Source organism: Epinephelus moara, chromosome 5 (genome assembly GCF_006386435.1).
Source record: "Epinephelus moara isolate mb chromosome 5, YSFRI_EMoa_1.0, whole genome shotgun sequence".
Taxonomy (NCBI): domain Eukaryota; kingdom Metazoa; phylum Chordata; class Actinopteri; order Perciformes; family Serranidae; genus Epinephelus; species Epinephelus moara.
The window spans coordinates 21,833,728-21,905,816 of NC_065510.1; the positions used below are offsets into that span (position 1 = coordinate 21,833,728).

General features: G+C 42.1%; 1 protein-coding gene and 1 non-coding gene across 2 annotated transcripts; both read right to left on the minus strand.

The window, feature by feature from the left end:
• Positions 1-20,388: 20,388 nt before the first annotated feature.
• hhip (hedgehog interacting protein) lies at positions 20,389-55,576 on the minus strand. Its single transcript, XM_050044217.1, has 13 exons — positions 54,778-55,576; positions 50,635-50,827; positions 45,788-45,932; positions 43,982-44,183; positions 37,507-37,658; positions 36,038-36,211; positions 35,770-35,913; positions 35,362-35,480; positions 33,936-34,059; positions 32,880-33,025; positions 31,525-31,606; positions 23,091-23,239; positions 20,389-22,982 (listed from the first exon to the last, which is right to left on the minus strand). Exons 1-13 carry the CDS (start codon positions 55,045-55,047, stop codon positions 22,786-22,788), a joined length of 2,097 nt encoding a protein of 698 aa, XP_049900174.1. The 5' UTR covers positions 55,048-55,576; the 3' UTR covers positions 20,389-22,785.
• On the minus strand, positions 23,818-23,890 carry trnaf-gaa (transfer RNA phenylalanine (anticodon GAA)). Its single transcript has one exon. It is a non-coding gene; the product is annotated as a tRNA-Phe (tRNA).
• Positions 55,577-72,089: the final 16,513 nt, after the last annotated feature.

Sequence of the window (72,089 nt, forward strand, 5' to 3'; positions counted from 1 at the left end):
CCTTCTGTAGCTCCCTCTAAATCCGCAGCCTCTCATTTTTTATACTTAGAGTTTAAGTATTAAACAAAGTAAGTAAAATGTGTTCAGCTGATGAGAGGTGCTGGTGGGCCCATTTTTTAAACACTGTACAGAGCCAGGCTAGCTCCCCCTGCCTTAAGTGTCTATGCTAAGCTAGGCTAATCCCCTCTCACCCCCAGCTTCCCATTTGCTGAACTGTCCCTTGAAGCCAATACAGGCAATAGACCGTCACCCACTGATTTGTGGACGCCTGTTTTGAAGCCTCAAGTTTGACATTTTGTCATTCACCATCTTGGACTCTGAGGGGCAGGAAGTTACCATATTTGGATGAGAGGGTGGAGTTGGGGAGAAGCATAAGTAGATCTCACTTATAGACTGTGGTGACGCTTCATAGACAGCCTGTCACTCACAGCAGCCCGCCCTTAATTCTGCACAACTTTAAGCCTTAATAAAATGAAATCAGCCGAGTCATATAAAACTTCAGCCCCCCGTACCAACACATTCTCACTCTGACCTCGACACATATCAGTGTTTGGTCATGGACTTTCTGCGTCGACATATAACGTGCAAGGTATTCTGGGTACGTTTGTTGTTGACGTTCTGGGACGTTGTGTCAAATTCTGCCTGTTTTAAGGACTGTGTGTTTTCAAATTACACTTCAGTTTTCACAGGAAATGTACAGTTTGCATACGGACTCTTTCAAGATAAACACATGTTGCTGCAACACTGCGAAGTGACTTCTTTTGCATGTGGTTGGGGTTAGGCAACAAAAGCATGTGATTGGATTTAGAAAAAAAAGAACAGGGTTTGGCTTTTTGGTAGGAAGCAAGCACTGGCCTCCCGGGTGAAAGTCTATGATTGTTGGACCCATCCAGCACCCCTTCCACCCATCCTACTCAGACTTTTGACCCCTTAACTTAATGTTGTCCCACTGCGTTTCCCCCTGATGCTGCCAGCACTGTTAAACAATAACGGTGTGGTGGCCTAGGCCACAAAAAGTAACAACACAAGTGGTAATATTATCCACACGCTCACCTCACTACTTTGTTAAGTACACTAGTTAATTTTATTTGCAGGCAGCCACACCCTCTCTTTATTTCCTTTTAGCCATACACTGTTTAAATGGAGTGCACACATTTTCACATTATAGGGCTAGAATGAGTTATTTTTTGTTAAATTAATAATTTTCTCTGTTCTCTGTTTGAGTTACCGTGCTGGTGGGAGGTCACTTCCTGGAGAGGCAAAAGGCATGGCCAAGGGCAGATGGCTTCTAAATACTGTGGCCACCTCATCAGACCATACCATCACCTGCCATGTCAGAGGGGGGATTTGTGTAGTTAGTTCTTCCTTTGTATTAGTTAGACGTCCATTTTGTTTTCCCCTTTTGTGTTAGATGGTTTGGCCAAATAAAAATTTTTTGGTAAATAAAATCCTGTTTTCTCTTTGCCTCACTGCTTGGTCCCTGACAAACAGCAACTGCCCAAGTATCATGCCAACATGAATTAACTATAGAGAACAAAACCATTTTTTGTACTAGGCTGTAAACATGTTTATTTCTGCTGTAAAGTTGTTAACTTGGGGGTCTATGGGGATTTACGTGTTTCTGGAGCCAGCCTCAAGTGGCCATTAGAGGAACTGCAGTTTTTTGGCACTTTCACATTGACATTGTTGTTGTTTGGGACAAGAAGTCCTAAAAATTCTAGCAAAATAGAAAATCAGGAAATCTGTAGGTCTGTGAAAACAAAACTTGTTTGATTTTGAATATATAGTAATATTATTTTTTTTGTTATCATCAGTACTAATTTTTGTTTGTTTGTAAAAGCTATATTTTAACATTATACCCTGAATATGCGTGTCTTTTGTTCACCAAATCATGTCCTTTCTCTCCTTTGTTTTGTCAACTTGTGCTAAAACAGTAAAAAGTTGAAAAATATAATAAAATGATAAATGATTATTCATGAAAACTGAAAGACAGACATAAATGAGGACTAAGTGTTTTCCAAAGGCTGGAACTAAGATCTCAGGGGTCGGAAATAACTGCTGGCAGCCTCAGAGGTAGAGCCTTTGAAGCCTTAACTATTACCAGCACTGATCAGAGTGCAATCAGTTGTATTAAGCTCAAAGGCGGAGTCCATGTCTGGGCGCCTGGTGGTCCGCTCGCTATGCAAAGTCTCACACACACACACACACACACACACACACACACACACACACACACGCACGCACACACACACACACACACACACACACACATTTGTCCGATGAATGAACATCAGCTGTTAAACAAGTTTTGATGTCGTGTTATCCTCCCTACAGCTTCACAGAGGGCCCAGATCAAACTGATTATACCTGTCCCCACCAAGGCTGACATTATTCTTTTAGTTTAGTCACTTTACAGCAAACCAGACTTTTCTGTTCCCAGTCGACACCTCAATTTATCTGACCCCAAAACAACAAATGGCACAGATTTTGGCAGGTTCCTCCAATCCCATTCAGCTAATTATGAGATTACTGTGGGTAGGTGGCCTCAGGGTGCCACCACTGTGGAGGAGACCGAAGTGTAGAAGTGCTCAAACCACAAACAAATTTCAGATTCAGCCAACTTGTAGAAGTTCGTGATTGTATGAGGTGCTGGATGGCAGGAAAGAAGGTGTGGTTAAGGGTGACTGAAAACTGAAAATTGGTGTGTGTAAAAGTTTTGTCTCAGCTCATTTTCAATCTCTCCCGACACAGCCTTACCCCCAACCCAAACCTCCGTCTTCGATGGTTTTTGTCAAATGTGTCACCACCACACATCAGCAAGTGAGGTGGAAAGAAACCATAAAAATGGCTGTGCACGGTCTGCCTTGAATTAGTGCCAAACCTCACTCCGTATCTGTCATAAACGATACAATTAAACTTAATCCTGCCTGCCAAGGAGGAAAGGAGTGAGGGAAATGGAGGAAGAAAAAAAGAAAGTGGCCGTCAACAGTAAAACAGAATGATAAATGTTGTCGGTGCGAGCGCAGTGTGTGGCAAGTGCAGGAGTTGATCATAGAGTTGTGCTGCACTCGCCTCCATCTGCCAGCATGGACTTGGTGGGAGCGGATCAAGATTTCAAGAGTGGGTCTGCGCCAAATCTGCAGATCCTCCTCCTCCTCCTCGTCTGACCACATTAGAGGTGTAACACATTGGTGGTCTTTGATTCCTCAACTTGAAAAGGGATGCCCCACAAAGAGATCAGATGTCATTTATGTAAAGCCTCTCCCCCACCCCCACCTGCTCAAAAGATATAACATATCCGTCATAAATGATGAGGTTGGAGTGAGTCCCCCGAAGTGAAAATAAGATTCAGGGAACAATGTTGGTGGTCAATCACACAGTCCATACAGACAGCCCTTCTGCTCTTATTAAATTGTACTTTTTCATATGTAATAGTGACATGCGGGTGTATTTCCTGACAATTCAGATGCATTTTCAATATTTGCTTTTCAGATCTTTCCCACAGAGATGAAACGACCACCAGTGCACTGGAAAGTCAAATTAAACTTAATTTAGTAATTGCTGGTCATCATTTTGGAGTTAAACACAGCCACTAATTGCTTCATTTGGACTTAATTGTCAAAGGGCCGCTTGAAGTTTCACAACTTGGAGGATTTACTTGCCAAGAAAAGATAAAGATACGTGGAAATTAATTACATAATAAGCTCTGGAAAAAAAGAGTAAAATCTGAAAATGTATACCCCCCATATAAAAAAGTTACTGTGACACCTACTGTGAAAGAGACAAAGTTAGACTTTGTTTTTCCTTTAAAATTGGAAGAAATGGGAATATTCTGTACGCATGCCTACATCTTACTAAACATGATTCTGGAAATATTCGGCATGACATTTATACATGGACAGCATGTTTCAAATAAGAGGCGACCAACTGTAATTTGAGCTTCTCTGTTCTTTGTTGTGGCAGCTGGTCTAGTTGCACATGCATGTTAGTGCATGCATGGCTAGCTAATCACTGCTGCTCTGCACAGCGCTCATACAGTGGTTACATCCATGGATACTTTTTCTTTAGTGATCTGATTGGTCAGAGGTCGGGGTGTTGACACCCTGTGATCCGGTACTCTGAAGTTAACCTGCTCCGCAGCAGCTTAACTGTTCAGCATAGGTTACCTCGGTGATTTATCCCAATAAACACAGAACCAGCTTCGTAGTCAAGTTTGTAAAAAACACACTGTATTTTGAATTACAGTGCATTTTCAGCACTGCGCTTTTATTTTGAAGTGCTGTTTCCAGAAGTAGAGTGAGTAACTAACAGACAGCTACATGTCCAAAGGAAGTATGATGCTGAATACATTAAACTGCATGGACCTTGAACTAATGCCTAAGGAGAAACATGGACCAGTTGGGAGCCACTAGTAACCACAGGCTCCTTCAACAAGTTTTAAAAAATCTTGACTTTGACGACTCCTACTGGCATCAAACGATAGACCACCAGTTTCTAGAAACAAAAACTTAATATGGTGAAAATAATTTTAAACACAATCACATACTACTTAGCAGAGGTGTGGACTTGAGTAACGTGACTTGGACTTGAGTCAAACTCAGGTCACAAATCTGATGACTTTAGATTCAAATTGACAAAATCAAAGACTTGCAACTTAACTTGGACTTTACCACCAAGGACTTCACTTGGACCTGAGCCTTTTGACTTGAAATAGATATTTGTTACTTTCCCTCCAAGCCCAAAGATAATTTCATTTGTGTACAAAAACTACATGGCGGTCAACAAAAAATGAATTGCAGTATGCAAAATGTGCAGGTCAGAGACTTCAGCTGGAGATGCAACAGTTTCCAACAAACTTGTTTTAACAAATAAATTCAGCGTTTAAGAAGCATTACTCATTCATTCATTTTACATAACAACTTATCCTGTTGGGGGTCGCACACAGCTGACACACAGAGACAGACAACCATTCACCAATTAACCTGCATGTCTTTGGACTGTGGGAGGAAGCCGGATTTCCGGGAGAAAACCCACACTGACACAGGGAGAACATGCAAACTCCGCACAAAGGGGCTCCCCTACCCCAGGAACCCTCTTGCTGTAAGGTGACAATGCTAACCAATGCTCCACCATGCCACTTGTATTATTATTACTCTGCTGTTAAAATAGCATTACATTTGGTAAAGAGCACATTATGAATTATTTAGGTCTTGAAACTCAACGTTTAGGACTTGAGACTTACTTGTGACTTGCAAAACAACAATTTGGTCCCACCTCTGCTACTTATCAAGTGAACACCATACATTCCAAAGTTTGCTTTATTTAAGGCTTGGAAATTACTAAAATACTACACTGGGGATTGAAATAAAGAGTGTGTTATATTTATTATATTCACACTGAATCACATCATTCATATGGCTGCTTCTGTGCACTACTAGTACCACTAGAATCAACGTCCCTCTCTGCAGCACAGCACAACTTTCTGTAACTTTCAGTAATCTGGACTGACAAAACCAAAACACAGCCACATCATATAAAACTGTGGGCAGCCGCTTCCTGCACAGGAGCTGCCTGGCTGGTGCAGAAGAGTGCAGAAGTAAACAAGTGACTGGTAGAGAAAGTTTTCTGTTATTTGACTCAAAGTAAGAAATATACAGTATCAGTCATGGTATGCATGATAAACACACTACTCTGGATTCATGTATTCATATGCATAGCTTCAAGTGCTCATGAAAAAGTGTAAAAGTACATCTGGTTCTGATACACATTCAAGGTTACAGTATGAATGTATGTATGAGTGTATATGTAAAGCAGATATCGGCCAGTGCATGTGTACCCATGTTATGTTTTTCTCTATTTCCTGATGAAATGCAGGAAGCTGTTGTTATTTAAACCTTTTTAACATGCTCTTTGAGACACCAAATGCAAAATGGTAACTGAGATTCAAACAATGAAGTTTATGGTCTTTAGTAAATTGTACACATGACTAACAACTTGTATAAATATTTAGATCATCTATTACAAAACAGCAAAGTGTGACAGAATGAAACGTCGTCATTATTTTAAGGGTGTTTTCCTGATTTATAAGTGGCTGTGCGCAGAGCTTCATCACCACCGAGCTACCATAGATTTTTGGTTGATGCTTTTACCAGGTGACCCTCGGGATGATGTTCAGAGAGGGTATGCAAAGGAGTTGCCCAGGTGTGAGGGGTTAAAGAGTAAAGGTCAGGGATGAGGTCAGCAGACGGGACACCTGCAGCCTGATGAGGACAGCAGGGGCAGACGTGGCAGGAGGACAATGTAACAAGTTTGGGGGAGAGAAATGTTTAGGAAGTCGCACTTCATCCATCACTGTGATGCTGATTACCTGCTTGCATTTTGTAATCCTCTCCCACATTGTGATTGTGATCTTTTCTACTTTCATGTGCTGTAAATACACATATCTACTCTGGCTTACTGATGACAGGCATCTCAAGAATTTTAGTATTTCCTGTTTGAGTCAGTTCCTTTTCAATTTTTGAATAGAGCTTACGCCAGTGTTGTGAAATGATCTATCCATCATTAGGCAGACAGGGATGTTGTGCTACATGAGGAGTGATCTGTCTCACTTATAACAAGAACAGAAATAAAAACCACTGTTGAGTCAACTGATATCAATGCTGGCATTGTACGTTTCTACAAACTATGGTATGGTTAGGTATAGGCACAAAAGAACTTGGTTATAGTTAGAAAAGGTTGTGTTTCGGCTTGAAATACCCGTTTTTGTGCTCACAGTCCCCACTGAAAAAGCAGCGACATCTCATTAAAAACAAACCAGCTGCTTTTCGCAGCACTATTCTCGCGTGATAAACTGACGGGTTGCTGATGAAAACCTTTGTTCGGGGGCTAAAAAAACGCCAGAAACAAAGCAACGACTCGCTAAATCACTAGCTAGTTTTATTGTTTGTTGGTCTTGAACAATGATCTGCAGTAAGTTGCAACTTTGCAGGTGTATCGCCATCCATCAGGCACAAAAATTCACTTGGTAATGGTAAGAAAATTCCTACTGGAAACGCAGTAATAACTCTAAAAAGACTAAACCCCCACTGGAATATCAGTTGGGGGCTAAAAAACACTGGAAACACAGCAATGACTCATGAAATTACAACTGGTTTTCTCGTTTGTTGGTCTTCAACAGTGGTCTATCGCTGGCAGTCGTCGCGCCTAGGTGACACGTCATCCACCATCTCTTTCACCTCTTGATGACAGTCAGCTTATACACTATGTCACTTCCCGCAACTGGGCTGGATTTTCCTCTTAAGCACAATGCTTACATAATTTTATCTTTATATTATTATGAAGACAACCAGTTTATCCTACTAACAGGTGCAAGATTTGCTGACTTCAGAAATCCACAAATGTAAGGATTTTCTCTGTTTTACATAATTGAAAATTGAACATATTTGTGTTTGGCAACAGGCATTTCTCACTATTATCTGAGAATCTTAAGGCTTAATGATTGACAGATGACTGAAGTCTAAATAGACAGAATAAAAGCAGAATGAAAATACACAAATAGTCCCACCACCACAGTTCAAAACACAAGACTGGAGCCTGCTATTATTACTAAATTGATTGACAGGTCTTGTATGATGCAGACATATGACAAAATCTTGGTTAAAAAATGTTTTCTGATGCCGTGACGTTTGTTTACACACAGTGATTTTTGTGAACAAGAATGAAAGAGACATGAGGCCTGTACTATGAAGCCAGTTCAGCTTACCCAGGATATATTTTAGTTATCTGGCTTGACTAACCTTAACATTGGCGGTCTGGATAGCTGGTACTACAAAGCTGGTTATCAGCTAGTCCAGTCAACTCTGGGTTTCCTATCCAGCCACGAGCATGGTTATGTGAAAGAGGCAGTGGGGTTAATTACGAGCAATATCATCGGAACCATGAATAAAGGAGGCTGCTTCATATCATATGAGATGAAGTGGTACCAAAAGTGTCTAGGACTGGTCACATAATAATGTTTGGTCATCATCTTTCCACGTCCACATACGACATGCAAGGTACCCTGGGTGCATTGGTTGTTGATGTTCTGGGACACCGTGTCAAGTTCTGCCTGTTACATACATTGTCTTCTTTCAAAATAAACACATTACGTCGGTACAACACTGCAAATTGACTTTTTTTTTCCTTCAACAACTAACGCACGTGGTTGGGTTTAGGAAAACAGAACAGGGTTTGGCTTTAGAATCTTACGGGACGTGAACACTGCTCTCTTCGGTAAAAGTTGGTGGTTGTTGGACCCATCCACCACCACTCCCGCACACCCCATTCGGACTTCCGCTGCCTTAACTTTTGTCCTTGTCCTGCTGTGCTCCCCCGCCGACACTACTGTGCACCGCTAAACTATAATGGCAATTGGCCCTATATCATCCCGACATTAAAGGACACCTTTTTTCGTTGGTTTCTGACTTCATAAGTCATTGCCCAAGCGCTGGACTAAAGTGAACTTTGCATAAGTATAAATAAATAGTATAAACTTCAAATCCTGCTTCGTAGCACAGGCCTATAGTCTTCTTATATTTATGATTACATTGACTTTTAATTCAAAAAACATTCTCACAGTCACATCTCCAACAATTTGTACAATTACAAAATTGCAGACAGGGCCTTTAATGTCTTCCTTCCCTGCTTCCTTCCCTCCTTACTTCCTCCTTCCTTCCTTCCTGGTATGTTTATGTAACAACGCCTTCCTGCTTCCTGTCACCACTTTGCCATGCCTGTTAGGCTATAGCTACACTGGAAGTACACAGTGTACAGAGAGGCAGTGCAGCCATTAGACACAGAGCTTTGGAGAGATTAGGATGCACACAGTACACCACCACCAACTCAGGCAGTCTCTGTACCAAAACGAGGATTAGGGCTCTTTTGGCACTACAGAAGAACACCACAGCTTCGCCAAGGAAAATGATACACCATATGTGTTTTTACCTTATGTGGCACTGATGAGAATGAATGGGCAATATTTCCTGAGAAGGAATGAGCAATATTTCTTATGCAGTTCAATATTTCTCAGAGGAGAAGGGCATGTTTACTCTGTAATCCTCCATTTCTGGAATAACACTAACTAGATTTATTTATGATTCATTTTGTTGAGTGCGCTCTGACGCAGGAGTTGGAGTTATGGGGGTGCATTTGTGTAATTGTGTGTGGGTTTGACTGAGAGGCCATGCACAGTTGCAGTTTGTTGTGATAGCAGAGCCATAAACAATGGGGTGTTTTTGTTTACCAAGCCTTGCTTTGCCTTTTTTGTTGTCCAGTAAAATGTTGATTCATTAGACATGTTGAGAGAAGGTTTTTCTTCTTATTGTGAGAGTTGACACATTAAAAGCTTTTCTTAATTATGCCTAAAGGAATAGTTCAACATTTTGGGCAATGCTTTGCTTTCTTGCAGAGTTTGTTCTTTGGCAGTTTCTTATGTTTGTACATTAAGTATTGAGCTAAAGCTGGGGAACCTAATCACCAGAAAAAATGTTGGTATTGTATGTTTATGCAAACCACAGATATGTCATATTTGCATGTTATTATGCAGCACTTACACTGAAATTTTAAGTTTCAGACAAAGCTGTGGTTAAGGTAGGATTAGGTTAAGGCACAAACAACACTTGGTTATAGTTAGGAAAATCTTGCTTAGGCTTAAAATGGGCCTACATAAGTTTGGGGGGCACAATCCCGGCAGGAAAAGCAGTGATGTCTCAGTGTCTAAGAGGCTACATGAAGAACAGCATTAGGTCGCCACAAAACACCACCAAACACACATGTTTGGTGCCTGAAAAGCCACTGGAACCAGCAAAGACTTGCTAAATCACAACTGGTTTTTATTGTTTGTTGGTCTCAATCAGTGGTCCATCCACCATCCTCTTTACCTCCTGATGACAAAGTCAGCTCATATCCATGTAATATGAACTGCGTCACTTTACAAACAGCACAAAAGACACACAAATCCCAACATCCAATGGAATGGGTGCTGGACCAAAGAAATATCTGGTAAAGTAAAAAACAAATAAGTCCGCACACCAAGTAGCTCCTGATTAGAGGGATTTCAATGCAGAGTGACGTTTCGATGGCTCTTCCTCAGACATCCAGGCTCTTCCTGGTATGCGGACTTATTTATTTTTTACCTAGTCTCTTTAGAAACGTGCAAATGTAACATATTTGTGGTTTGCAGAAATGTACAATGTCAATATTTTCTTCTAGCGACTGGGCTGGTAGTAATTTGCTTCCAGCTAGCCTGGCTCTGTTCATACTAACCTATGAAAAGTAATGCATTACAATTAGTATATCACCCACGTGATCATGAGCCAGCAGGCTGGGATCACATGACTGAGGCTATCATCCCTCAGACGACAAGCGCAAAGACGGAAGTCAGGTCACAAAGTACAAAGAGTGACAAAGTCTACGTAGGTCAGTATGGTGGGTAAGTAAAACAAGCACAGGACTTTGACCCACGAGACCGGGATTTATGTCCTATGTAAAATCAAAAGTCAACATTCAGTTATAATAAATGTCATGTCACATTATGTTGTCCCATTATGTTGACTGTGAAACGTGACGAGGCCGAACCATGATTCTTTTCCTTAACCTAACCTTACTGGTAGGAGTGCTGATTCATTAAGATAACATACTAATTGCTGAATGAGGAAAAAAGCCATGCTAGCAGCTGTGTGAAGCTGTACCTCGGCACAGCTAAAAACTAAAGTCAGCCTGTTAACATGCTCACAGTTACAACAATCAACATGCAGCTAAACTGCTGATATTTAGCAGATATAAAGTTTACCATGTTCACCATCTTACTTTAGCATGTTAGCATGCTAATACTCGCTTATAGGCACTAAACACAAAGTACAGTTGAGGCTGATGGGAATACCATTTGTTTTGCAGACATTTGGCCACAAGTAATGGACAAATATAAATTTTAAGAAATCAAACTACAACAACAAAGTTGGTACAATTCATCCTGAGAACGGCACGAATGTCTGAACCAAATTTCATGGGTGAGAATGACCAAGAATAATTTCTTTTTACAATCCCTCAGATACCTGCTGCAGTGGGATAATGGTCCTGGAAAATCTGCATGCAGGGGAGTACATTTGTCTTTGTGTGTGTGTATGTGTGTGTGTGTGTGTGTGTGTGTGTGTGTGTGTGCTATCAGTTGTGTAAGACCCCAACCTCTTTGCTAGTGGTGTGTGATAAACTGTTTGGCCCACACAGCTCAGCAGAACGGGCCATGCCTGTACAGATAACAAGGCGGCAGGCATCTGGCAGAGTTCACTGGCCCTGGACACACAGACACACGGACAGAAGGCTGATGCAAGCTATGGCCCCACTTCAGTCAGAGGAAACCACATCTTTGCAAGCACAGAAAAACCAACTGTGCTTTACTTTCTTTTCATTTCGCTGTTCCCTTTTCCCTCTTTCTCGTAAGGCGGGAAAGTTCTGGAGGGAAGTCAGTGTTTGAAGAGCAAATATGTGCAAGGACACAGTCATCAGAAAATGCATATTGGTTAGAAAATTTGTTTTGGTGCATTTATCTTGTAAATGAGAGATACAGACGAGGCAGTGGTGCAGTGGTCAGGTGCCTGTGGACGTCAGTGGACACTCTGTGGACCTTTTTAGGCTTTGCTTGGTCTCTTTGGTTGACGCACACTCTGAGAGAACTACACACACAACACACACACACTATTTGACCCCGGTGTCAGCTCTAGTGTTAGCAGTAAGGCTGCGGCGGATGTCCCTCTGTTGACTCGGAGTGATGTAAGCTCGAGATGAGCCCCGCAGATTAAGAGTGAAGGCAAACAAAAGGCCCTGCCAAGATGAGCCACAGTGTATACAGATTAATATAACAATACAGCCACACGAGCGCTGCCGTAAACCATTTGCATAACTCTTTTTAATGTGTTTCGGAAAATTTCCTTGCTTTGCTTTGAGGGGATACCCCCACATGGAAACTTATACCTAGGTGGTCCATTCCAGCCGACATCGGTTGTTTACCTAGCCCGGCTGAGGATCACAGAGAGGGGAAGCAGACAAAGAGCGATGTGTTGTCTTTGACAGCCACACACACACATTTGTATAGATCAGACACACACACACACACACACACACACACACACACACACACACACACACAGAGTAATATGTGATATATGCAAAGTCACTCATGCACTGTAAGGACCTTCATGCTACTGTACATTAACTCACAGGAGCACATTTCATTCATACTTGTGATTTTTGTAGCAGCATTTTTGCTGCATTTGTTTTTCCTAATCAGGAAAATATGGAAGCCCATGTTCACATGTGATGAATAAAAAGGTTCTGTAAGGCATTACGTTGAGAAACTTTGTTGAAATAATGAGTTAGTGTCTCAAAAATAATGACTTTGTATTGTTTCTCATTATTTTGAGATATTAAGTCAATATTTTGTCAACGTTTCCCTCAGGGGCCACTGTAAGTGGAAAAAATCAGATTCAGGTTGTCACAATAAACCACGGCTGTGATCACATATTTAACATTTGTATGTTCATTAGCAATGACAATAAATTGATTCACACTGGGGTTTTATTTCAATTTTTTATACTTTAAATGTAAATAAAGTGCAAGAGTGCATGAAAACCCTGCTCCATAAAAATACAGCTTAATTTTAGGGGTTAATTTTATTTATGTTTATCTATTAACTGGCCCTTGGGCTCCTGTCATTTCGCAAAAGTGGCCCCTGGGCAAAGCAAGAGTGTCCCTGCGGAACAAGATGAACAAAATTTGACAATGAAGAAAAGAATGACAAAAGCAGGTGATACTCATCGAGCAAACTCATCAGTCAAGTCCAAAATATGAAGAAGCCTTGTTTAATTATAACGTCATTGATGAAGACTGCTCTCATAGCTAAATGGGCTGCACTTGTATGGCGCTCTTCTAGTCTTCCAACTACTCAAAGCGCTTTTACACTACATATCACACACTGGTGGCTGAAGCTACCATACAACGTACCACCTGCTACTAGTAACCACTCACTCACACACCGACGGAACAGCCATCCAGAACAATTTGGGGTTGAGTACTTGCCCAAGGACACTTTAGCATGCGGGCTGGAGGAGCTGGGGATTGAGCTGCTGATCTTCCGATTAGTGGACGACCCGCTCTACCTGTGAACCACAGCCAAAAAGATGTACATAAATATACAAATACAGGTAATATCTAGGAACAGACTACTGGGATGATGTGTGGGCATCCAGAAACACACACACAAACACACACACTGATGGTTTCTCTCCAGTCAGTGTTTGTGGTATCATTAATCGTGGTTACATTGTGCATCTCCTGCAGTACAAGACACCACACTTCATTTTACAACCCACCGCCCCTCACCCCCGTCAGTCTTACCTGTCTCCCAGCACTCAGTGCTGCTCTCAGCCCTCTGTGGGGGTTTAGCATGTGTTAACATGACAGATTGAGCCCCAGTGGGAACCTTAATTGCATCATTTCATGGATGCGAGTCAGTGCTGTGGTCCGGGAGAGTAAACAAGCTCTGAATCCAGGAGCAGAGAGCGAGAGGGGGAGGAAGGAAAGGGGAGAGGGGGAGTGATGGAATGAAGAGTGGATGGAGAGATGAACGGAGAGGCGCGTGAGAATGAGAGCTTGTATAAAGAAGAAAAGAGGAAGTAATCAGGATGGGAAATTGGTGTAAATAAGTGAGGTATTGAGATGAATTGAAGAAGTGTGAAATATGAGATAGTGGAGGTGTGAAGACGGCGAAAAAAAGTCTCTCAGCTAATAAAAAACGACAAAAAACAACAGCCGTGCATGAAACCACCCAAACCTCCTCCAAGGTGGTCGCTGACTGGGGTTTGTTTTGTTATGTGATAAGCCGAGAGTTAAGTGAGGCAGAAGAAAAAGGCAGCGGCAGCAGCAGCAGCAGCAGGCTGGTCGGAAAGTGTGTCTTCATTAGTAAGTGATCGGGGCCAGGGAATATGAGATTTCAGCTGCCTCAGTCGTGCGTTGCAGCAGTAGTACTCACCGAGTCAGCCAAGAGTAAACACATGAGGTCACAGAATACACTGTGCAATTAGGGGTGTGACAAAACCAGATATACAACCGGGGGGATTGACATGCACACACATGTACACATGCAGGTACAGACTCTCTGAAACATGTTTACACAGTCCAGATACAATATTCTCACATGAATCAATACGCTGGAAACTGGAGGGGCCACGATTTATATTCAAAATCACAGGAGACTAGTGCCAATGTGGACAAACACAGATGTTAATGCACTGCATTAATCAGCGCTGCTCCCCAGCACAGATCCGTCCCTGACAAGACATCATGACTTCATATGTTAACACGTGACATCAAACTCGAGCCAAATGTACAACATGCTGTACATTTAACAGTGCTTTGTGGTACGGTGGAGAGGTGGTAACGTAGAGTTAGATCACAGTGGAAACAGTTATTCATGGCGCAGGGAGAGTCAAATGAGACATGAAGGGATGTCACAATAATGGTGAGTTCTGGGTGACGTTTCCATTAAAGTGTCATGGGTGGACATGGGTGGTATCAGAAAAATCAAGTTGCTTGAGTCAGCAGTTAGAATAATGGATTGTAATGTGGGCGTGATAAAGGAGCGGTGCCAGACATCAGGGAAAATTTGGGATAAAAATATTTCTTTGTTTAGGTAGTTAAAATACCTTAAAACATGGTGGTCTGCGTTTAAAATGATTTAGTTGTACAAAAGGGGCTAGCCTTTACTGTGCAAAAATGATTTCTATCATATTATATTTATAAAACTTTGAAAAGGCTTTTGAGCAATTAGGTCATTAAAACACATATTTCACATCAACTCTACACTTTTCAAGTTTCCATATACGGCTGGAGGGAATTATATATGGTTTTTCCACTGTGTAAGTCACCGTACTGCCACTGAAGTTTGTACTTATAAACCTCATAGTCACAAGGGCACCTAAATAATCACTTAATGCTTATTTTTAGAGAACGGTGTTAGCTTACAGGTCTCTCCTGCGCAAATAGTGCTACACCTGAAAGAGACTGACATGAAAAAAAAGGTGCTAACACTGACACTGTGCAAACATGAACTCAGCACTTAGCGAGGTACAGTGAAAATGAAAAACTCTCAGATTGGCGACACATTGACCTCACTGAGACCATTCATGTTGAATAAAACTGTATCATAACAGATTAAAATGCAGTTGCCACAACAACGAAAAAAAGAGCCAAAGTGTAATAAATCACAACTATCCTTTAAATGTAGAAAAGTCCACTTTCACAGGAGACGAGTCAAGTCAGGGCACCCTCTGTCTTTTTCATCCCTTGCTTTGGATAAAGAAGTATGAAAGTATGAAAACCTTTAATAAGGGAAGAAAAGGCAGAAACCTCAGGAAGTGCTGCTGAGGAGGGATCGCCCTCCCAGGATGGAAAGATGTGCAGTAGATATCAAATGAACAGAACAGACACACATAATAAAATCATAATACAGACAAGCATTTGACAAAATGAGACATAGAATGTAAACATTTTTTTAGCAAAAGGTGGATCCAGGAGTCGCACCAGGAGTCAACACGCCCTGCACACTATGCACCTGGCCCCGATGCCAGTCTCTGCAGGTGGTGGGCCCACAGGGTGGTGGCTCCATGTTATTCATTCAGGATAAGCCTGAATAGCCCAAGGCCCGGCCACCAGACACTCGCCAGCGAGCCTGGTTCCAGAGAGGGTCCCTGGTGCCCCCATGCTCTGTCCCCAAATGTGCAGTTTCATCATGGTCTTCTTGAACCACTCTTAGTCAGGCCCCTCCCCTGGGACCACTAGCTTGGGAAACCAACCATGGGCTGTTAGTCCTGGACAACACAGCTCCCAGGATCATGGGGACATGCAAACCCCTCCACCATGTTAAGGTGGCAATTCTTGGAGTGGTTATGGAGCTGAGCCGAAAGGCAAAGCTTTCAATTTACTAGTCCATATATGTTCCAACACTCACCTATGGTCATGAGCTTTGGGTAGTGACCAAAAGAATGAGATCGCGGATACAAGTAGCAGAAATGAGTTTCCTCAGAAGGGTGGCTCAGCTCAGTCTTGAACATAGGGTAAGGTGCTCAGACATCCAGAGGGAGCTCGGAGTAGAGCCACTGCTCCTTTGAGTCCAAAGGGGTCAGGTGAGGTGGTTAGGGCATCTGATCAGGATGCTTTCTGGGCGCTTCCTGTTAGAGGTGTTCCAGGCAAGTCCCACTGGTAGGAGGCCCCAGGGCAGACCCAGAACATGCTGGAAGGGTTATATATCTCGTTTAGCCTGGGAACGCCTTGGGGTCCCCCAGGAAGAGCTGGAAAGAGTTGCTGGGGAGAGAGACGTCTGGAATACTTTGCTCAGCTTTGGCTTCAGATAAGCAGTTGAAAGTGGGTGGATAGAAGGTTGGATGGATGGATGGATGGATGGATGGAATGAATACAGGAGCGAGTACTATCACTCTCTAGTTTGCATGGGGTCAACTGGCCTCCTATAAAGGTTTCAGCCGCAATTAATTTAGGTCATTCTAGGTCACTTTATGATGGCATATTAGGGTCATGGCAAAAAGAAAAAGAGAGCCAGGGGAGAGGGGTAATTTCCGAGAAAAACTTAAGTATTTTCTGAACCTGGCAGCATTGGAGTTTATGTACACAGTGTGCATTCAGCAGCTTTATACATCCTAAAATCTGAAAATTGTAAGTCAGCTAAAAATAATAAGCCAATGTTGGCTCACACAAGACACAAACGCTGCTCTCCTGGGTGAAAGTCCTGTGCTTTATCATTCATCCATCACGACTTCCTCTCTACATGGACTTTGTCTTTCTTTATACTGAGCCACCTAACTTCCTGGAAGAAAGCCCTGGAGGCAGACTTTTTGCTTTTGCTGAAACCAGTTGCAAAGTATAATTTGATTAGGTCATCCACTGCAGGTGTAATACACAGAAAGTGGCGGTGTCTCTGTTCAAAGTGAAGCAGTTCCTTGTCAGAATTCTTTTTCTTGCAATTTTGCGACCTTTATTCCGTAAATTTTCTCGTAAAATTACCGCTCTAAACTCAGAGAATAATCACTTTTTTCTTGTTTCTTTAAACTTAGTTAACATCCATGTTTTTTTTCTCATTAATTTACCACTTAAATCTTGGAAATTTTGCAGACAAAGTTTCTCTGAATATATTTGCCCTGTCTCTCTTGAATTTTTTTTTTAATTATCTTTTTTTTTTTTTTTACCTACAATGGCCCTTATACACTGTCATATCATTCTTTGTGTGAGTCTATTAATTATTTCTGTGCTTCATTTCTGAAGCACAAGGCAGATTTAGTCCCTAAACAAAGCAGCTATTCCATATCTATTGTATCTCCCACAGGACATAATAAGCTAAGTAAATACAGCATAATGAATTGTTCATTTTCGTCTGGATGAGCAGAAAAGGAATGACGTGTCTCTTTTTAATCATGAGGGTATTGTTTTTTCCTGTTTTTTTTTTCCTCCCTGTTTCTTCCTGTCTCCTCCTGTTACCCTATAAGTATTGCTTGTGCCGACTCTTTCACTCATGTATACAATATTATAGCATGCACTTCCAGCCATCTCAGTCTTGCAAATATTTGGTATACAGGCTCCTCATGTTTATTCAAAGTACTAGGTTACACTGTTTGGGAAAGATAGCCAGACAAGGGCCCTTTGGGAAGGAAAAAGAAAACTATTCCAAATGAAAAGTAATGATTCATGCCACAGATAGTGTATAAACTCAAATATACGCTGGACCTCGCAGCGCTATTGGACAGTTCCACTTTATGCAATTTTGATTGGATCTGAACAGTGCATAGACAACTTAGTATTGCATTACTCTAAATATGGCAGTGTGTGTGCACTTGTGTGTATGTGCGAGGGAGACCAGAGTGAGGTGGGTGGTCTCCACTCACTATCATTATACAACACAAAGCCTCATTGGTATTTTGAGAAGGAAATTAATATTGCCATCAGCAGTGGCTCTTGCGTGTGTGCCTCCGTGCATGGACGTGTTTTGCGTACTTCCGAAAAACAGAGTGGAGAATTTCCACTTCAAGTGAGGACATATTCAGGCTGAACTTTTGAGCGATGCCATGACGCTGCATGACGACATAGCAGCCATCTCTCGGCTCTCTCCTCTCTGTCAACTCTGCAGGCAGCTTTTCCATTCAAGCAGGAGCAAGAGGAAAACCCTGGGCCTAAAGCCACGTTGGCCCTAGTTTAACTTAAACATCCTTCTCTTTACTCTTTTTACCTGGCTGGAGGACAAACCATCAGTGGAATATTGCAGCTGACTTACCAGAAATGAGACAACTCGCAGCATGGGGCCACATTCAAGAACAGGGTTCTTATACATCAAATTACCATCCCATAATGACAGATTATGTCTAGACTAAAATCTAAGGTCATGCTTTATTTTACAGCTCTGTAATTTTTAAATAATTTCCTGTTAGTTGAGATTGAGAGGTGTTTTTTTGGCCATTCTTTATACAGTTATAATAAATGAGATGTACAGGGGGAGAGGGCAAGACGAGCCCACAAACGGTCCCCACATGAAAAAAAGAAAAGAAAAGAAAAGACAGAGACATTATATTTTATTTTATGTTTCAAAGGAACAGTTTGGGAAATACACCTTCTTGCTTTCATGCAAGAGATAGACAAGAGCAATACCACTCTCACATCTGTATGATAGGCTAAATATGAGGATACAGCTAGCTACCAGTTAGCTTAGCTTAGCTCAAAACAAACAGGGAGAAACGCAAGCACACTAATTAACAGGTGCTACAAGTTGCACAAATCTCAAGAGTAAAAACGAGTTGTGGTTAGTTGTGAGTGATGGTGGTAAGTGATAAGTTGTGGTTTTACGAGGAGTCATGTGCCAGACAATTTTTTGGCTTGAAGCAGTGACTTCCTAGAGTCTCCTCTGGTTGCCTGGCAACCTCAGAGTGATGACAACAACTGATTTAAATGACTTTGAATGTGCCAGACGGGCTGGTCTGAGTATTTCAGAAACTGCTGATCTACTGGGATTCTCACGCACAACCATCTCTAGGGTTTACAGAGGATGGTCCCAGAAAGAGAAAATATCCAGTGAGCAGCAGTTCTCTGGGTGAAAATGCCTTGTTGATGCCAGAGGTCAGAGGAGAATGGCCAGACTGGTTCAAGATGATAGAAAGGCAACAGTAACTCAAATAACACACACAACCAAGGTCTGCAGAAGACCATCTCTGACTGAACAACATGTTGAACCTTGAAGCAGATGGGCTACAGCAGCAGAAGACCACACCAGGTGCCACTCCTGTCAGCTAACAACAGGAAACTGAGGCTACAATTCAAACAGGCTCACCAAAACTGGACAATAGAAGATTGGAAAAACGTTGCCTGGTCTGATGAGTCTGGATTTCTGCTGCCACATTCAGATGGTAGGGTCAGAATTTGGTGTAAACAACATGAAAGCATGGATCCATCCTGCCTTGTATCAACGGTTCAGGCTGCTGGTGGTGGTGTAATGGTGTGGGGGAGATTTTCTTAGTACCAACTGAGCATGGTTTAAACACCACAGCCTACCTGAGTATTGTTGCTGACCGTGTCCATCCCTTTATGACCACAGTGTACCCATCTTCTGATGGCTACTTCCAGCAGGATAACGCACCATGTCACAAAGCTCAAATCATCTCAAACTGGTTTCTTGAACATGACAATGAGTTCACTGTACTCCAATGGCCTCCACAGTCACCAGATCTCAATCCAATAGAGCACCTTTGGGATGTGGTGGAACGGGAGATTCACATCATGGGTGTGCAGCTGACAATTGTGTGATGCTATCATGTCAATATGGACCAAAATCTCTGAGGAATGTTTCTACACCTTGCTGAATCTATGCCACGAAGAATTAAGGCAGTTCTGAAGGCAAAAGGGAGTCTAACCTGGTACTAGCCTGGTGCACCTGATGAAGTGGCTGGTGAGCTTATAAGCCCACATGGACAGGCGCTTTAAGTGCTCAGAAAAATTTAAATTTTAACATCTACGTTTTCATAACAACTGGACAATTCCATCTGCTGATGACGGTCATTTGATATGATTATAAGCTGATACTGGGCCGTGCCATGTGATTGTTTCATTAAGAATTTAACATAGTTGAAGAATGAAGTTTGCAATGATACATGACTACTGAATAAATATTTACTCAGGTTTAAAGTGAACTTTTTTCGAGAGAAAACTTCTACTTTTCCAGTAATTAAAGTTAACTCAATAAAAACGTCCTCAGAAATTAATTAAACCTGAAGTTTTACCATTAGTAAATACCAAAAACAAAGGAGAGGCAAATATTTCAGACATGCTATAAATTTTAATAGACATATTGATATTTCTGTAGAGAAACAAAGTTATCCCTAGTTTTATTTACAATACAGGAATAAAAAAAATTGTCACATACAGTACAATGGTAAAAACAACATAGAAGAACTTAAATAATTATTTTATTTGTGTAACTACTTAAATAATGAAAATGGTTATTCTATTCACACCACGCCGTCTCAGCAGCTACAATGCAACTTTCACATTAAGTGCTAAAAAAAATTATAATTTTCCATTTTACAGCATGAATTCCATTTTGACCAGGCAGAGTTGATTTATTTCAGCAAACACAAGCAAGGCGGGAGATGAAGAACAAATACATCTTTTACTGACACTGAACTTCAATTAATGATGCTTGGAAACTTGTTTTTCAAAATAAAAGTTGGGAGGAGAGCAAAACTGCAACTGTTAGCACGACTGATGGTCCTGTCGAGACTCCTTAAATGGAATTTAAATGATTGAAGATCAAAGTTCTTAATAAGAAAGTTGAACAGATTTTGGGCATGCATGTGTGTGTGCTGCATCTGTATGAACTTCTGTCTGGCATCTGAAAAGACACAACACATCAATATGGCTCCAGACGATCCCAGTCTGAGTTCTGACTACACCTAGAGGAGTCAGATGTTCATTAGAGTGTAACGTTCAATCGACATTATCTCCATTAGACAGATTCTTATGTTAATCTTAAATCTTCTCTCTGCAGATTAAGATCTGCCTCTGACTGCAAGCAGCTTCCACAGTGACTTGGTGGCCCGATGAGACGTTTGATCATCTCACAACAGAGACACGTTTCTGACAGTGGTAATGAAACCACATGTCATGGATGAGAATTAGATGGACTCAGCCAACTGCTCTGAATTACTCTACGCAGGCACAGACATGCTTTACTTTTACCACGGGAGGGGGGGGGGCATGAACATAAAAGAAAAGTAGAAAAAAATACTCGTCCTCATGTGTCTTCGTTTCTTAACAGAGGAAAAAGCTGCATGTGTATAAGTACGAGAACATGAAATGACATGAACTGACAAGCTTAGTGTAAAACTGCTTTCTATAAACACCATTTTCTCCCATATATTATTACGCTTAAAAAAATAAACCCTCCTCTATGATAACAATAGTACTGCTATGTTTTTTTTTTTTTTTTTGCAATGCTAAGTAGTACTTAGGTAAGCTCTATTGGAAATATACATCACCGCGCTATCTCTTCCCTTTGTAGTTTTGAGTTCGGGTTCTTTTTCAGTGTGTGACGCAATGAAAGGAAAACCATTCCTGTGATAGTGTGGTGCGTGTGTGTGAAATGTTAGAACTACTCTCATTGCGCTTTTCAATAAAATGTTTAAATTCATTTTGAATAATAAAGTGAATGAAACAAAAACATGAATACAGTGCATGGGAGCCAACAACTCCGTTCAGATTGTATGAAACTGGCTTTGACAAAAACGTTCTCACTCAGTCGTTCCTATGTCTGTGTGGGTAACAGTCCCCTGTCGCAGATCCATTCTGTACATTGATAGCAAGTGAGTGTTGCAAAACAAAGTATACACACTGTATACTGTCATGACAATGTGCCCACAAACTAAATACGACATCCTAAGTGAGACGACATGGTTCATCTCTCTTGTGGTAGTGCCTTTAGGATAGTATAGCACAAAGCACTGCGGGCTCTATGTGACCCATGACTCTCATTGACTTCAGAGGTGCAGAGTGTTCCTTCAAAGTCTGTGTACATTTATTTAGCTTGGTTTTGAATGGACCATGAGCACAAATTGGATCTTGAGCCGCGCCGCTCCTTACCCCTGAACAATCAACTGTCTCCGCTGAAGTGCCTTAAACTCCTTTTTGGGGGGTCATAAGTAAGGCAACCCTGAAAAGATCCAAAGTCTTGGGTTAAAATGATCTGTTCCTGTGGAGTTCCTGTTTGTGTGGAGTCGGCCGTGTGCGAGCGTTTTCTGAACAAGAGAGGAAATGTCTTGGAGGAACTTCCATAGCTTGGCCGTGCTTATCGAACATCTCCTCTGCTGTCTGCAGGTCTCTCCGAAGTGTGAACACGGCTTGGATGCCAGGCCTGGTGCTCAAGAGCAAGTAGCTTATAGGCGAAAAGAGGAAGAGTTTGGTATCGTGATGAGGATGAAAAGCAGTCTGACGGGGATCCTGTGTGTATGTGTGTGTGTGTGTGTGTGTGTGTGTGTGTCTGTATGTTTGTGTGTGTGTGTGTATGTGTGTGTGTGTACATGCCTGTGTGGATGTGAGGGAGATTAAGAGGCCATATTAAGGACACCTCGTTAGAGTCTGCTGGTGGTGGTAGGTAGATTTGTGTCAACTTGAGGATGACAGCGGGGAGCAGCCCCCCTCTGCGCGCCCCTATACGATGTAGCTGGTCAGGTCTAGGAGGTACGAGGTCATGTCGATGATGTGGTCTAGTATGCCGTCTTTCTCCTGGTCGTTTGGCATGCCCCGCTCACTCTTCTCACACTGGGCCCCAGAGTAGCCGCTCTTACACAGGCACTTGTTGGGCTCCATACACACTCCTCCGTTGCGGCAGGCTGGTTCACACTTGGCTGCAGCCACAGACACAAGAGAGGAAATAGTGAGCATGTTGTTGTTGTTTGTCCTGATGATACTACTACTGAAAGCAGCAGAGGTACATTTAATAAAAAGGCACTCACCAACTCGGCAGAAGGGTCCCTCCCAGCCGGGACTGCAGCAGCACTTGCCAGTGGGAGTGCAGTGTCCGTTCTTACAGTGTCTGGAACAAGCTGTCATCAGCAGCTCTGGAGGCTCCACCTGACGCTGGCACTCCTTCGGGGCATGAGGCCTGCAACAGTTGTTAGAAAGAGGGAAAGTCAATATGTGGCAGAGACAAGCATCACATGGCCTGCTAATGAAAGTAGGGCATTAGTTTGGTATTATTGCTGTATGCCTTTCAGTAAGTCACACCCTGATAAACTGCATTTGTATAGCGCTTTTTTAGACATCTAACCACTCAAAGCACTTTTTACACTACGAGTCACATTCACCCATTCATAAACTGGTGGCCGAGGCTACCATACAAGGAGCCACCTGCTACTCAGTTTTTAACACACTCACACATTGATGCAAGCATCATCGGGAGCAATTTGGGGTTCAGTATCTTGTTCAGGCAGACTGGAGGAGCCGGGGATTGAACCACCCGATTGATGGATGACCCACGCTGCCTCTGAACCACAGCCGCCCATGTGTCACAATTGCAAACTTCCAAGAGGAGGTATTTAGGGATCACAATTTAAGGACATTCTTTGACAATCTCATTCACATGATTTTGAATATTAGCATATATGTTAAGTTAGATTTAAATTTCTTGTCATCACACAGGGTACAAGGAGTGTGACAACGACATGCAGTTAAAAGCCTTTCTGCTGAAACCCGGGATTGAACCAGGGACCTTCAGATCTTCAGTCTAACGCTCTCCCAACTGAGCTGTTTCGGCTTACCTATTATATCAGAATCCTAAAAATCACATAGGTCGGTAATTTCCAACTCCGGTAATTGGCACCCAAAACACAGCTGGGTGTCATTCTAGTTGTCTAATAGGAAGCAAACACAAAAACATGGAAGTTTTTTCCTCTGGGGTCACAGGGTAAGTCATGGCCTCTGTGGTCAAATTGGCTTAAATGTTGAGCTTACGTCTTGAGTCAGGCCACTCCTTAACATTTTGAATCCTTAATGGTACACTATGCAGGACTGTCCTAAAAAACAAAAGACTCACACAGAAGTAATTCCTCTCAATCATCACTTATGACCCAGCAGAAGTGTGTAGTGTTGCATTTTTCTGCAGACTCAGCCCCTGACTGCATTTTCTTATTTTCTTCTTATTTCCTGTGTTTGGGACTTTTATGGGAGTGTACCCCCACAGCTCTCAGGTAAGCTTGGGGCTTTACAAGAAGGTAGTGACCAGGTGCCAGACTGTAAACAGCAGGCATCCAAGAGACATAGTGCCAAAAAAAATGCAAGTATAATGAGAGAAAACGCCAAATAAGAGTGAATCTGGGGTTGGATTTAATTTTCATTTTCACTGGAGAGTGTGTTTACAAGCACTAACCAACAATTCAGCGTAGTGTACCTTTAAAGAACGCCTGAATACTCTACTGTCTTCGCTGACATACCTCAGACTTAATCTTTTTGTTTTTGGCAACAGCCACATGCAATAATAATGACTATGCTGGAAACAATTATAGATGTAAACAAGGTGGTATTGATTTATCTAAGGCAAGCACAGTGCGGTGTGAAGGTGTGTGGTTATACTGTAACTCATGTTTAGATGATTTGTTCTTAAAATTCTACCCGCTTTTTAAACTTTTGGCCCGTTACAATACACAGCTAATCAGCTATGTATTTGTTCTGCGCTCAGCTGCTGTGCCAAGTGGAGAAATTGGCAGGGTTGTCATGATCAAAACAGAAATGACTTTTCCAGGGTCCACAGGTTGTTTAATTAGAATCATATAATGGATAGTTTCCTTCTTCTTGTGTCTGCTTTTAGGCTCACTATGGTAAATGAGTCTGTTAGGAAGAGCCCGTCAGTGAGGAGTCACGCCCAACAACACACTTCAGTTCTTACTGTCCAGATCAACAGTTTCCATAGACATGCTACAAGTGGGATCAACACATCTGCCGTCACACATTGTGTGTATGATCTCAGACGATAGACAAGGCCATCAGCTTTTGTTGATATGTAATGTGTATGTGAAGTGATGCACATTTAGACATATGTTTTTAATCTCTGTAGCTAGTTAAATATGTATATGTCTATATCTTCCAAAGATTTATCATTGATGTACTGGCAGTTTTTCTGTATATTGTCAATTAATCGTACTTGAAAATCTGTTGTCTAAGATGGAACGACACCTGTATCAAATGTGGCGCTTGTATTGTTGTGACTCATTTTATCCTGAAATTCTCCCTACATGAAGAGCCGAACATCACAAAGGGTTAATCCAGGGCTCTCACAGATATAAACATGATTTGGAAAACACAGACACACAAACATCCCCACACCATATGCGTCAAGTCTGAGCACCGAAGAGACATATTGTGATCATTCCATATTGAGACAAACATCCAGACACGCATATCAGCAAATGGGCTGAAGCAGAATTATTTCATATCACGCTCTACAAATCTGGAAATAATACAGCGAGTGCGTAATCAGGTTCAAATGTGAAGCGTCTGTTAGCACGTGTTGCCCGCAAACTCACACACACATTTGTCTGCGTGTGTGTTTGTAAAAGAGAGAGAGCGAGCTATGGATGTGTAAACAGTTCTGCCGTAGTGAAGTGAAAAGCTAACAAGGCAACACAATGTGCTGGACACTGAAGGACACTCGCTCACACACACTTTCACACACAGGCTTGGCAACTGGACTGCTGTGGACTGATGGTGGTGTGAGAGCTGAAGAGCATCAGTAGTGAGGTCAGTGTGTGTTAGTGTGAAACAGGCCTCATCAATCATGGCTGTAGAACAAACGGTCAATCAGCGGTGGAAACCAAAACTAGATGAAGTTGAGGAACTGCAACCAGGGAGATCATTTTGTATATTAAATCTGAAATCTAACTTTAAATTCACTGTATCATATACATCCAGTTGAGCTAACTGTGCATTCACTCTTAGATGCTCTCAGCATTCCGCTGTGGGAAAAAATCGATCTGGTTTGTCGTGTCTCACCTGCTCTGACTAGCTGTGCAAATTAAATATTTGTTTAACCGACTGTACCGGATTGACTGTGTGGGAAAACACACATTTCAGCCTTAAATAAAAATCTATCACTCAGTAAACTGTAACTACGATGTTTTGTGGTGTTTCCGTCCAAGTTTGAAAACTATGTTGCAAATGTTACGACAGACACACTGACTGATGGCAGTGACAATACTGTGACTGTGTGTGTGTTAAAGTTGCTTTAAATTTGGAGGATGGAGAGCCGGGGGGGGTTTGATTCCCATGCTCCCATCAGCACCCAACTCCAGACTCCATCCGTGCTGGCTTTTGTTGTTGCAGGCTGCATGTAGTTAAAAAAAAAAAGAGCGAAGGAGGGAAGCAAACAGAAAGAGAGGGAGAGAGAGAAAGAGTAAGAGTCCCTGGAGGATTGGGGGGTCTGTAGCTAACACTGTTAATAGCAGGCAGGGGTCAGCAGCGCTACTAAACAGTCTGTACGACTGCCAGGGTGGCTGTGAAAACAGCACCTGCTGGTAGCGCCACTTGACAAAGGCAGCTGGGTCAACAGCCACTGTGGGAATTTATCAACTTTGGGAGGGGTGGTGTATGTGTGAGAGTGAGGGAGTGGGAGAAGGGCGACAGTGCTCCCACATGAGTTAGTTACATGGACAGAAAGAGAGATGATGACGACAACAAAAATACAAACACTGCACACAACTCAGATCATGTCGTAATTAAAATGAAAATAGAGAAAGGATGACTGCACGGCTGCACAGATAAGGCAGAGAACTTCAGAGCATTCAGGTCTGCGCCGTCACAGCAGTGTGGATGCTCTGCCTCAGATTTGTTCCTGATCTGCTTGATTATTATGTTTATCAGTGTGTGTGTGTGTGTGTGTGTGTGTGTTTAGCTTGTTGGCTCGCAGGGCCAGTTTGATTGACGTGAGGTATATGTGAGAAAAGGGCTGTGGAGTGGTGTACATTGTGCGCCCTAACAATGGCTTAATCAAACGGCCCAGTGTGGTCTCTTTTGCTGTTTTGTCATCCGACTCCATTGTTTGGGGGCTTCTTTTGTAGCTTCATTCCTTGTTTTAATTGTGCAAGAAATTTACTGTGTATTGTAGGAGCCAGGGCTATTCAGTGCGACTGGCAAGCAGCTTTGTCGAGGGGAGGACCACAGCAGAGATGTAGGAAGATTTAGGAGGGATAGGAAAATAAAGAAAAGGCTTTTTTTCTGTAGCGTGCTGGGAGCTAGCGTACCGCACGCTCACACAGGCTCACAGATGTGCATGTTCGCGTGTACGCACCACCCACACAGTTTATATCTGTACACACAAAACACAGAGAGGCACACATACAGATAAATATATCCACAAATGAGCACCCGCTGTCTCCTTCCCCTGCACATCCAGTGATTTGTGACTTCCATGGCTAATGCAGTTCATAAAGGAGGTCCCAGGACCCTATTCGAAGTTCACTGTGTCTTTTTAAGGTCTCTGCTCACTGTAATTCAATCAGCCCAGCCTGCAGCTGACAAAACCTGAAAGTGTGAAGTCTTTCATAATACTGCTTTCCCTTCTTCTCTTTGGAGAGGGGCTGTAGCAAACAGAAAGGCAAATTGCATTTTACAGCAGAAATCAGCAGGAGGTCTGGCTCTATATGCTACAAATAAACTATTGCAGAGGGCCACATGTAAGGCTGACTCTGTCCAACTCCATGGATGGAGTGCAACATGTGCCTCTTGAATTATGATATGATAAACATCTAACTTTGCTATATGACTTCCATGACGTATTGTATATACACAGAGGGGCTGAAACAAATCCCTGTTTTGTGCCTCTATCATAATATCTTTGTTTGTTAGTATGTTTCTCTTCTCAAAAAGAAAAGGGTCTTTCTGGCATTATTTGTTCCTGGCACAAATATAATGCTCTCACTGTATAAATAATTATGTTATCAAATGCAGACTCGACGGGACTAAAAGGTAGCCAAACATGCCCGTGAATGCCTGCCTACAGGCAATCATGGGCAAACCAAAGTTTCACTCAGTTTAAGGGCAACTGCTTTGCTCATGTACTGTGTGTCAGGCTAATATAGAAAGTAGATCTCTGAAAAGCAGAAGATGATAAGCAACAAAGTCATAAAACCTACAAAAATTATATTCTGTCTCCATCAGACATCGTATTATTTACACAATTTAGTCTTTTTATATCCTAGTTACAAGTCTTTTTATGTCTTATGTAAACTATCTTCAATTACGTTGCTGTTGAAAGGTGCTACACAAATAAACTTGTCTTGCCTTAGATAAAATATATGTGCATGGATGCCCATTCTTCACGGTTCTGCATGCGACATCCAGAGCATTAATGTAGCAGTAAACCACTATTGCGCTGTAAAAATATAGTGGAGTAATGGTGTCACTAGCAGAGAATAAAGTCATGCTATCTCTGTTGTTTGTTGTGGTGAGCCGGTCCGGCCATGCCTGCATGTTAATGCGTGTATATATCCCACTGGCTAGCTCATCACTGCTGCTCATACAGCGGTTACTGCTGATATCGGGATTGTTTTGTCGGGCCCATTCTCACCATAAGCTCTGTCAGCACTGTTGTTGTTAAGTGCTGTTTGTGGAGTTATCACCGTTAGCTGCTAGCCCCTGGCTCAGCCACGTCCATGTTGAAAACTGTTTATTTAAATAAATGTCTATGGCCCACTGACGAAAGCCCTTGCATTTGCAGTATTATGAACTGGGTGTCTGTGGCGACATTTCCGTGGCGTTTTCCATCACCCAGCAGTGGCTGGTCCGCCAGAAAGCCGGAGCTAATGTAACAGTCTTGCTCTTTAACTCACTTGTCTGTGAGGTGGCATACTGTTATTTTCCAGTCTTGCCTAGCATTGCAAGTAAGGTGCTGTGGTTGAACAAAAAAAAAAAAAAAAAAAGAGCAAGGACTACAGACAATAAAACAAAAACAAGTGTATATCTACAGGCGACACTGTTTGAGTCCTCAGATTCATAAACACACTGGCAAAAAACACTTATTGCCATAGGTGCCATCAAAAAGGACGAAACGCAGATCTTCAAGATTGTAACTTTTAGCTTTTGAAACAAAATATAGTGAAAAGAATCTAAACTCAAAGGTCCACTTCCTACTGATTCAGAACTTTAAACTGCATCTCACAGTCACCATATATAGACTATATGATGAAAGGAAATATTTCAATCCGACTGCTATACCACAAACAAGTCCCGTCTCGCCCTCTGTCTCTGTCTTCCTCTCACACCACACACATTCAGCATGTTTCAAAATGCATGGTGGCCTATTTATTATTGGAGGGGTACTCCAACTGACAAACAAATACCTAGAAATGAAGTCATCTGGCCAGGACATGTTTACACAAACACTGCTGAGGGATTTTATGGCTGATGTTTCCCTGTAAGCCTTTGCCGCCCTCCCTAACAGTTCCTCTTTTCCCCTCTATGTTCCCAAACACACAGTTGATCAAAACACAGCGCTAGATGCTATACTGGACCACAAAAACCACCATACTCTAAAACAAACCTCTTTATGAGAGGGGCTTTAGGGTCCAGATGTCCTCGCAGTATGGAAAAGAAAAAAGGGGAGGACCACCAGACTTGATAACGCGCTGAGGTCAGACACGTTAGCTACCCCAATTACTCCCCCCGTCACCCCCTCTCCATCCTCCCTGTAACAAGATCATAATAACGAAGCCAGAGTGTATTAGGAGTCAAGACTCCCAACACCACAGGGTCCGCACAGACTAAACAAGTCCACTTGATGGTGGAAAGAATTGTTCTCTGGGAGAAATGCGTCCAGCAACCATGCCAGAAAACATAAATACAGAGCAAGCCACCAGGGCCCCCTTTGAAACATCTGTGGTGTAATTAATTGTGCTAATGCCTGGGTGGCACTGTCGTCACCCAGGAATAATCAGCTGCGGATATGTTTCTATTGTGATTCTGAGGCATGCAAATTCTCCCTCTGTGCGTCTGCTTCCCTTACTTTATCTGCCTCTCTTAATCAAATCAGAACTAGCCTTAAGAAATACTATTTGTTTTGGGACTTTTCTTGTGCATTCAGAACTTTCAAAGTTGGACACAACACTACTCACTGACCTGAGCAGATGGGCCTAACCCTGCAGGATCTCACTCTCTCAACTTCCTGCACAAGTGCCGATAAGAAGATAGGCAGAAACATGGGGGGTTCAGCTGGAAACTTAATATGCATTTGGTTTGAATTACAAAGTCTGCTTATGTTTGCGGTGATTTCCTTACTGCCAGGGTAATATATCAGACACAAATGCTTACACATCCCTACTGTATCATGTGGGATGAATTCATGCCCTGTCTGCATATTTTCTAGTCTTGAGTGACAAAATGTTTTTCACATGTACTTGGCTTTGCACAAATAGTTTATAGATCCATCACCATCAGGATGATTTCTAATACTGTGATGCATATGGTAGGGATTATGACAAAGTGACACACGCACACACGTTTGAATTATGAAGTTGCACTCACGCGCATGTTCCCCACACATTCCAGTTGTTTAACATCAACTAATTAAGCATTTGACTGCGCGGAAATAGACTGGATGGAAACCGCTCAAAGTTAAGTTAGTGTGTGTGCATCGAGTGTATGTGTGTGTGCTGGATTGCTGCCGAAGTCCACACACATAATGATGAACAAAATGTGCTCTATGCATGAAAATGTGTGTGTTTCTTCATGAGCTGAAATAAAATATGTTGAGGTCTCTGTGCTTGACAACAGGTGCCTTTGTGTTTTCCTTACTCTCAGCAGAAGAAACCCCGCTGTCAAACGCTCTGAAAATAACCAGCAGGCAATAGTTACCAAGGTGAACACGGCCAGCTAAGTCAGTGTTGCTGTTAGCAATACTTTACACTAACATTTTGAAATGCTGTGCTTATTCTCCACTTACTGCTCAGCGTTTGTTTTGGCCCGCGAAAGTGGTCATGTGACAACAAAAGTTCTGGTCACAGCGATGTGTTAAGTGTGTGTGGAGGGGTCGTGTATAGGTAGTGAGGACTTGAGGAGGAAAATGAGCAAGAAAAGACGTCACTGCGGTGATTAACTATAGATCCGTGGTTTCATGAGAGTCAGCTGCATGAGTGTCTTTTATGATATACTGTAAGTGGGATCATATTAGCTTCACCATGAAACAAAACCAGCATGGAATTAGGGATGGTTGGCTAGTTTGCTGGAGTCTCAATAGAAGACATGAGGGATCACTTATTGAACTGAGACCCAACTGTATATACCACCATGGTTTACAAACATATGATGGTTGAAAGAATATGGTTCAGTCAAATTCCCTTTTCAAATAAGAAACAAACCACCCCCTGGAGAGAGAGAGAGAGAAAATGTACGTCATGATTGTACCTTTTAGGGTCCACCAGCTTGTAGAGTTTTCCACTGTGTGACTGCGCCATGCTTTTACTAGTCGCCAGTATGTAGACTTCACCTGCAAAAGATGAACAGTCACATGGAAATGGGCGATCAGCATTATGTGCATTGCGTACTTTTAATGTGCAGCATATGTCTCAATGATAAACTTTTCTGCCATCCATGCAATACCTGTGCCAAAATGAAGAGAGGAGGCAATAGGACATAAGAGGATGAAAGGGGAGGACATGAGGAGATGGGAAGGATGAGTGTAGCTACAGCTTCTGCATTGCTGCACTTGCCAAAGGACTCTACGAAAGAGTTTAATGGGACAATTGGATACTCATGACTGGGAACCAGGCGGATAATTTAATGAGGAACAAGCCCGCAAGAAAATTCCATAAGGGGACAAATTGTAAACATGTGTCTGTGGGGCCCATACTTCGGGACACAAGCCCACCCCCTCCATGATTCTTGCACCACTTGCAAATCATGATCAAATGCAGGGATCTTTAAATACCTCGTCAAATAATAACTCCAAGACCTGGCAAGAACTGGGATCAAACATTTCTGATGGCTGTGTGAGTGATCCACATCACGTGTTCACTTTAATCAGAAACACCAGAGCTGACAGTTAATAATTCTGTGAGTGTGTGGTGGGGGTCCAGCTGGTAAAAATGTTCTGTATCATATTAGTCCGCTCACCTCAGCTCACCCTACCTTATCTTAATGCGGCAGTACCCCCAGGTAAATAGTAACACATCTCTACCTATGCAAAACACAACCTTGTAGGTGGCCCGACACGCAGCTCATAAGTGGGTCTTAGGAGTATCATTGCTATCTTATGGAAATGACAATTAATCCAGGAGGAAGTATGCCCTATTTAATATCCTGTTGAAAATGTGCCATAGAGGTAGAGTAAGAGGGGCTTTAGTTTCCCTGTAGTTGTGACTGTTAGTCCATGTTGGCTAGGTGTTGCAACTTTCCCAGATTTCAATCGTGTTTTTGTGCATCACGCTGTGTTAGTGAAAAAAATCTTTCAAAATAACCAACTGGAAAATTCCTCGCCATGATGTTCACATATGTACCATTGATAAATAAACAACAAGCCATGATTTTTCCATAGTTTTGACATCCGTAATTTAAAGCCAACAAGCCTTCAAGGGTCCATGTTTTAAAACCCCAAGGTGATTTCAGAAAATAAGTAAACACATAGCTGTCACTCATGTGAACTTGGAGAGGAAAAACAAAACAAAGGAAGTGAGAAAAGAGGAAGAGGGCTAGACTGAAAATATGAGAAGAAACAGATAGTCTGCATAACTGCGTAAAGTTCTTATCATTGCCCCTCTGACCTAGTTCATCCTCTCCGAAACCCAAGATGTGTCCCACGAGCATGGAGCCGCAGGAGCCAGCTGAGCCCAGACACAGAGCCTTCTCCTGCCACTGTTCACCACTTGCTGATGTCGATAATGTAGACTTCTGGAGGATCCGCAGGTTACTGAGACAAACACAACACACAGAGCTGGTGAATTACTACAGTCGTTACTTTGTCAGTTATCTCAGACTGTTAGTTTTGTACTGCTTTATGATGTAATATACATGAGACACACATTTCTTACATTTATAAGTTGCTGTAAAAGTGAGAACAACAATGCAATTCACTTGCAGCAGTATTGGGCAAATTACAGTTGAGATCTGAAAACAGGGACAACTTTTACTTCTTGTGTCATGGTTCATTGACCCATCTTCCTTTTCCACCCCATGTCTCACATGGTGTTATTTAAGACCTCGGCTTTTAGTTTCAAAACAAACATCATGCCGGAGCCTTCACTTAGCCACAACAGTATGCCCTCAGATTGTAATGAGGCACAGAATTAAGCGACCACACATTGTTTTAAACACAGTGCCAACTCCTGATAGTGTACTTCCCCCCTTGCTATTTACTTCCTTTGTTTACTCAAGCGTCAATGTTTGACATCAGCAAAGTAGGATAAATTACAAACCAAAGAAAAGTGTGAACAGCACAGAGCAGGATGTCTAATCTCCATTTACAACGAATGGGCCGTGCCGTTGTGGTGACAGTAACATAAAACTTGTTTTCCCCCACGTGGATGGAACTTAGTGTTTACTCTGGCATGCGCCGATGCAGGGGACAGATTTTCAGTGTGAGAAGAGAAGAAAGAGTCATGTTGATCTCAGTGGAACTTAAGATGTTCGTCTGATAACTCATAAATCAAATGTACTTGAAAGCCAATGGGATAAAGTCACTACAACGTCTTAAAAATAAAGTTACCTGTCAACAAGTGCGCAGGGAATCAATCTAGATTTCACAACATGTAGCAACTGCATTTTCAGCCAGATCATTCATCAGCACTGTTTCAACAGTTGGCCTTCCTCTTCATTCTTACCCATTTTTATCTCCAAACACGTAGCTTCCATAAAGTCTTCTAGATTGGCAGCCCCTGTAGATGAAGCCCCCCACAGGTGGTGCTCCTCCACTGGACTGCAGGTCATAGACTGAAGGTTCATTTTCTGGGGAGAGACAAGGAGGCAAAGGTCTGATTCCAACACCAGCAGACAAAATGTTATGATAGAGGCAATCTAATCCATCTCTCTGAGAATATCTGATCCTAATATTCGCCAATCTGCATCCTTCAGTGGCTGTAATCAACTGAGGAATTATTATAAATTATGCATAATAGTAAGTGCAGCTTTGTTTGTGCTGGAATCAAAAGGATTAACCATGTTTCCTTTATTTTGTCAGAAGTCTGTCAGACATAATTGTTGTGTGGTTCCGATTAGCAAAACACTTCAATAAGAAAAAAAGAGCAAAGAGTGCATCTTGATTTAAATTGGATGGCAATATATTTGACTTCTTCTTTGGCAGCCAACTGAGACTTTAATATGTCTTTATCAAAACTGGAAGAGAATGTATTAATCTTTTATTCATGAGTGTGATGGTGAGGCAATATGGCATGCTTTCTGGATTACAGTTGTCTTGGCAAAGGGAAATATGAATGAAGGTTTGCTGCCTTTAAAAATGTACGATCCAAGACTTGGTGTGCTCATTTCCCAACTGCAATCACTTTACAGTTTGGGTAACTGTCTAAATCAAGCATCAAGCCAAGGGAGAGGTAGTCTGTAGCAATAACCGGCACTTTGAGTTGGAGTGAAAGATCAACGTCGAGGGATTAATTCGGGTTGCCAAAACAACACTCACTGTGGCAGAGATAACCAGCCCAATGTAATTTGTAACAAACAGCAGCAATTTGTTTTTTTGCAAAGAGAAGACAGCTAAGGAATGTGAAGGTGCTGATGTTACTGATTATTTTCTCAATGTAAGAAGAGCTAGGCCCCTCTCAGCTGTGTTTTCAACAATGCTAAACCATCATCTTGACGATTATTGTTGTTGACAGCTTTAAATCTTACGTGTGGACACAATCTCACATTCCCTTGGCAAATCCGCGCTCCACAAGGGGGGAATCTTTCTCGATCACATCATTTCTACATTCAACCTTCACTGTCTCTGCGCTCAACCCAGGGTGTTTTCTGAACATGTTGCCAAAACACCATGTTCTTACAAAATGAAAGACATTCGTAAAAACAGATGTCATTTTCAGCAGAATGAATGTGAAAGGTTATCCAAGGGGTTAATGTATTTTCATTTCTTTCTCAAGACAGAACGCCATCAAACAAAACTCAGGCAAAGGTTGCAACCAGTTATTTTTATCATGAGTTGTATTAACATTGCAAAATAATGAACTGCTTCCAAACGTAAAAAAGGGTAAAATATTACAAATATTTTTGGAAATTGTCATGGAAATTGTAACTCACCATAATCTTTCCCCTTAGTTATCTCCAGTATTCTTCCTGCTGATGTGTTTTTGCCACTGGCATCCGTACAGAGGATGAGTAGACTCCCATTGTCCGACTGAAGCCTATCTACTGCGCACCTACAGTTCAGAAAACAGGATGAATACGGGGCAAACAGAAGTAAAGTCTTGATACCAAGCACCTACGAGGTGGCAAGAACAGCCTGAGTTTACGAAACTCTTTTCTGAAACAGCTGTAATAAAACAGCATATACGGATATCTGCTCTGTAAGCTACCCATTTTTCGACAGTAAAAGTATAAATCCGTCGTAGCGGCCACATTTTGAAGAGGGGATCTCGTTTACCAGGCATAGCTGTTAAGTTCTTCAGTGTGACACTGATGAAGTTCCTTTCGAAATGTTTCACTCACCTGCCTGGGTCATGTAATCCATGGGCAAAGATTTCAGGTGGCTGGTTGGTGCTATTGAAGTACGGGTTGTTCCGCGGTATGGAATATGGTGATGTGCAGCAGTCCGTGTCCACATCTACCCTCAGGACGGACCCTGTGAAATCACTGCATTCAAACACACAAACAAAATACACCTTCACGATGGTGGGAGCTAGGAAAACGATTGAATCTTAGGGCACACATCAACACTTGATCATTTACACTACGATTCTTAAACCTCTGAGCTCACCTGAGTCCATCCATCTCCTCCATATCGTCCAGGGTGATCATGCCGTCTCCCAGGACGATGTGCAACAGACCATCAGGGCTGAACAGAAGTTGACCGCCTAGGTGCTTCCTGTGCAGCTCTGCCACTTCCATCAGCATGCGGACTGTCCGGGTGTCAACCTGGTTCGGGTTTTTTCTAAGGCAAAACACAACATGTCGTTATCACTGGGTTTCTGTTTGAGGGTAAAATAAATGATACAGAGTAACTATCAAGAGTATATACAACATTTCTACACCTGCATACTTCCAAACAGTCTCTTATATATCTTACAGTCTCTTATGTATCTTACATATATATTTATAACTATACTAGGGTCATGGTAAGTGGCAGCTCTTGATTGCGGTAAAAGCCCCTGAGCAATGTAATGTTTGAAAATGTACTGTGCGAGACATTTTTTTAAAATAAGTGCACACTCTGATTGCCTCTAATTACTTTAAAGAATAATTGTGTTGTTGAGTAAAATGATACACCGAGGCATGGATAAGAAACGCTGACATGACATACCAAACAAGATCCAACATTAAATGAGTTTAAATATTTTGTTGTCTAGAGACATTTCAGTCTAATGCATTGTCTCATTAAGGCAAAGACAGTGGGTGGAGATGTAACACAGGCTTCGAAATGTTGCACAATTTCTAGTGCAAAGTGAGGATTTGGCTTCACAGTATCAGCAACAAATATTTCATGATGTGTTATTTTGGGTAGTCCTGCAATTTTTTAAAAAGCAGCCTGCCAAAGACGAAAAAATTACTCCCTTAAACTACCATCAAATACTTTAACTGTCATTTCTCTATTAGACCCTCAAATTAAGGACTATACGCTGCAGTCACAAAGACTGCATGCCAAGCATATAATTAAGATTAGATCATTAAGTTAAACATACAACTGTGATTATGCAAATTAAAATGTAACACTTAAGCACGTTCGTGAGAAAAGATTGTTGTCTTAATTACAGGTCATTGTGAAGGGAGTGTGAGGTATCGACACAGCAACAGGCAAACATCACTATCATCATAACAGTGTTGCAAATGAACGCCCATATTACGCTGTGTGCTCTCGAAGCTTTGGTATTTACTGTGGTTGCCATGGTCTCAGGCAAAAATGTGTCAAATCAGTGTTGTTGGATGCGAATAGCCAATAGTTTAATCAATTCCTTCAGGGTTTTGTGATCAGGGTTTTTTCACAGCATCCAAATAATTTCAGTTTCGTTTTACGGTTATAAATTACAAGTATTGTAAACTCTCCTGTATTTCTCAATGGTTAAATAAGTGGATTTTGCATGAAGAGATGCACATCTAGGATATTTTAATCCTCAATAGTTAATAGGTGAGTTTAATGTGAAGACTGTGAGGCAGCTGAGGTTTTGGTTTCCTTTCAGGCAGTAAATGATCTATATTTAAGGTAGATTTGGCACACACTTCTCCCATTACCTCGAAACGGTGTATTCAACCACACGGAGAATGTGGTCGTGTGGTCCGATGGCCCAGCGCTCTTGGTTGGTGGTGTAGGAGACGTAGAGCTTGCCATTCTTCTTGTAATTGGGGTGGAATGCCAGGCTTAGCAGGCCCCTTTCATCTCCACCCTGCAGTCAGATGAGAAACACAAAAGATCCAGGAGTTAATTATGTCCCTGCTTGGCTTCTGCTCGGGCTGTGTGGGGTTGGAATCGCCCCCCTCGGTCATCTTCATCATCACCAAGACCACTACATGCAAGCCCTACACACCCACCACCCCCCCACCTCCTTTAATTCTTCAACCTCTCTAATCCCCCTTTTTTATTTATCCATCACATTCCCTTTCACACCCCTGCTATTCTCCCATTCTCTCTTTTTCTACCCTCGCCTGTTTTACTTCACACCTTCACCAACCTCCTTGAATATACCATTACCAACCATTATACAGCATTTGACTCTGGGTAGAGCTGCACCTCCTCTACAAACCCCCCGCCTTTGCCCAGTCTTCTCCGAAGCCTGGTTATGTGCGCTTGTCCACAGGGTCGGGGGGCCCCTGTGACGCCCAGGCCCTCCCGGTGGCCTCCATTGTGCAGTGATTTGTGTGTGTAATCTTTGGGGGATATCCGTGAATGCTACGCTGAGTGGCTGAAAGAATTTATTAGCTCACTCACAGTTCATAGAGAGCACAAAAGTGCAGAGTGCTTCAGTCCGTGCTTTTTGCTCCCCATCCCCTCGCTCCTTCCTGGTTTACACAAAATCCATGCAAAATTCAAGGCTTGGAGGGGGAGGGGGGGGCAGGGAGCTGCCAACTCCCACTGTCTTGGCAACATGTTTAGAAAACATCTAAATTGCTTGTGTAATATGTAAACCTTTGTCTCACCCCGGAGGCAGCTACATCAGTTGTCACTACCCTGGTGGTCCTCCCATCATAGTTAGCTGTAATAATCAGCTACAGCATTTCATTCCCTAGGCAAGACAAGCCAGGTCGGCCCTTTTTTTATGTTGTACTCTCCCTCACTATTTCTTCTTGACAAAAGAATGAACAGAATGCTAGGCTTAGGTGTGAAGAATGTTTATAAAGTGGTCCCTGTGTGATTGTATCCCTCTAAAACAGCTTGATTCTTTTTTTCCCACTGAGGAAAATATCAAAAAAGCAAAAGTGAGCATCATGCAGGGAAGTTATTTCACTCATGGCAAACAAACAAGTATCATGTCTACAATTAACGCAGCTGTCTCATCCTTTAGGTATTCCCTCTCAAAATAGTAAATAAGAAGGAATGCAGAAAAAAATATATCTTAACATAAGTGGCAGGCTCTGGATAGGTGTAGTCTATGTCACAGGCCAAGGAACGCACATCATAAATTGGTGTACTGGATCTCGTAGTTCTGTTTGGACTACATTAGACCCGGCCCAGTCAAACACAGCAGTGACACAGGCCACATGCGAATGCAAAAGAGATGACTCTTCGCAAAGGAATGTACTTGAAGTACCAATGAACAACAACAGAGACCCACATGATAAGCCACAGGGGTTCTATCAATCTGAATATGAAGTGAAATGTTGTGAAAGTTGACAAATAAATCTCCACCCCGAAAGGCAGAGTTCCTCCACAACAAATTTACGAGTACCACTAAATGTCAGATCATTGAAGTCAAATAAAAAAGGGGTTATGTACAGCTGGATACTAGTCGGAGCAGAGGTGACTGCACTTTGCCAAAGAATGCCAAAAGATTTCATCTTGGGAAGAGAAATTCTCAACTTCACCTTGAAATGCTGGATCCATATGTTGGATTTGGGGATGCAGTGACCCACAACCCCAAAATAAACTCACCATAGGGAGTGGGTCAAAGACCACAATTCCAAAGGGGCCTAGATCCGGAGCCAAAGGGGGACCACCAAGATACACAGTGGTTAAATGGGCTGAAATATTAGCTCCCTTGCTAATGACTAGCTCCTTGAGCAGCAGGCTGAACAGCAGAGCTGGCAGCGGAGCCATAAGAAACAAACACTGAATTAGAGAACCTTTCACTGCAGAGCCAATCCAAGGAGATACCTTGATTAAAAGAAGACAAACTGTCAACCTGTGGCTCCTGAGCACTGATCATGGTAAAACTGCTGCCAGAGCTGCAGTAGGTAAGATATTCTTGGCACGGTTCAAAAACCAATATACTGTACAAACAAGCTCATTTAGTGAATGTACAAACTGCAGGTTTCACAAATTGTCAGCTGTGAATTTTCAGGGGCCTTAGCCTCTACATTGTGGGTTTAAAACTGTAGTTAGATTTGGGAGTTTTGCTTTGCCTTATGTCATGGCAGATTTTATCAGCTACTACAGTACCATGTGCAGACTATTATACTTGAGCGTTACGCTGTATATATTTAACCTACAGAATATATGGATGTGGATGAGGGACAATTTCAGGGTAAAATGTTTTACTGAAAACAATTAACATTCATATTTCTCTCTATCTGTCTGAACTAAGACCTTGATAACTCATTGTAAAACACACTTGACAGAGACTCAAAAAGTCACCAAAACTGTCTTGGTTAGTCGTTCCATTGTTCCAACAATCACCAACCCTTAATTCCCAGAGTTAGAGGTGAAAATATGCTGGTATCCCTCATTGTCTTTCTCTGCTGTTGCTGGCCAGCTTTATCCCATAACGTCATCCCCACCACTTGCAGTCGCCGTCCTTCTCAGTTCAACTGCATTATTATATATAATTATATCTTCGAGATTTCTAGATAACTAATAATAATAATTTACTTTCATAATCTCTTAACAACAGATGTTAATGCTGTCTATCGTAATGTCTACCACATCCAAACCTCAAACTTTACAAATGACTCTACTGTGTCAACTTAAAACACATTCCCTCCATTTTCCCCTTTTATGACTGCCATCATTCTTCCACAGCCAGGCAGGGGGTTCTGATTGAATCTCTCATGAGGTATTATCTCTTCATTTTTCACAAACACCTGCCTCTGCATTCCTCTTTTCCCTCCAATTCTGCTCTCTGGGGCTCCGGCTTTGGCACTGTCAAAGTGTTGGCGTCACTCCACAGAAAGCTGGGAAAGTGAGGTGCAGGGATGAGGAGCGGTTGTTATCTCACATCTCACGGTACATTACATGGAATGCCGGTCCTGTCTGAGTGGCAGAGGCAGCGACACACACAACGCTACCATTTCCAATTCTGCAGGGGCAGCTGTCTTTGAGTCCTACTGACACACGCGTTGGCTCATGCATTGTTACCCTGGACCTTTTGATCCTTCCTCACTGGCTCGTGTGCATTCCTTCACTAAAAGACATTCCACATGAGTTGATTGGAGCAAAACAATGTCTACGCCCTTCACTCAAAGACTACCTGGTGCATCTACGCTAGCACCTCCCTCACACACAGACAATACACACACCTCCTGTGTAGTATTCTCTGCTTTTCCCTTGTGCAATGAGAATCATATCTCCACTGCAACTCCCCCACCTGTTGATACATAAATCCTGTGAAGTTCACAGCAATGTCATGACACATTAATCCTCCCACCAACAAAGAATAAGATATAATCTATCATGTGGGCCATTAAGTTCATAGAACAGACAATACTTTGCCTAACTGCTCTATTTGTTAACATTTAATCTGTCACTTGCAGATATCCAGCTGTCTGAGGATAATTGTGAGATCAGTGTGAGTTATAGTGAAGATGAGGCCACTTATTTTAGTCCGTATGAGAGCAGCTCTGAGCCTCTGATGGCCGCTGAGAATGCAGAGCAGCTGTCAGCGGAGCAGGGACAGAAAGAATAACATGCTGTGACTTATTTGTTTCAACAGTGAAATATTTTATTGCAGGCCCCCTCACCCCTGCTACACAGGCTAATCCATGTCAGGGGACTGTCAGCTTTGGGTTGTTGCTCACAGATGTCTGCATTTATAAAACTCACTGTCACTATAACACGCGCTACTCTCGAGTGTCTTTTCTCGAGTTATACAGTGTGAGATCCTGTTGTTGTTTGAGCAGAGGCTGAAGCTTAGCATCAAAGTCTACAAATACCAACAGACACCACAGAATTATGGGAAGATCTACATGTATATCAAAAAGCTTTAACTGATGCATCTTGAAAGCTTCTCTGTAAAGCTTTATGTAACTTCTGTGTGCTTGAATCACTGCTATCCAATCAAACAACAAGGAAGATGGAGTCATACACCAACTAAGCCACACCTGTGCTTGTATGGCATGTATAGAATGAACATCGAGCTATTGTGTCCTCAAATTCACAAGACTAGTGAAGAATTTAAGTAACTAAAACAACCTTAATTGACTATTGACACAAACAAGAAAGTCTAATTCTAATGAAAACTTGCCTGAAGATTGTTTTAAATAACTTTATTTAAAAGAGTATTGCACTGTATAAGGAATATTGTTTAGACCCAATGTTTTACTTGATCACTTAAACTTAAATTCTATATTATATCGTCTAACTAACGAGAGCGCTTACAAGCTGAAGCAACGTGGGTTTTGGGTTGGTAATCAGACCAAACTGCCAACGCAAAGCATTGGTATTTGACGACTTGTTCCTTCGACTTGATTGTTATTTCATGTTTTTAAGTCTCAAGTACACTTATCAGTATCAGACTAAAATCTATAATTAATTAGGACTTTTTTAGGAATGGTCAAAATCAGCAACAGGCACCCATTCTGAACCACATCCTGTAGCATAGCTCTGGCCAATCAGGAGGATTGTCCACAATTCACCATCATGTTGGAAGTGTGCGAAAGTGAGCTAGTTGTGGAGATGATGACATGGGCAGTGTGTGTGAATGTGTGTGTATGTGTGTGCAGTGGGTGGGTGAGGGGGGGGGGGGGGGGTGTAGAGATTGAATTTCAGGAGAACACCCACAGCGCAGCTAGGAGCCCACACCACCACAGCACAGCATTGTTTCTGTGCAGTTCAGCTTAATTGGCACCGGGGGGATCCATGGAAGGAGGGGGATAGAGGAGCAGAAGGAAACACAGAACATTACAATCAAAGCATGTGCACGGAGCTGATGATAAACCCGTTATCTGCCCTGTCTCCTGGGGGCCTGGGTTCCTCTCTCTGTATAAAGGCAGCTCCATCCTGTTGATGCTGCCAGTAAACACCTTAGCCCTCCCCTGGTTCTGTTCACCCCGTGTGGCTGGGAGCCCGTTCCGGCAGCCAACATCACAGAATAGGACTCCTGGGGCCTGTGGGGGATCGAGCCACGTCTAATTGTCATAATGATCACTTTATCCACAACCAGTTTGGACTGAATGATGATAAGAGAGCACAGCAGAGCAATGAGAGCATCCCGCAGGGGGCAGTTGCATATTCAATTGCTGTGCTCCGTTTGACTCCTTGTAAGCAAATGGTCTTGTCAGTGGAGGAGCAGGAGGCATGCGTGATAGATAAACTTCCTGTCTGGGAGTGTGTCCCACAAATATCCCTGTTTGCCCATCTCGTGCAGTCTCAACAATTTCCGAACAATTCTCAAATTCAAAATCTGAGATGCAGACGATATTGCAAACACTAGCACCACATTAAAACACACAGATGACTCTAGGACACAACTCCCAAAAGTCTGCGTCAGGCTCGGACGATCTCGGATACTTCATGTGCACCTTTATTTCTTTTTTACCGTCTTACCCTTTCTTAGATAGGGCACAAAGCCAAACAGAAGTAGAACAAATGTTTACTCACCCCTTGACACTCCTGTCATCATTCAACCCTATCCTATCATCATCATCATACTATCTCTCCTATATATATATCACTAATCCCTAATTCTTTACATGGTGGGAGCAGGAGAAAACAAAAAAATAAATAAAATAAAAACGTATTTGTTGAATTGAATAGAGTGTAGACGAGGTTACAGCTTAAACCTGAGAGACAACTGTTTAACTGTCATTCCAGTCACCATGTGGGGTATTGAGTTAGTCACTATGTAAAGTATTCGGTAACCATGTGGGATATTAGAACCCTTATAGGAACAATATGGGAGAGATTAAGAAAGCCATTAACCCATCCTGTGAGAATTAGCAGAAAATTAGCAGTGAGTACAATGTGTGCTGTATGTACAGTTAATTAGCAGATAATAGCGTAATGATTAGCCACGATCACATTTGATGAATGACTGCTTGTTTGGTGTAATTATATAATTGAATACTAATAGTGAGCAGGCACCACTTTCAAGGGATTTGTCTTGGCTGGAGATCTTCCTCACACGTTTACATAGGTGCAAACAGTTGTAAAGAATTGTGTTAAGGCTCTAGCACATTATTTCTTTACTCTTGCAATGTAGCAAACATTATTTCATACTTCATCAGCCAAGTTCCTTCCCTCCTTCCTGTTTACAACTGTGCTAAATTGCATCCAAGTTATATTACCGCTGGAGTTCCTCCAACACTGTTAACACAACGAAGACAGGCTCATTCCTACCTTCAGGCCATTCTGCACCAGCTTGTGGATGTCCAGGAAGGGCTCCTTGATTAGCTCGAGGTCATGGTTGAGTATCCTGACAATTCCCTCCCTCTCCAGGACAAAGAGCCGCTGGGATCCATCCCCACAGTGCACCACGGCCACCGGCTGCCTCAGACCACTCAACACCTCCTGGGCACAGTAGCAGTTGTGTTTGTGTTTCCTGGGTAACAAGAGAGACAAAAGGTCAGAGACCAATGGTGGTGGTGAATAATCCAGTTATGAGGTAAGTAGTAGTAGTTTGGAAGGAAGTACAAAATAATCAGCTGTAAGACATAACAGTTTAACCTAAATCATTTTATGATAATGCTTTGCTGAATTAAATATCTCACTTTGCTGTCTAGGACTGCAAGCACTCAAGATTTGTCTAATATGACAAATCTAGCAGGTGTGCTCTTTCATTCTCATTCCTTGTTTTTAAAGTGGGATGTTGCATTTTGCTAAGGCTCAGTGAGGTTTTTCACACCTTTGCTGGTTTACTAATTTGGTGACTTGACGTTTGACAAGGTGGGAACATTCTTAACCATCGGACACATTTAAAAACAAATCAAGTTAATTATTGTGTCTATTGTAAGACAACTAAGACTTCTTCCTCCTCTCTATATCACTGAGCTCCCTCACCACCACCTGTTCCCACCAATCGTCTCCCTCCATCTTTCCATCTTTATACAAAAACACCAGCTTACCAGGGCATCAGACGCATGCGTCATCTCTCTTTTAAATGGAACTAGCCCAGGTAGCGCAAGAAGTTTGAGCTAACCCTCCCATGTCCACCCTACAATGTGCTGGTACCTGACCAAACTTTACAGATAGGGCCAAGAACCCTTGTTTCTTTCCCTGCTGCAAACCTGGTTCAGAGAGCATGGATTTTAAGGGGTAGAAGAGAAGGTGATGTGGCTGGCCACAACTGATACCAGCCCATAACCTGAACCATAATAATTAACACACCTGCTGGTACTGTATTATGGTGGATTTTCTCTTGTCCTATTCTGTTTTCTATGCAGTCAGGTAAGCTACATACCACCATGAAAAAATACCAAAAAGTGCACCAACACTCCCTTTGTGAATTACACAAGGACCACATGAGCACTTGAACTCCATGTGTTAATTCCCAAGAACAAAGGCCACAATGTTAGCCCATAACTGTGTCTTAGATTTGGTAGCCCCAAATGTTAGAAAGTCCTGCTCATTTACCAGAGCAGATCTCTCAGAGGATAATGCACAGAAGCAACAAATGAGTCCCTGACTCTCTAACATTTGTAAGTTATTTGACTGAATGTTGGTTGCTGCTATTCAGGTGCACATGCTGCTTGGCTTTCTTGCCTCAGGGAAAACAGAGATGAAAGGGATCCCCCCATGGACAAAAGGGCAAAGCCCTCTGTGATGTACAGACCTTTGCAGTGAGGGAGGCAACCAGAATGACGCAGGATAAGCATTTTCATTATGTGAGCAAAGCTGAGCAAATGCAGTCTGGACAAACTTTAGGATTAGAGAAGAGATGGCATCGCATTTCTGTCTGAGAGTATGGACCATGTCAAAATGGACTAGTGAACCCACAACATGTGACCACGGCTACGCCTGTTTCTATAAAAACATAAAAATCACGACTGAATGTCATGAATCTGAACTCATAAGTACTAATAAGGCCTGTAAAGTTCACTTGGCTGAAGCACATTTAAGAACTAGCCAAAGCTCATTCAAAATAAAAATACGTATATCTTCTAGAGTAACTAGATCCTCAAATGGAATAAAAGTTGGGCTACAAACCTGCTAATATCGTCTATTTTCTCATCTCCCAAGTAGTTGGAATCTTGCCCTTGTGGTTGCTTTCGTTGAAAATCTGGAAAGCAAAGACTGGCATCTCTCCTCCCATAGTATTGGCAGAACTCATCCACATCGGCCTGGAACAGTTCTAGCAAACACAACAGATACAGACATAGACAGAGGCTCTTACACTTACTATAGATACTGCATGGTTTAATGACTTCAAACGCTAGGCTCATGTAGACACCTAAACTGAGAAAATCCAATGGGTATTCTACTAGCATTGTTTTTATGATACTTTAACTCTGTGTGCCAGTGACGTGTGCAGTGTACGTAGCCCTACTGTAACTGTGTGAATGCACAAGTATGTGTAAGGGAGGACAAAAGAGACAGAGGAAGAGAGCTAGGATGTGATGTGCTCGTGTGTTGGGGAGGGTTGGAGTTATGCTTGATGAGCCAAACCAAATCCTGGCTAGACTAGGCTGAAATGAACAAGTGAAGAGAAACTGGGCCAAACCAAATGGATCACAGATTAGACAGGGCTCTGCTGTGAACTATGCCTCCTCCAGAGAGTAAAAAGATTGCATTCTCAATTTAAGTTTACACAATCATTATTCTAATTTAATAAATGATGCTTTTGGACTGGTCCTAATGGATTCCTATGAAAAAAAGAAAACTCTGTTTTTCATCAAAGTCTGTCCAGCAACATAGTAACACTTTGCTTTCATTCTTAACCAGAAGACACATTTAAATAAACAGCAAAAATCCAGTTTGCCATTCTGTCTGATTCCCAAAGCAACTCTTATGTGTAACAGCTCATGTGCTATATAAAGGTTTTCCGATATCTACCTTTCTACGTAGCCATCTGTAGGCAGCAGGTATACAGAGATTTCCATCTGCAGTCTCTGATCTCAGTGACAGAGCCCTGACCTTTCAAATCATATTCCCCTCATCCAGCTGGTGTATGGGCTCTGCTCACACAGCCGTAACACACCCCAAAAAAAAAAAACGGAAACAAAACTTCATTGCACATTGGAAAATAAAACCAAATTAAAAACACTGACACAGAAGACTAGGAAATGGCCATATTTACTTGAAGACATCTGAAATGATGGTAGCAAAAATTGCATAATATTATGTCATAAGAGTTCACTTTAACAGGCTATCTGTAGGGTGACATTCAAATTCTGACTGCACACACAAGATAAGAGGTACACTGTGTCCCATCTCTTACTATCAAGTATCAAAATCAGCATGTTAAAAGGTCACTTCAGTGTAGGTACTATACTGTGGTAATGGTCGATGATAGTTTTTACTGTGCAAAATTGCATTGTTTAAATTAATCGGAGGGAAAAAACATTTTATTATTTCTGCAATTCATGGCCATCCATAATTGTTCTTTGATGAATACACTCAAGCACTTTCCTTCAAACAAGTCTGACTGTTTCGCATTACTGAGCAACACGTGGGCACAGCATGAAAAATGAAATAATCAATCTGTTAAATATGGCATGTAATTATGAATAAAGAAAGAAATGCTTTCAGGGTGAGAGATATTCTTTCCTTGTGTGCCTAACAAACACGTGGTACTTGCAAATGCTTCCTGAGTTGTATCTCAGCAATTTTCATTCAACTTTTGCTTAAGTGTTTTATAAGGAGAGATTTTCCTCATCCGAATCAAGGGTTTAAGGATAGAGGGTTTCATAGGCTGTACAGAATGTGAAGCCCTTTGAGGCACATTTGGGATTTGCGATATTGGGCTTTAAAAATAAATCTGACTTGACTTACTGACTATAGTCTACTAGTTTAGCATGTGATTTCAGAGTAAAACTGCCATCATATCATTCCTGATTTCCCTTTGGTCTGCTGGTTTACCTAAAATGCTTGAGTGCCAGAGCAAAAAGTGATCTGCGTAAACACAGCAGTCACACACAGCTAATCCTGCAGCCTGTGCAGTCACAACACTATTCCCGGCAAAAAGCAAAGTGTGCAGTGGGTCTCAGAGGCCCTTGGCGACCTAAAAACAATCTTGCCAATATTGTTTCCTTTAGTCAATCCCTCAGAGGACAGAGGAGAGCAAATACACCAGTGATAAAAACACAAACAGGACTCTCCCTGTCCTCCTTTCATCTCCCTCTTCTGCCACACACCGACCACAAGCGCTGACCGCACCAAATACTGGAGGTGATAGGATATCCCCTCAAACATCTAAACACAACATGAAGATCAAACACACACAGAAACACACACACACTCTCAGAGCTCTGGCTATACCACCCACTCACTTGTGTCTGCAGTTATCTTAACCATGCTGGTTGGGGACCTCGGGTGCAGGGTGGGGGTATCAGTGAAGAAGGGACGAAGATATGAGAGAAGTGGAGTACGGTGAAGGTGGGAGGCCTCCATGCAGAAGTGAGAGTCAAGGCAATAAATGGCTTTATGGAGAAATGGGGGCTAAGTACATGGCCTAATCAAGGGCTGGTGGGGAGTTTCATGGGAGAAGGACGACAGTTATGGATGCTGTAAAGGCTACTGTTTCATTTTAATACCTTTGGCCAGCTATTTTGAATTAGCAAAAGTAAAGGACATATTGTCTGTTCATGTTTGTGGTTACATTGACTGTTACTGCCTTGCATGATAAAATTCAGAGCTACAATGACAACACAATTGTTAAGGCTTATACAAAGGATGACTCTATAGGAGAGATTTATCTCTGTAGTAGGATTCAATATAATTAATTTATTTGTGTTTAGTATTTATGTATGTTCCACCTTCATTGTACTGTGTGCACAGGAAAAAAGAGTATGAACCAAGTACGAGAAGAAGAAGAGCAGAGCAAGAGAAAAAAAAAGGACAGGAGAGAACGAGAGACAGCGAGGAGCGGGATAGAGAGAGAGGGGGAGAGAGAGGGAGAGACAGAACTCTGTCCATATTCCCGGCTCCCCAGCGCTAAAGTTATACTTCCATCTGGTTATCTTCCAAGGCAACCTGGGTGGCCCACCCAAAGTACTTGACATCTTGATGCACTTCAGCAGTTTTACATACACACAACCTTTGTAGAAAAATAAATGTGTCATTCGTCACCACATATGCTGATCTGTGGAGGGCTGGAGGGGGGTGGGGGGGTGGAGCGGGAAGGAGCACGACGCTGAACGCAGGGAGGGGGGGGGATTCTTCTCTTCTCTTCTCTCTTGAGCTTTTTCGGTTTGACTCTCTGAGCCCATATGTCTGTCAGCTCATGAGCAAGTAATGTAACTCCAGACAAGCCTTCTTCTTCTTCTTCTTCCCTCTCTCTGTGCTGAGTCCCACTCGCCAACCTCAATTGTAGCTCAAGTGCTGTACAAGATATGCGAGCAGGCCATTAGATGCAGACAAGGATGGAATCAGATGGAATGTATGTGTTTGATATTTGACTTGAGCTGCAGCATACCATGTGGGTGGGTTGCAGACAAGTGTGTTTGAAACTGTTCTCTGTTTGCAAATCTCAGCAGATCTAATCAGTTTGTGGCGACAGAGATTGGAAGAAGACTTGGCTGGAGGAGAAAAGACAGTCCAAAAGTGTTTGATCATGTTTGGTATGCACTCTGAAGGCACAGGTACCTGTGATCTTGCATCCCTTCAAAGGAAATTCTTCTGAAGACCAAATGCTTTCAGAGGGCAGAGGGGTTCCTATCATTTAACAGTACCACATCCACAAGGAAAACTGTTGCATCAATGGGTTTCTTTGCCTGTTCTGTGGATTCTGCCATCTCATAGTAGAGCTTGTAGTCAAAGATGACAGGGGCCCGTAAAACAACACTTCGACAATGTTTAGATTCATGTGAACTTACTACTCAAATGAAAACATACAGGTGGGAGAGCATGAGACACAGGTTTTTAAGTGACAGTTTATGTCTGAGGACGGCAAGGTGCCGGGCAGTCATGTCTAGACCACAGCTTGGGTGCTTATGCATCCCACATACAGAATCAGCCCCAGGAGTTGAGTCTGGTGAGCAGCATCCAGGAACAGGTCATAAAATAATTCATTTTGCTCCTGTCCAATTTTTTCGGTAGACTGGTCAGGCTGGGGCGGCTTTTGTTCGTGCGTGTTTTCACACCCACCTTTGCAAATCTAATATTTTCCATTCACATGTCAGGAAATGCCTCAAATCTGTGTATTGTTACAACACTCAAGGTCTTCCAAAAACAAGTCAAATGTTTGCAAATTTATGCTGATTAAAATAAACTTGCATGATCCGAACAAACCTAACAGAGACAAGAGAACAAAACTTTCTGCACCTGGTGCCATAAATACGGCTAGGCTGAATACTGCGTCATAAAAAACGCACAAATATTGCTCTGCTATTTGCTAGGCCAAATGTGCTGCATCAGACTGCAGACTAATCAGCAAACTGGTGTTTTGTCTGTATAGGCAGTGTGTGGCAGGTCATTTTACTGATGCATTGAAGTGCAACACTAAAGCAGGGAGCAAGGTGGCGAGCAAGCAAACGGGTGAGACAAGCTCAGCAACAAATGGAGGTGAGGTCAGATGAGGTAAGAGCTGGATAAATAAATATTCACAGACCAGACTACTGACGCACCACTTCTTGCATAAGTCCAAAAATCTGCCAGTTCTACATGTGCAGGCTGAGTCTCAATGAGAAATGAGGCCTGCTGTGAATTTTAATTCATCACAATTCGAGGTGTCAGTTTCATTTCAAATGTATGAGAGACTGAAATGAGCATGCCTAACGTATGCCTGCTTTCACTTACTGTATTCACGTGTATATGTTTGCTTGCGTGTCACCAGGTAACCACACAGGAGCTATAATTCAAGTCACATTCATGGTCATTATTATCTGTGTAATTACCTGGTATGTGCCCCCTGCAGGTGTAGTAGAACTCGCGGCAGAAGTCCTGGCAGAGCCGTGGCAGGTCTGGCTCCCTGTGTGGCATCTTATCCATGTCCAAGGAGTGGAACAACACCTGGGCATTGGGGGAACAGCGAGCACACTTGATCTCCTCCAGGAGACGTCCACACTCGGTGTTGTTGGTGGAGAAAATCTGGAGACCACACGCAACAAGGACCAATGCCTGATTAAAATGTGGGCTGTTAAGTTTTACGTCTTTAGTTAAGATTGTTGGGTGCACTTTAAAATCTTCGTCATCATAAATTCCTGACAACTCAAGATGACTTAATTTGAGATGTTTCCAAATGATTTCAGTGAGCCCAGATTAAATTTTAAAGGCAAATATTAACCTTTAAAAGATTTTACCTAACTTTTTCAATACGCAGGCTACAGATCAGCCTATGTAATGTGTAAAATGAATTGTTCTGATTAAATGTTTAGATCATTACTACAATAACACACAGAAATGCCTAACTACTTTCCATGCCTCACCACTTAAAAGCCCTAAATTAGCCAATCTCACCCCAGGTACCCCGCAGAAAGACGGTGGTTTCTGCTTAGCACGAATGCTTTAAAGTAACAACAACACATTCAGATAATGACTGTACGTTAACAACATCTTTCTCCCATATGACGAATGCAAAGCGACATACTCTCTTGCTGGCAACAAGGTATAAAACAGCACAAGATGTCCTAAACCCATTACTTCACACGCCACATCATTAGCAAAACATCAATGTCATTATGTAGTCTGTTTATATTCTACATGTTCTGCAGATTTGACATGCGGTTAGTTATTGTTAGGGTTGGTATTGTGCTGAACAGTTTGTTCGCACGGCAACTTTCTTTTTTTTTCCCCAGCATCATCTGTAGAATGAAGAATGAGGAGGGTGACAGACAGTAACTTGCACAGTGTGAAAGTCTGCAGCATCTCTGCCACGATCTGCATGAATGTTCACACCATTCACACTGCAAAGACACTCCAAATTTTCACTGGTTGAGGTGGTATAGCCTTTTTTCTCATTTTCCCACTGAAACATTTCTTTAGAGTTTTTACAATCCCATGTGCACACAATGAATTACAACAAAGTCTTGCAAATGGGAATTTTTAAGCTGAGGTGCACTTATGTTTTCAAATTTCTTTCCTATCCTAACAACATGTTCTGTCATATCCAATTCTATATCCTTTGATGCCAATTTGTTAAACATTGAGGTTGGAACACCCTGTCTGTTTGGAGAAATAAACAAAGAAATCATCTCATTCACTGCTTACTTACCCAAGTTCATAAACAGTTAAAGTCAAATTACAATTCCCAATGTCTGACAGATCCCGGAGCATGAAATGAATGAAGCCAAATAACAGCCTCAAAGCCAGACTTGGGGTCATTACGCAAAAGTACACAAAGAGTTAATCCAAAAGAAATTAGCAGGATTATTTACATAACAAATTAGCTGTAATAAAGCACAATGTAATCTGTTTTAGGTCAAGAGCAGCGCTGCTTGGGCAGCCAGGCAGGCAGGCAGGCTGGTAGTGCTTTGCTTTGTGTGAGGTCCATGTGTAAACACCAATTTAGAGATAGACAGGCACATCATTCCCACTCTGGTATCAACAAATTAGCAGTCTGTCGAAGTCAATTAGACCAGCGGACCCAAGGCCAACATATGGATGCCTTACACTTCACTCAGACTGCAGAACAAACTGCAACTGGGGAAAAGATTTTGTGTTTAGAAGTTATTCAGAGCTGTGTTTACCCAACAGGTGGCAGAACATCTGGCAAAACCTTGAGAGCCTACCTGAAAGATAAACTAACATATACAGAAAATCTCTCATCACAAGAGGTGGTGTAACGGACAAATTGAAGAAGAAAAAGAAATTGCAGTCTATAAACTCAGATCTGAATCCTACTTTTGTTCTATATTTTATCTAACTGTTGACGTTTTCCTCAAAAAGGGAGCTCCAGCCTGGCTATGACTCCGTATGTGTGGTGTGTTCCTCTGTCTGCGTGCCCTCAAAACTCATGCCATGCAGTGTTGTGGGCATGCCTGCCCTCCTGCTCTAAATTGCCCATTGATTCTGTGTGCCATGGGCTGGCACAAGGTCCACGGAGAGTAGCATTTGTGTGCTCTCAGCCATGCCCTGTGTCCATATGTTGCTGGGATGGGCTCCAATGTTGCCATCATCCAAACCAGAACAAGTGGACCTTTGTTTGTTGTCTTTTGCTGAATCTCGGTGAGTACGTTCCTCAAAAGCAGGGAGAAAATGGCAACTAGGCTCAGCTGTTGCACTTTTGCTGAGGACACGCTAAAGCGGGTCAAGAATAGAGCCATAATCAAATAAACATGGCGCAATAGCAGCATAAGAAAATAAAATTGTCATTAACGTATTCCCAGGCTTATTTCAGATGTTTACATTACATGTTCTAAAGTTGGCGTCACACCAAGCTGCAATGCATAGCTTCATGTGGGAGAACAGCTGTTAACAGGATTACTTCTTTCTAGGAGAGCATCTGCATAATGGCTTTTGCCAATGAAATTGCCGGAACAAATATATTAATATACAATGCCACACTTGGACAAAAAAAAAAAAAAATCACTTGTCTTTCAACTGCAATAAATCAGTGACACCCTGCAAACCTCATATGGTCAGAGAGACTGGGAGCAAGAGAGGGGGAGAGCACTGATGTAGGCAATGCTAAGCTTTAACAAAACACTTGTCCTCAGGGAATAGGTGTAAGTTGGTTGGCAGGGGGATATACTGAAGGACACACACCCTCTCAAAGGCATTAACACTTGGACAGGGCCGATGACTGGGGGAGAGTGATGTTCTCCAGCTTCTCCCATTAGTGAAACTAACAAACACAATGGTGTTGTTGTTATTCTTTTGCCATAATCAGAAAGGGCTCCGTGTGTGGGCAGTGTAGTGGGGAGGAGGAGAAGTCGAGTTCGTCCTATTCAGTTTCCCCCCCTCTTATTTGCATGACTTGAGCAAATTAAATGATGCAATATGGCTTTTTGTCGCAACACAAAGTAAGATACCACCCAGCCACTGAATGATTCGAGGAGTGGTTTACATGAGAATGGCCCGGTACGGATCCAACGGAATCCGCTACAAGTTGGGGGCATACAGTCGCCCCTTTTCCCTGCCTCCTCCTTACGGAAACTGAACATTTAAAACCCTAACTTACACGACATTTTTACACTTCTTTTACCTCTTTAGTTGTAACGTCCATGAGTGTTACGTAAAAGCGCGAGTCCAGAACATTTTACGGAACTTTTCCCCCCCTGACGTTATAACGTTAGCTAGCTTAACAAATTCCTGTCGCGACGTTAACGCCGAAAAACCGCTGCGAACTAACGGCAGTCAAACAGACGACAAGAAAACAGTTTACTACCAGCTCCCAGCTTCGGTAAACAACGGTCGACGGTGGATTGAAAGGTGCAACCGGGCTCCTACCTTTCCGGGTTTACGGTTCAACACTTTAGCAAGTACCCGTTTCTCCTGACAGTTGACTGTAGCGAGAAGTAACGTAAATCGAAGAGTGATTACCATGGTAACGCCGAAGCGCACTGGACAGCTGAATTGAGTTGCACCAGATTGAGTAAAGCAAAAATGTGTCCTCGAAACATGGAAATTCATTTGATTTCTGACCTGGTGAGCAAATAAAGAAAAGAAAAGAAGAACATAAAAGATAAACGGACACTATACGAGCATAATAAGTTGCTATGTACGGATATAGCGATGTCCTACGAGACTAAAAACATAAACAGTACACACATGCAGTGTATATTACACATGCAAGTGTTGCAGGGCGAGTCAATCAGTTATATATTACCCGAATATAATATAAAAAACACAAAGGCATGGTTAGGTCACATACAAAACACGGTATGTTACAATAAGACTTTAACATCAGGACACTCAGAGGCAATGCATAGCCCAGGGCTGATTCCCCTGACAATCCCCAAATTCAGCTGTCGGCACCAAGAGGCAGCATGACAATACACAAGGGCTGTAAACGCATCTCCTGAGGCGTTTTAAGCTGTAAAAAAACCCCACTCCTTTAATGTGAAGAAAATGCACGTTGTGCACGGACATTAACCTACCCTGGCATCCCTGCGGTGCAGGATCTGATAGGCGGCTCTCCTGGTGGGACAGCAGGACACACGAGGATACAACCTGTGGCAAACTTCTCCGCTGCTGCTGCCGTCAAGCAACACTTTTCGCTCCCTTTTCTTCAGCCGCTTGGGCAAGCTTCCGTCGTAACATCTTCTCCTCCTGGGGCTGATCTCTCCCCTCTCGCCGAATTTTGCGTCTCCACATTCCCACACGCTGACCGCGATGGCCAGGACGAGCACAAATTGCAAATTCTTCATAGTTTCAAAAAATCATAAAATTAACAAAAATATAGGAAAACACAATAATAAAAAACAAGATCTGCCTCCCTTTTGGAGAAAAAGAGTGAGGTTAACCTGCTATATAATTGGATAGTCTGTGTTTTTATTTTGGGCTATATTTCTCCAAGTAGCAGAAGCCAATTACAAGAAAATTAAAAATGTCCTGTCAGAACAGGTGTCCTGAAACTGCCTCACTGCGATACAGAAGTGTGTTTTAAAATAAATTAATGTTGCTTTTGCTTATATACTACTAGCCTACAACTCAGAAATACAAAATAAAAAAATAAAATAAAAGCAAAACAATAACACCAATTTATCCTGATGAACACAAAAAAGTCAAAAACACCGTGAACTGCAAAAGAGCCGTGACGTCCCTTCAGATGTAATTCCTTTTTAAGCACAGCACGGCGGTTTGTGCATGCACGGGGTCAAAAAAAACATAGAAGACATAAAAGTTGTCTCTCACTAAAGTCCTCAGACCGCTCACATGTTTTCCCGTGCTCTTTCCTCCTTCTTTTTAACCAGCGCGCGAGAAGAGGAGCGAGCGCGGTGACGTATGACTTCGCGGGGGCGCGCATGTGGCCACAGTCGCGTCCACGCCGAGGTAAACAGTTACCTGGTAGAGCCGAGCACGGAGAGTGGAGGCGGAGGGAGGCTCGACCGCAGAAGTGAAGAGGATTGTTGCTCAAGTCTGCTGCAGCCTTATGTGTATGATGTCCACAAATACAACCACTTATTTAATCGGTAGAAAAATTAACAGCTTGGTTATTAGTTATGTAAATCTCATTTTCTGATTGTATTTGTGTCAGCTGACAGTCTTTCACATTCAGTGGTGCAATGTAACTAAGTACAATTACTCAAAAACTGTACTTTAGTACAATTATACTGAGTATTTTCTGCCACTCTGTACTTCTATATCACTACATTCAGAGGAAAATATTGCACTACATTTTTTAAAAGCTAGTTACTCTGCTGATTCAGGTTTTACATGCAAAACATATGGTCAGTGTATACAATATGTGTAGTATAGTAGTATATGAAGTACTTAAAATGATTTCCCCCGTAACCACATACAATATTTTGTACAAGTTCATGCATCAGCAATCATAATTCAGAACAGTTACCATTCTTTTGCACATTGAGTACTTTTACTTTTGATGCTTCTACACTTTCACTTGCTGTGAAGTATTTTTACATTGATACTTTTACATAAATAAGGAATCTGAATGCATCTTCCACCGCCATCCATATGTTGGAGTTACTACACAGCCACATGTACCCGAGCCAAGTCTTTAAAATATTTGAAAAACGATCCCTACATTTTGTTCTGTTCTGGAATAACTGAGCCTATGGGAGAAGCGTGGAGATTTTCTGCAAGACTCTGGCATTATGAAAATGGGGAATATTATGTTACATCACAAACTATGTCATGGGTGTTTGACTTTGTTTCTAAATATGGTCTAAAAGGTTTATTCTAGTAGCCACAGAATGAAGATCCACATGTGTTAGGCAGTGGAAAATCGGCTACGATGTGAATCAATCGCTGTGACCCCATGCGCGGCAATTTGTTGCCCCTACAGTTGCACATACTGCATAGCATCTTAATTTGGCTCCTGATAATATCGAACCAAATGTGGGACAAATCCTCTTTCATTCCTTTTCTTCAGAAAAGTCACACGATAGCGATCCGAAAGGGAATGTCCAACCGTGGCAATTACTGGAGAAACAACAGCCCCCCCCTTTTTGGATACACAGAGAATCTGAAATCAGTTACATTAGCGGCACCTGTTCTTACTTGGGGGTCTCCGGCACTCACCAGAGCCCCAGCTCAGCTTATCTACAGGAATCTGGAGCGGGAGGAATCCAGGAGGGGTTGGTTTGATTGTGGGCAATTATGGAAATGACTGTGTGTGCTATGAAGCTGTAGCAGACCCTGCCAGATCTGACCCCCCACCCTCTACATTCTTTACGTTACCCAACTGGAGACATTTCAGGACCAAGTATAGCCAAAGTGCTACTGCAGTATTCTGGATGTAAAGGAGGGTAGGAATGAGACCATATGCAGAGAAGGAATCTGCCACCACCACTGCCACTACCACCACCAACACTAGAGCTTCGAGCAGAGAAAAAGAATATAACTGCATTGTCGAACAGCGTGAAAACATGTGGGATGCAGCTGTGGAGCAGAGAAGAGTACATCTGCTGGGAGAGATAGACCATTAGAGAGAATCACAGTTCGACAGACCGCAGTTCTAAGCTGACAGAGTCCTAGTGGGGCTCAGAGCAGACACACACACACACATGCGTACACATGAAGAAATAAGCAAACAGCCTTATAAAGTGTTGCCTCTTGCAATACTCGCTTTCCACATTACTCAAAAGTAATTTGGTTTTATTGCATTCATTGCATCACATTTCAGGTGTGGGGATTAACTCTAAAGCTCACTTTGCGTTAATTTGGCTCATTTGGGGTCATGCTTGCAACTCAATATTGATATAAATAAAACATTAACATGATATTTTCCTGAAAAGATACCACCTGCTTTGTCCTTTTATTTCTGCAGGGTCAGTGGGGGAATTCTCATGCACTCAGCGTCTGACCCTCCGAGAGGATATCCCAGAGGATGATGGTTAGGTTTTGCGTGTGACCACATAAGGATCAACAACATGAGTCTGGAGCTCTGCAAGCTCTCATTGCCGTCTCCACCGTTTCCCAGACTGAGGAGATGTTGAAAGTTTACTCTGTTCTCCCTGTCCGTTCTGTTTCTGCATTGTTTGCCTCATAACTCAGCATCATAATCATGAGCATACACAACAGGACTGATGACAGAGCTCCGTTTGTGCTTTTTCAATTTTTCCATTCCAAGCAGGCAAACCACTACCTCACACCTCACAGTTCATAAGTCCACCTAAAGTTGTCTCCGAGCGTTCTTAGAGGTGGCCTACACGAAGCTGTGGGTTCAGCGGAATTCATCTGTGGAGCTGAAAAAAAAAAAAAAAATAGGCCATTATTGTACTCAGTATTAATCTATGAATATGAATGGAACAAAAAGTCTTTTCCAAATAGCTGTAAAAATTGGATTCAGTCCCTTAAAAGTCATGTTGCTATGATTTCTTACATATGTTTGAATCAGAAATTCAACCTCCATCTGTTCTCGACTGATTAGGTTTTTAGCCATGCTGGTGGCATGGCTTTATGGATGGCCATGCTGACGTATCCGTCTGTCTGTCTGTCTGTCTGTTGGTCAACCACTTTGGCCCAGACTGAAATATCTCAATAATGATTTGATGGATTGCCATGAATTTGTTTTCCTTGGATTATGAATCCTAACGACTTTGGTGTCTCCAGACCTTTCCTCTATCACCAACATGAGGTCCACATTTATAACTTTAAATGAAATCTCTCAACAACTATAAAATGGATTGCACTGAAATTTGGTACACACATTCATATTCCCCTCTGAACAACACATTCTTACTCATATTGACGTTTTGGTCATGGACTTTCCGAGTCCACATAGGATGTGCAAGGTACCCTGGGTGCGTTGCTTGTTGACGTTCCAGGACACCGTGTCAAGTTCTGCCTGTTACATGCATTGTCTTCTTTCAAATTACACTTCCGTTTTCACAGGAAATTTAACATTTACGTACAGTCTCTTTGAAAATAAATGCATTACATTGGTACAACACCATGAATTGACTTTTTTTTTTTTCCTTCAACAACAAAGGCACGTAGTTGGGTTTAGGAAAAAAGAACAGGGTTTGGCTTTAGAGTCTTACAGGACCCCCACTCTCCTGGGTGAAAGACAGTGTTTATTGGACCCATCCACCTCCCTTCCTGCCCACCTCAGTCAGACTTTGGTGGCCTATAACTTTTGTCCTTGTCCCACCGTGTTTCCCCCTGACTGGGCGCTGTAAAACTATACCAGCAACCGGCCACGTATCATGCCACCATTAAAGGACACCTTTTTCTTTGGTTTCTGACGCCGCAAGTTTCGACAATTTCGGAGTGAAACCGGGCTCCACAGAATGAATTTTGATCACTTCATTGATTGATTCCCTTCCTTTTTAAGGGGTCCTCAAGTCAAAGTGTCCAATTTGTTCAGTTTCTCTAATATACTGGTTTGTGACTAACTATATGCAATATTAATGATATTCCCATCAGCCTGAGGTGTACTTTTTGTTCAGTGCTAATTAGCAAAGGTTAGCATGCTAACACAATAAACTAATATGGTAAACATTAGGCTATACTATGCTATTTAGCTAAGAGCACCACTGTGCCTAAGACAGCCTTACAGAGTCATAATTGATAATAGACATAGCTTTAGTGGTGTCACTCACTGGTTTGTAGACTCCTGTTTTGAAGCCACCAGTTTGGCACTTTGGCCATCGCCATCTTTTTTTTTTTTTTTTTTTTTGAAGCCAGGTGTGACCATATTTTGACAAGAGGCTGGAGCTGTAAAGGAGCAAACCCTAACCCCCCTACAGTTGTCATTAAGAGAGAAATTAGCCAAAAGAGACCAAAACTGTTTTTGTACCAGGCTGTAAACATGTTTATTTCTGCTGTAAAGTTGGGCATTTTAAAATGGGGGTTTATGGGAATTGACTGGCTTCTGAAGCCTGCCTCAAGTGGCCAGTCAAAGAATTGCAGTTTTTGCCACCTTCTGCGTTAGCCTCACTTTCAGCCCCAGTGTTTGCTGGTTGCTATAGACTGTTTGCCACCTCTCATACATTTGCATAGAAACATATCACAAAGGTATTGTGTGAACTGTGTATTTTATAGTGCTCATTATTTTCTCTGTACAGCACTTTGGGACCTCAGTGGTTGTTTTAAAGCGCTTTATAAATAAAGTTGGATTGGATTGGAACGTAATACTAGTGGCAGGTACTTATGACTGTAGTGTGTTCAGCTCTATCACAGAATTGGAGCACATGCCATACATACAGCACACGTGCAATAGCATCGCAGGGTCAAAACATCCTGATGCCTCTAACGCTCCACTTCTACAGTCCTGATTAACATCACATCACATACCATTTTTCTCAGCCCACCACTAACATAAAATTATTAACTTCAGCTCGCTGCTAACAGCCATTCAGCCATGTGCATACCTCTCTTTCATGGCTTCCATCCCTCACCTTGCAGCACACAGCAGCATTGTGTTATTCTCACACCTTCTTTAATGGCCCAGCTTTGGCAATTGCAAGCCCTAAGGCATACAGAACTCCGAAAGTGTTCACAATGTCATTAATAGTCCTGACAACAGCTTAATGAGCCTCGGCCATCTGTTTATGAAAGCTTCAGGGAAAAGCGAGAGAGAAACAAGAAAATCAGATCCAGTAGCGATTTCCAGCTGTGTGAGCGCGCCTGATTTCCACTTGAACATTTCTAAACACATGAGGACATTTTAAGTGTAGTGACTTATGCAGCGTCATCTACAGTGAGTCAGTGACTGAGCCTGGGCTGTCTGCCCGGTATCAACAGCCTCTAAATCACTGGCTTCAACCATCGGACCACACTACCTCGCCTTTAGCTTCCTCGCCCCTCCTTCCTCTGTACCACCCTGGAGTGTCCTTAGGCCTTGTTTGGCTAAAGTATACACATGGCATGAGTAACTGAAGCCACCCAGGGCTCCCTGGCGCGGTGGCACGAGACACATACCAGGTTGCACAAGTCGAGAACACGAAGTGTCCCGTCACTGTTTATACGATACTCAATGCCTGATGCATACAAATACACACAAATACAATGACATAGCTCCAGGGAGATAAATACAGCAATATTGGCTTACGCTGCTCCGTACAGGAAACTGATCTGACATTTGCTTCAGATAGATGCCTTTCCAGATTCGTTGGCACAGTGACTCTTTAGATTCCAACACAGGCAGCTTAGAAGTGGTCATTCTACCTCTCGAGGGTCCCAAATCTCTCCCTTCACTTTGATCACGTCTTTTCTAATCTTAAAGCAAAAGGAAGACAGTGACTGAGGTGACCAGTACTGCTGGTACTTGGCTAATTGCCTCTGGTCTGCTTTGAAAGGGACTATTTCCATTTCCTCCCTGTTTCAGCTTCTTTGGTCCTCTCTGAACCCTATAATAGAGAATAGCACAATCCCCTGAAGGCAAGTAAGAAGTTAATGTGCAGATTGATGACTCTTTGTGGCCACTTGTTTGTAAATGTTTCCATCGGGGGGTTAAAAGATCTCAAAGTAGTACCATGTTAGGCACCGTACATATGTGTGCAAATTGCAGATTCATTACAGTCTAGAATCACTGAGCTGCAAATGAATTTGGTGGGATGGGATGGGGGCGGGCGGGCGGGCTAGTGGTGGTAAGTGTAGTCTGGTGTGGGCAGCAATGATGGTGGTCCCTGACTGTCGATGCTCTCTCCCGTCTTTCCCTCCCTTTGCTCCCTCATTCCCAGTACCCCGCCGTCCTCAGCCCATCTGTTCCTGCTTGGCCTCTCGGGCTCTCCATCAGGTAGGCCCGAGCTATTGAGTGCTCCTCTCATCTCATGGCATCCGAGTAAACCAAGCAGAGGACTGGTGTTTGTGCGTGTGTGTGTGTGTGCACCTGCAAGACTGTGGTTTTTAAATGTACTGGCTCGAACATTTGATAGGTGAAGGCCCTCCAATGCCATTAGCTGGCTATCAACTTGCCTTTGGGCAGCTCAGCTTGAGTGAAAATATCTAGCATAAAGAAGTGTGCTCTACTCTTGTTACCCTTATTAATACAGACAGGTAGGAAGAACAGGTGAAACCAAACGGTATGACATTCTAATGCCATTTTTTGTTATTATTTTGACACCATTTCAAATTCAAGCAGTGACACTCACTACATGTGCGATTTCTGCCTTTATTTAAAACCACTCCAGTAAGTTTATGCCCCAAATTCTTGCTCGCTTGGTGGATATGGAAGGCATCAATTCTCACTCTAAACCTGAACATTTCGTCTTGCCTGCAGTGTTGCTCTACCGCCACGTACTGTATATTGAACTTTTATTATTCAAACTAAAAGGCTAGCGGACACACCGGCCAGATTAATCAATTCCACCCTTATTTAGATTAAGCAAATGGAAAGTATCTTACTATTTGGGAAACTAGCTCTCAAGGTGGTCCTCAGCTTGAGTTTGGAGGGATGATTGGTATGATAGTGCAGTGCTGTACGAGTTCCCTCAAAAGTGGACATTATATGGTTTTCCCAGGGCTTGTGGTCAATTGTGAAATCCCAGTTTACACAGCCTCTTTGCGCTGGGATCGTTTTACAACAGAAGGAAAAGAGCCGAATGGAACAGGCGCTCCTAAGAAGGCGGTTAGGTGTGGTGTGGAATCAGTTTTGAGATTTTTTTTTTCCCTTTCATCCCGCCACACAAAGGTCACTGTTTGGGAACCCACTGTGTTTTATTGTCCCAGGGAATTGTTTTGAGGTCTCATTTCAGAGTAATATTTCCTTGTCTGGCCCTTGTTCTTTTATATCAAAAAGCCGAAGTGAAAACTTCCCCTTTGTCTGGGATTTAGTTACCAAGTATGAGTCATTTTTATAACGTGCCAGCCTCCCCTGTCAGGATGTTTTTGTTCTAATCCCTTTCAGTTAGTCCAAGGTACGTCTGCTAGAAAACACTGCCCAGTTATTACAGTATACATTTTCATATTGCCTCCCTAAATGTAATTCAAACTGTGGTCTCCTTTGTGTTTTTGGTTCATACTAGCCATGGAAGGTATTTAGTGGTAGCTTTGATTCAACAGCTTGAAAACTGTAACGTGCCAGATTTGCTACTGCTTTTGTTAGCCTCACTTGCTCTAAACTCAGTGTGACATCAACATGTTTCATTATTTATGTCCAGGTGCATTTCCACCTTGCCCCTGCTATTACTCTTTATGTATCACCTAACACTTTAATAGCTACAAAGTCTCTGAATTGGTCATGCACGGCTGTGTGTTAGTCAGATGTGTTCTACCTCCTCATGGCCTTAAGGTTCTCATTAGCAGCAGAGTGAGCGCTGTGTCAGAAGGTGGTCCTCATGTTGGCCCCAGTGATGGCAGCTTTGAGTCAGTCACTACGTTTTTCATGCACACATGAAAACAGCTTACTAGGAAAAAGTTAATTAGGAAATCACAGAGTGGATTCTATATGTATACTGTAATAATCTCTTTAATGTAAAAGCTGTTGTTGCTACATGCAGTTATCAGGTTTCTAATCTACCCTCTACCATATTTTTGAGTAAGAACAGGTGTCTTCAATGTTATTAGTTAGTTATATATGACTCTGCAGCTGAAGGAGTTTCTTCTTTTTCTTCTAATTTATTGTAGAAGCATTTGGATCAGTAGTAGCGAAGTTGGAGAATAGGCTCTGAAGTGAGACTCATCTGTCTTGGTGTCAATTTCACTTTGAGTTGAACTTTGGATTTAAATATTTTGGACACAAGAATGCAAGAATGCTAACAATCTTTCTTTTCATTGCTGCATTTAAAATAAGTGTACACATAGCCAAGAAATCGAGGTCTCTTTTCATTTACACAACTTTAAATAATTCAAGTTACTGCAAGAATCTGACAGTAACCCCGTTACCAAAGTGCATGTAAACGCACTGCATGTGATTGAGCAGTTGCGTCCTCGGCCTCGGACCTCTCCCAGCAGGGTTCATCTCAGACGGATGGGGTCACTGCCCTGTCTGCCACTGTATGTCCCCCTCCCATTCCTCAAACCCTCCATCACACTGACACTTGGACAGACAAGCTGTCTCTCACATGGTCCGAGAGCTGCAGATGTCTTCCATAAATGTGCGTAAGCCCGTCCACATAAGAGCACAAAACAGGCAAACAGTTGTCGGCCTATTACCACTAAACACTCAAAAACGTAAACACTGCATCATTATCTTCGTACTCCCGTCATAGCCGTTTAAAGCAGACAACAAATTAACGAAAGTCAGTGACCATAAACACAGGCTACATGTTTGTACTTTCTTGTGGGAAAGATCATTTTGTAAATAATTTAAGAAACAAAGGATAAATCAGGACAGTGTAAAACACCAAGTTTATCTTCGGCTAATTGCAAAGATACAGAACAGAACTTTTTGGGTGCAGTCCCCACTGTGGTACATTCCAGATGCTGATAGCAGTATTGGACCACCAAGGACTTTAAGTATACTTACATGACTTGAGATGTACAAAGACTCTGATAAAATGTTTCCCTCTGCTGCTTATCCATCCTCTCCTTGTCAGAGAGGCAGTACTTTGCTTGTAAGCTGGCGTCTTCTATTTAACAAGTCTGTAAGCAGAAGTTTGAATTCTGTGCATGGCCATGGCCCGAATTTTAAGAACACGTCTTACTGCATCATTGATCCTGACTAAATTATCTCAACAACTATTGGATGGATCGCCAGAAGATTTGGTATTAAAAAAGATGTCATATAATTTTACATTCATGTCCCCCTCAGGACAAACTTTGGTAATGTTGTTGATCCCTTGACTTTTCTTGAACTGCCATAATCAGATCAAAATAGTCCAGTAATTTTGATTTATGCCAAATCACATTTCCATCAACCCTTAGCTGAACTTTGTGTTAAGTGCTGGTCCTACATATACCTACGAAAAGTAATGCTCCAAAATGTATATATCACATAATCATGAGCCAATTATTTGCACAAAGACCAGGACTTTCCCTCGGTATTCGGAACTACGTTAAACCACGTAAACTTTGAGTCATTTTAAGGTACATTGTCACCATTTTTCTTCTCCTAAAGCTTACCAAAGTACCTTAACCTGCCTAATCCTAACATATGTAACTTCATGTGAAGTACAAAATGTCTGTCGTTGGCACTAATTGGTTAGATAACATACTAATCGTGTTGTGTGCATTTTCCCAAGATATCAGAGGAACCGTTGATACATTGAAATGTTAGTATGCTAAAATGCTAAGCTAACATGGTAAACATTCATGTGCTCCGTCACCATAGTTACACTGTGAGCATGTTTACATGCTTAAACAACAACTGTGCCTAAGTACAGCCTCACTACATTGGTAGCTTGGCTGTTGACTCTAAGTCTTGTTTCAATTTTGTGAACACAACAGATGAACTTCCATTCACCTCCATTATATTGAGGTGTTAGTGGTAAAGCTGATGAGTCAAAACCTGTGCAGTGCTTGTACTTTCCATGATCCAATCCTTTAATTTAGGGTTCTGTTTTGAAATCCATCTGGTACTGTACAAAATTGTGAACAGAAATACTGTTAGACGAATAGTGGCCTGCATGAGCAGGTGTTTGACGTCGGTACTCATAGATGTACAGTTTGTGCTAATTTGCTGTAAAAGACTGACTTTTTTTATTCAGCCTTTGGCAAAAGAATATAAAGAAGGAAATGGGGTGTCTTGCCAACATCAGGCCACAACTGGAACCAGTATTCCTTTGACACAATGTCTTTGATTAGTAAGGCTGTTATGATTTTACAGGCCAAGACATAGAAGCCATATGGCATGTTTTTTATTAAGATGCTAAATGAACTGAGCCTTTATGTTCTCGTGGTGCACTCAGCCCACCAAAAGAGCTCTGTGAATTCTGATATCCAAGGGAGAGTTGACCGAACTCAACAACGCTGCTGAGATAAACCAGCAAGAAAATTAGAGGATGAATTGATCATAAATCATTTGTACACCACAGTGCAACATTCAGATGCATTTCAACACTTGTTCTTCCTTGGGAAAGTGGATTTTTTCTCCCTACTAGTCTTTCACAACCTGTGGCTTGCATGCTGTTTCAAGGAGAAGGAGACTGCCAAGTATCACTGCGTACTCCAAATATTTGTGTGGTCAACTGGACAGTGCTGTTGCGGTTGGATCCCATCAGTGATGCTCAAACACTGTTGAACTTGCCTCATATTTTACACTGTGCTGTTCAAGTGTTGTGCATTTATTTGGTTATTTGATGAATAAAATGTCGCTGCTCAATTCAAGAGAGGATATATTGATCTCTGTTGTCCTATAACTGAGCAGCATGATCATTTGACACACATCACAACATGCTAATTAACTGCTAAAGAGAAATGACAATAATGCTGCATATCTGTGGATGTTCTGATGAGTTTGTGGATCAATACTAATAAGTAATTACTGTGTAAGGTTTGCTTTAGAAGTTACTTTTGAGCTTGTAATCTGCAGTGTGCTAGGGGCAGAAACACTCTGGCCATAGTCATTTTTGGAAATTCTTAATTGAACCACCTCATTCATGAATAATTTTTTAGTTTGCATCATAAACCTTCTAAATTTCTCTTGGATCTCTGCTCCGTTTGTCGTCTTATTTGTCTCAAATTGGACTTTTTTTACTTGTGCCAGAAACGCCATGATTGTATAGGTCGCAAATCAACTAAATGGAGGGCAGAGCTACCCTACTGATTTATGTAGGAGAAAATTATTTCTATAAATCTTTGCACTTCTGGTCTCTGATAGAGGTCACAAAGGTCAGTAGGCTTTTCTTTAGGGTGCACAAAGTCCACTCAGGCAGAATTTTGTCTACATTTTACATTTGTCATTACGTGCAGTCCACCTCTCAGCAAACCCAGTCCAGGCGCCAGAAGAAAATGTTGGCATTGTACGTTTCTGTAAACCACCAAAACGTTACATTTGTATGTTTCATATGTGTCACATCAATGTTTCTAAGGTGATGTAGTATATGAGCTGACCTTTTCATCTGAAGGTGGAGGGGAGGGTGGATGGCGGGCCACCTAGACAAGATGTCTGCCCATCTTCAGACCACCGTAAACGGCTGGTCAAGAACAACAAAGGCTGATGTTTTAGCGAGTTTCCAGTGTTTTTTAGCTATCAAACATTGGTGTTTAGTAGTGACCCGTTGTTTTGTTTTAAGCTGCTTTTTCGCCAACAAATATGTTTTTTTTTAGCAACTCATTGTCTTGTTTCCAGACGCTTTCAAACCAACAAACATGGGTGTTTTTTAGTAATCCCTCACTGTCACTGGGGATAGGGACCCAAAATTGTTTTGTTTTTTACAGAGACATCACTGTTTGTTGCCGGGATTGTACCACCAAAAGTGGGTATTTTAAGCCAAAACATGATCTTTCCCTAAGCGACTTTCAACCTCCATTTTGCACATGTACCAAACAACTTTTTCCTTTGTTTTGCATCAAATGCAGTTTGAGTTAGATTATTTCCCACTTACAACATTTACTGTCTGTTACAAAGCCCAGTATTTTCTTTTGTCTTACTTGAAATCATGTGCTCACAGGGTATTGTCTATCTAGCTAACTAACAAACAGCACAGCATTATTTGGTAATCGAAATAGTATTTGGCAGTATGGGTAGCCACATTCAGAGTATACAAACTTCTATCATTGTTGGAATACAGCTCAGTTACTGTAAGCTCCGTGTTGATTCATCACCGCTGTAGACCTCGGTGTAGACGGAAATGTAACATGAGAGTGTAACACAAATTTGAATGCATTTTAAAAAAAATGGAGGAAAATCATCACATTTATTGGACATGGCAGGGTCTCCAAGATCAACTGTAAAATGCTGGACATCCCTAAATCACTGTGCCTGCAGCCTCATTAGCGAGCAGCAGAGGAGGGGAAGCCATATTTTAGCAAATGTTTGCATACACAAGTGTGACAACTGCACCAGTGGCCAAACACAGAGGTGTCATGTGTTTGTACCTGTCTTTGTTGAATGCTTAGCAACCGGTGGCATAGTCATTTATGACTCTTGTAGATACACACGATAAAATTATTTTCCATCATAACATGCAGTCTACAGGAACCCCTTTGAAACTTTAAACTTCTAATAAGTTGTAAATACTTTTTTTTCTTTTTGCCACCTTGATGTAAAAAAATTGGGTCTTTGGATGAATCATCTTTACATATAGACAGTTTCTTGTGCTGCAGTTGTGATGTGCAGTTTGTAAAATTAGTTTGCTGCTAAAAGTTAGACCACTATTTCGACATTTGGGGTTTTCTATGTTTGCAGTCACTGTATCTATGTTTCTGGCCTTACTTTCAAGACGGATCGTCTCGTGTGCATTTAACTTGTTTTTTCATACAAAATTGTATAATTTTGTGTTTGTGGTGCAGTAATGCTAGTGAACCCAACCCCTGGACATTATTTATAGCTTTGACTTTACAGCTTGAAATGTATATTTTCTTTTTCTGTGGTGTCATAATGATAGTCAGTGCACAGTCAGTATGATTTGACATTTCAAGTTAACAAAATATCACATACTGTTTTAAAGCCAAATACTATATTGACACATGGATACATAAAGGAGGCAGTGCAGTATACAGATTATGCCAATGATAATTGTTTAGCAGGTTGTTTGGACTGGCTGTGTGTCACAGTGTGGAGTCCTGGCTAAATATTTACTGGGTGCTGGGGGGGTTTAGAAGGCATGCTTGGCCGAGCTTGTGTCTCTGGTTCGGGAGCGAGGAGACGGAGCGGGGGTAAGACGTTGAAGTCATCGCCACCGACTGATGTCGTTAGCGAGCCAATGACGTTCACTCCTGACCCTTTTACCATTTAGGGGGCCCTGGACTGATATGAGTGTTATTGACCCAGAGGCCATGCGTGGCATGTTTGGGGTCTGCAGAATATATCCCAAGCTTTAACCTATACAACAGAGCCAATTATAGCTGCGAAAGGCCAAACAATACAATCCATCAGTCAGGTTTCTTGGGTAAACAGGAATGGGCGACCCATGTCGGGGTGTAAACTCCAAATCCCAGAGAAGCTAAGGGTCAGTGGAGCTGTTTGATTGTCTAATTGGGGGTTGGACTGTGTGTAAGTGTGTGTGTCTGAGAAAAGGAGAGAATTAGATAAAAAAAAAAAAGAGAGAGTAACGGCAACTGTGCATGAGTTTGTGTGTATGTGTGTGTGTGTGTGTGTGTGTGTGTGCGCGCGCACATCACTGCGCAAACACTACGGCCCTGGAGGCACCGAGACACCTAATGAATGTGTGTTTGTCCTTCAGACCCCACACACCTCTGTTTATTTGAACATGGGATAGTGTTCCTGAGCTGTTTTATCCTCCCTGTGTTTGCCACTTAACACGTGCACCGCAGGGTTGGCCTGTGCAGCAGCGTACACCACGTCTCCAAAAAAAAGTGAGGGAAATATCAGTAAGGCCGACAATAATGGTAGACAAACAAACTTTATCTTGTAGTTTGTGGATACAGTGTTCCTCTTCATTATTGTTCAGTCTTCATTATGGACTGGGGTGATAATCCAAACAGCTCCAGCGCAGACGGTGCCAAGGGCAACGGGCCAGCGGAAGATTGGCGGTCGGTTTAGTGTCAATGATGTGGTGATGTGGGTCAGGGATAGCAGCAGCAGCGATCATTGCACAGTGGCTAAGAGCCCAGCCAGACCACCGGGGAGGAGGCCTTCACCTCTTTCCTCAGCCATCAATCACTCACATACATATAAGCAAAGATAGATACAAGCAAACAGAACCAGACGCTCATCCTTACACCTCGCCATTATGTATAATTTACACTTACTTTCAGCCAGAGTGACCAACAATGAAAAGATGTTGTAATTTACACTATGCTGTATATTTTTCATGTCAGGTCTTTGGTTTCCAAGCATTGATTGATGCAGCATGTGTTGCTTGCAAGTGACGAATGTGTATTTTTTTTTCTTTTTAAAGTTCACTTTATGTTGTTAAAGTGCTCTGTCACTCAGAGTGTCCAGGGTCTGCCTGAAATGGACTACTTGTTCATGATGTGTCCTTCAATCATGTCACACTGCAAAAATGTTTACAAGCACAGAAATTGGTTAAACAGCGATGACTTGCACATTGAAAAAGTGACAGGAGTAATTCCACGAGAAATTAACTTCACTTTCACACACCTGCCAAACGCTGCTTAAAGTGGGCCTGATTGGCAAGTCCCCAAAATACAAAAAATTCCTCTAAATTTTTGATGTTGACAAGATGTAGGAGGAGGATGTTTCAGATGTTTTCGACCATCTGATAAGCACTTCAGCTGAAGCTCGACGATGCCTTAAATCCCCAGGGTCAAACAAGGCTGTAATAAACCCTGACCTTCAGCTTTACGCTCACAGATAAGGAGGTTTATGTCTGTTATATCAGGACCAGATCTTCTTTAATGTTCATTGCCATATCTAGCCTACTTAGGAAAGGGGTGAACTAAAATCACCAGAGCAGCCCTAATGGACAAAGCTACGCCTGCGGCTGGACAATATTCCCTGACTCAGGCAAAACAGTTTTAAATGCATGTTTAGTTTGAAATGAAACTTGAGCAAAGGGGTCACTATAAAACAGAGTTATGGACTTGAGTAACATGAGTTGGACTCGGACTCGAGTGAAAAATTTGATCATTTCAGACTCAACTTAACAAAATCAAACAAAACTAACAACTTGACTTGGACTTAAACACCAGTGACTTCACTTGGACTTCAGACTGTTGACTTGAAAATACTTGACAGTTTCCCCGAAGCCCAGAGAATAAAAAGTATGTTTTTTAAAAAGTGTGCAACGAGTGAGTTCATTTATTTATTTCCTGAATCAACTAATATTAACAATATTAACAACATATTAATATTCATTCAGAGCAATTCGACACATAATTCCTCAGATGATCCACTTAGTTTGAACCAATCCGACAGCATCCAATCAAGTTTCGGAGACAACCACTATAAAGAACTAATGTTACGTTACTGTGCACCAGCTGGAAAAAAAAATGATACCAAGACTAATTTGGTTTGCATACAAAAACTAAACTGTGTTCAACAAAAAAGAATTGCAGTGAACAAAATGTGTGGGTCAAAGGTTAAAGCTGAAGACGCTACAACTTCCAACTTTGTTTGACAGTTGATCGACTGTCAAATGATGTTGATGGTAAGTTAAGGCTAATATTAGCACAGTTAATGATTAGCTAGCATTAGCTTAACAGCTAAGTAACTGTATAACAAACTTGTTTTAACAAATAAGTGCACATTTTAAAAAGCTTTCATGAGATTGTACATTTATTGCTGGCTTTAAATTTCATGAAAAGTGCATTATGAGTTGTTTAGAACTCAAAACTCCAAGTTTAGGACTTGGGACATGTCAGTTTTAACTTGGGAAATGACTTAGGGCTTGCTTGTCTTGACTTGGGACTTAAGTGCAAAGACTTGAGACTTACTTTGGACCTGCAATGACTGAATGAATAACAATGACTATGTTTCACTTCTAACTATGAAATGACTTTAAGTAGTTACGATATAATGTGTAAAGTCTGGCTACCCAGATTTGTGTGTTTAAGACGATCAGTTGAAGCGAAGAAGATATTTTATCAGAATAAAAACCAATCAGAGGTGATGGTTAGGATATTTGTGTTAGCCTTTGTCTGTAATACACCAATAAAGTCCTGGACTTTGTATCCTTGTCCCTGGTGTTTCGTATTACCATAAGGATTCCCTCTGCACCAAACCTGCTCAGCATTATGTCAGTAATGGTGAAGTGTGTCTTTGACCTCTAAGACCTCCGTGTGTCTCCTGCGCAGGCCTGCTACTCATCTGCTGTTAGCTGTTTCATGCTGGTATCACAACTGACAGTTATTAATGTTTATCTGCGTTTGTCTGGTTACGCTTATCTGCATGAAATTCACCCTGAAAGTGGCGATTACAGGGATGAGAGGTGTTGAAGAATTTGTGAAAGTTTGATATTTATAGCATGGTGTCTCGAGTGGTGATTTCTGATTCGCTTGAGTTTTAGGATGAAATTAAGGTTTGTAAATCCATTATATAATTACCATAGCAATAAATGTAATCTTCTGTTTTTCTCATTATTAATCAACGTCCACACCACATACATCTACTACTGCTGCTGCTACACACACACACACACACACACACACACACACACACACACACACACACACACACACGCACACGGAGGCTTCCCCTTATGTAGCACCTCTTTAATTCACACCAGCACTTGCCATTCTTTGCTGGTGGTGTGATAGTATTCGCTGAGAGTCGTTCCTCCTGAGTCTTTCAGTTGTCTCAAACACTCTACTT

What these genes read in the sequence shown, in the direction of transcription:
- hhip (XM_050044217.1), bottom strand. Translation starts at nt 55,047, where the DNA reads ATGAAGAATTTGCAATTTGTGCTCGTCCTGGCCATCGCGGTCAGCGTG. An exon ending in AAAATAGACGATATTAGCAG is followed by an intron (nt 44,184 to 45,787) that starts GTTTGTAGCCCA and finishes CTTGTTACCCAG; the next exon opens with GAAACACAAACACAACTGCT. An exon ending in TTTCGGAGAGGATGAACTAG is followed by an intron (nt 31,607 to 32,879) that starts GTCAGAGGGGCA and finishes CATCTTTTGCAG; the next exon opens with GTGAAGTCTACATACTGGCG.